Here is a 51,939-nt window from a genome sequence, read left to right on the forward strand (position 1 = left end):
TTTTAAAAATTGAAAACATTTTTTAATTTTTGATAACCACTAGTGTTGATAAACAACCCTACAAAGTTTTGGGTTCGGCGTGTTCGAGATGAAAAAGTCGTAAATAAATAAATAACCGGCGTATGCTGATTATATACATATATATAATTAGGTAAGAAGGAATAACTGCACTTCTAAATACTGGAAGTGGAATCCTGTCTAACCTGTCAAAGTGTGAGTGAGTTGTTGTGCACGGGTCTCCATCGATTAGTGTGAAGTTGGCCTCTCCTTTTTTTTATTATTTTAGCCGAAGATAGCCGGTTAAGCCGAATTTTATCCGACATTTTGCAGCTCCCGCCTATAAATCCCGCCTGTATGGGGCAACGTGAGATTTGCACCCCATGCTCCAGAATTGTTCAAATTCACACTTCCTGTCACTCCCGCCCAATTTTAGGGGCAAGTAGAGATTCGTACTCGTGTATATATTATCGACCCAGTCAAGTGTGATGGCCAGTACAACGATACTTTCGGCGTATTTCCAGACGGATTTCGTTCTGGCGAAGCCAGAATGAAACTAACCCTCGTTAGCATATAAAAATACTCAATTATTCCCATGCTCATTTTCACCTCGGTGCTATAACAGAATTTTAATAGTACACCTGAACCATAAAAATTTGTATAATCTGTCATCAAATTTCTGAATATCGAATAAAGGCTTTGCAATTAAATTGTTTGAAAATATGCGCATTTATAACCATACTTCATCCAGCCCTTCACAGAGTAAACAAATTGCATACAGAATTTTTAATAACGGCTAAGTAATCGGGTAACATTCAGCACTATATGTACACATTCAAGAATACCCAAACATTCGGGATTTCAGTTCTCGAAAACGGCATCTAACTTTTCCTTCGGACCGACCGCATTAAGTAGCCAGTAAAGTGTTCTAACCAACGCATGTAGTGGCTTATCATGCACCGATAAGATAACCTGAAAATACCCGGGCAAAACTCAACATCTGTACATATATATATATATAGCAAAATACCGATTTTTCGGATTTAATTTCTCGAAAACGGCATCTAACTTTTCCCTCGGACCGACCGCATTAAGTAGCCAGTAAAGTGTTCTAACCAACGCATGTAGTGGCTTATCATGCACCGATAAGATAACCTGAAAATACCCGGGCAAAACTCAACATCTGTACATATATATATATATAGCAAAATACCGATTTTTCGGATTTAATTTCTCGAAAACGGCATCTAACTTTTCCATCGGACCGACTTAATTAAGTAGCCAGGACATTGTTCTAACAAACGCACGTAGTGGCTTATCATGCACCGATAAGATAGCCTGAAAATACCCGGCCAAAACTCAACATATGTACAAATGCATATACCAAAATACCGATTTTTCGGATTTAATTTCTCGAAAACGGCATCTAGTTTTTCCGTCGAGGCTCCATTTAGTAGACAGTAGGATCTTCTAACAATCTTATATATTGGCTAGTCATGCACCGATGAGATAAACCGAAAATGCCCTGCCAAAACTCAATATATGTATGCACATATGTATGTGTGTACATGCATGAATACCGATTTATTTTTGTGAAGGTGGGAAAATGGATTTGCATTTATATGAAAAGTTATAATATGCTGAATATAATATGCTGAATAATAATGCTTGCATAATTGGATGTATAAATTTAAGTCGGCAGAATTTAGTACATACGACTATATCGTTCCAATAATTCTAAATATAATTTGATGAGATCGCCTGAAAATGTACTAATTGATTATAGCTGAAGAGGCGTGTGACAAAAAATAAGTAGATACTATCCTTTTACTTAGGCTTGTCACCTCATTTGCATAAATCTCAATAGCTCATTTTCGGCGATACGAGCTTTCCATGTTGAATAAACTCTATGGCTCTTACGAATGCGTCAAAATATGCAAATGAGGTGACAAGCCTAAATAAAAGGATAGTAGGCGTTTATTACTCCAAACAAATCCAAAAATAAAATGTTGTTGTCAAGTCAAAATGACAGACCCCAACAGGAGTCGAACCTGGGGCTTCTTGGTTAAAGATAGACCAGAGCGTAATTGCGCTACCGGTACTTGCTTGAGGTAAGTACGCTTTTACTGCATATTAATGTTGTTAACTGCTCACAGATTATTTCGTAATCTTGCAAAATATTAATCTTCAAAAATAAATGAAACCAACATTACCCTTTAGTCAATTCTTCAAAGTTACGAAGTTAGACGGGGTTTATGTTTAGTTGTAACAATTCAGAATGATTGGACAGATTTTTTGTCTTATTTTGGAAAATTATTAAGAATTGTTACGCCTGACATTTTATTATTATGATTACGTCTGATGTTTGGCTAAACAATCCGAAATTTATGTCATAATTACAAGTTTACTACGGTTGGAAGTGCGTTTATCGAATTTTACAATTCGTCAAGGGTAGAATTGTTTTTGATGAGATGTGTAAATGTGTTTGTGAAAAGTGTACAAAGTATCGATTTTTATGAGGTTTTATGTAGTTCGGACGACATGGTTGATATGTTATCAAGTTTTGCCGATGTTAAAGTACGTATTCCTTCACCAGTTCGACATTTTTTGCAAACCAGAATTAACTTGGTAAATCCGTACAGAGTAATAAAAACGGTTGATTTTTACGTTTTAATTACCAAGCATGATAATTAAGCTGGGATTCATTTAAAACAGCATAATTACACTGTTTTAATCTGGATAATTTGCCGAAAAAAGTAAAAGTTATAAATGCGAGGAGCAAAAAAAAGACCATTGGGAATCGAACCCTAAAACATTGCATGGTAACCGCACACACCACTCTGCAAACCGTGCTTGTGTTATGCAGGCTTCTTTTTGTTGCATATATCCTAATACAATGTAAAAGCAGTTCCAAATTGTAAAAATTACTAATTTTGCAATAGTTTTTAATGGTATGGAAAGTTTGTATGCACAATTGTTAACTTTACTTGTAAAAGATTAGTTTAAGCTTTTTGTGAGTAGTTAGGATGAACTAGTTATCATTTTTGGGGACAGATAAAAAACACACACATGCTGGTTAATGGATTTGTCTGTATTGACTCGAGACACAGCGAGATTTTTCCTCGATCAACAGTACGTGAAGTGTGACCTCCGAGTTATTTGACTTCTCTGCTGATTGTGACGTAAGTAGATTGGGTGGTTTGCAATAATTTGCATATCATTTTTGAGCGGTGTCTCAATGTCGAAATCGTGAGCGGTGTCTCAAGTTCGAAAGTTGCGAGCGGTGTCTCAAGGGGGTATGACCAGTTATGAGCTGGTACCCCGGGGTGTGTCCGGTTCTGATCCCGTCATGCCCCGCCGTGCATGCAAAATTGGCCCACCGTCCCAAGGGGGCCAGGGTGGCTTACATACAATGGTCTCCTTGCCCAGATTTCATGAGAGACCGGCGATCGTCCCACACCTGGTCGCCATTGCACTGGGACTTTTCAGGTGGGTACGTCCGTGCGCTAACGGTTTCCGACATACTGGGACCGGTTGACCTGTTTGGGTGACTCCAATTCATGGGATCATTAGCACGGGCCGCGTCCAGCCCTCCGTTATAAAATTACCCGACTGGGGGATGAATTAGGAGAAGTTAGGGTCCACTGCTCGGCGTTTTAGGTTGCATATGCATTTCTCGAACAAATAGGCTCACAAATCTTGAAAACTTGAACTTAGATGCACACATTTCATTAAAATAATCATTTGCACCTTGTTAAAATCAAAATTCTAAAACTTTGTCTGAATTTCAGTTAATTTCTCGTGGACTCGTAAAGAAGACTGGCATTGTGTGGAAAAATTATATTGTAAAAGGTGTGTTTTTGTAAACTTGGTATCTTATCAGAATTTGCTCCATACACTCGAAATGGCTTTGTAGTTTTGGAAAATTTTGTTTCATACATACGTTTAGTGCATATGTACAATTCAGCCGACACAAATATGTAATTGTATACTCACATTAACTTTGTAAAATTAATTAAAATCAATACCCTCTTTGCGGGTTGTGGAAAATATGGCCAATTCAATCATGAGTTTGGAAACTTTTTAAATTATCAAAAATTATTTTTAGATTTTTTAAACATTCTGAATTGAAACACAGTCTTTCATGCTTTGCAAACTTTACAAAATTAACACGTCTTTGCATCAATATGAACTTTATTCCATCAACGTAAAGTAGCAAAATCATTAGCAGTATTTCACGGCTTCGTATTCTTGCAAAATCCGAGAGAAACTACTGTTTGCATCCCAAATACGCAAAATTACCCCATACCACGCCTAACTTTGTAATCGTTGCAAAATTCTCGGAAACTAACCACAGCTGCGAACTTTGCAAAATTAGCGAAACTAATCCCAGCTATCCAAACCGCGCAAAATACACTAAACTCTACGTTACAAACTTTGTAAATTTAACAAACTTCTGAGATACCTCTGCAAACTTGCTAAATTTAACAAGAAGTTCTCATAGCTTTGTAAACTTGCTAAATTTAACAAATATTTCGCATAGCTTTGTAAACTTGCTGAATTTAACAAATATCTCTCATATTTGTGTAAACTTGCTAAATTTAACAAGTATCTCTCATGGCTTTGTAAACTTGATAAATTTAACAAATATTTCTCATGGCTTTGTAAACTTGCTGAATTTAACAAATATCTCTCATATTTGTGTAAACTTGCTAAAGGAGGAGGCACCCTTCTTATGGGAAAACTGCCTGCCGTCGAATTTTCTGAATTTTTGATATGTTGTAGACTTCGATGTGCTGAACAAAAGTCTCCATACCCCCGACCCCAGATTTTCGCTGGTTTGACCTCCAACAGAGGTCAAAGGTCAGTATAACTTGGCCATAACTAAGTATATGTAAAATTTTACAAATTTGTCCTGACGTCAGTTGTTGATGGATTTTCAAAATTCCGGATGTTTTGGAAACGTGGGACCGTTGGGCGAAATATATATTTCCAGATTTTTTAAATTCGGCCACACCCCCTATATATTGATGTAATAAAGTATAAAACTGAGATTAATATCTCTAACTAATCATTCAACTCCACATTGAAGTTAAGACAGCATAGTTGCCGATTCTTTGCGTAATTGATTTACATTGTCATGTCATCGAAAAATAGGTCAGAGGGTCACACCCCACTCTAGTGGGGTCCCTGTGGGTGTGGTCCGAACAGGAAAAAATGTATAAAGTCGGTTCCTAGTATTGTTTCTGAAATTAACTATTGTAATCGAGGGTAATTTTGTATGTCTGCCCCACTTGTACACCATGACCTTAATGTGTATGGCGTAGGGGAGAGGGGGTGTGGCTTTTGGCGATTTTGCGACAGTTTTATCAATACCTGGCTTGCGGCACATCATTTTTCTCAGCACACAAAGCCGATTACGACCGCTTGTTCAAAATTTCAAAACCACACCCACTGGGGGTGTGGTTATTGTCGGCTATTTCAATCCAAGGCAAGTATCTCATGCGACATATCATTTTTCTCAGCACACAAAGCCGATTACGACCGCTTGTTCAAAATTTCAAAACCACACCCACTGGGGGTGTGGTCACTGTCGGCTATTTCAATCCAACGCAAGTATCTCATGCGACATATCATTTTTCTCAGCACACAAAGCCGATTACGACCGCTTGTTCAAAATTTCAAAACCACACCCACTGGGGGTGTGGTTATTGTCGGCTATTTCAATCCAAGGCAAGTATCTCATGCGACATATCATTTTTCTCAGCACACAAAGCCGATTACGACCGCTTGTTCAAAATTTCAAAACCACACCCACTGGGGGTGTGGTCATTGTCGGCTATTTCAATCCAACGCAAGTATCTCATGCGACATAAAATTTTTCTCAGCTCACAAAGCTGATTACGACGGCAAATTAAAAATTTAAAAACCACACCTCTTGGGGTGGGGTCCTTGGCGGCAATTTCAATTTAACACCAGCACGTCAAGCGATATATCATTTTTCTCAATACATCCGTAGAAATATCGCTCCACCTACGCGTTGACCTTCTGTGGTCATATGCATCTAAGGTCAACCGAAAGCCCATCAGAATTCTTATGAACCATATATTTTTCTAAAGTTAATGGCCTCTGGAACAATTCACTTGAGGTCTGCCGGTAACCATTTACGTTTCAAGGCGATGTAAAGGCGCATATGTCTACATACAACTGGGACAAAAAGTTTCTGTTGACAACACCTATCCTAGTGGAATTTATAATTCCTACATATTTCAATAAATGTGTCCGTCCGACGAAATCTATATAAGACATTTTTAGTTCGATTTCTACCCTGGAATATTACGGTTAACAATAGCATGTCATGCTGCATAATTTTCAGCGGGACGGAGGAATTGGATGACCGCAAACCATACTCTTGTGGATAAAATCATGTTTTTAAGCCGAGCCCCCTCCTAATATCTAATCGTGGCTACGCTACTGGATTGGGCACATACATACCTTCCATGGCCAATTGCTGCTGCCGCTGGTTCCCAGGATCCTTCGATAAATTTCGAAATAACGGGACAATTAAAGATTTAAGTTTTATGTTTGAAATTTGGCGAGTAAAACAATTTAAATCCCAGTTTCACCACGCGATTCCTCATCACAAAGTACATAAAATACGAAGGTCATCGAAAAATCTCGGGAACCATGACGTATTACCTAGTAAAACGATCCTTCCGATAGAAGGGTTTAAAAGTCACCCAGTCACCAGGACATGACACGAAGAAAATTAAGAAAGCGGCATAAAGTGCATTATCGTACTCAGTTTTGCTGCGTTGCCAATGATTAGATCATTTGGAGAAATATTACGCCGGAATGTTCCACACCCGATTTGCAACAATGAAATCAAAGATGATGATATCTCATAATTGTAAGGAAAATAAATACCAATGCGTACATACGGACTAGATGTACAATTAATTAAACCAAAATAAAGTAAAAATCATAAAATGATAAATTTATTTTTGCTTCAACATTTGCAATATCACTATTACTTACCCCTTGTTTATTATATTATAATTTTGAGAATTTCTTGTCTAACCTAGGTGCTATTTTGTTGTAAACAAGTTACATACGATGTCAATATACATGTGGCTACATACATACACATATATACTATTAATAAATATCTATGTACATATGTGCATTCATGAGTATATACTTTGCACATGAATATCTTCATACGCACTTAAAATACGTCACATTGAATGACTTAATTACGGCGTTGTCCACAAGAGGAGTTCTGTTATAAACAGTGAACCGTAACTGCGCAGTTGATACTACGCAGTATCAACTGCGTAGTTATCGTTGACTGTAGTGAATAGGTAGGCAAAGTGGGACACAAAAGAACGCCGATGATTCAGTCGACCAGCAACTATCAGCTGGGTTGGAATGGTTGGAAGTGCAACAATAAAGTTTCGGTAGCAGACTTCAACATCACACGCTTATCGGTGGAAATTTTTCGGGTGGGAGTGGTGGGGTGCACCACTCCCGCAGTATTTTGGGTGGGAGTGGTGGGGTGCACCACTCCCGCAGTATTTAGGGTGGGAGTGGTGGGGTGCACCACTCCCGCAGTATTTCGGGTGGGAGCTTGAGGGTGGCACCTCAGCACCACAAAAACCTTGGGGTTGGGGGGTATCTCGGGGTGGGAGACCCACCTTCCGTGGAAGGGGAGGGGGGGAGTTGGTCCAACTACAACGGGCCCAGTCCGTAGTGTCCCGGTTGGCGGGTAGGAAGTGGGCACTACGTGGCGCAGACGGGCCTTGCGAGAACTGGGCACAACCCCCTTTCTCCCTTGTTAGGCCGGGTGTGCGTTAACCCGTCTTCGGACGGCGTGGGGTAGGGTAATTGACAATCCCCTACCTCATCCAGCCATGCTAGAATGGCTAGCACAACCCCGCGTGCCCCTGGTTAAAATGGGCCACGACAGTCATTGCATTGCAAGCGCTGTCATTGCACGTGGTCGCATTAGGGGGTGGTTTTCAGGTTTTAGGGACAATGTTACGTTTTCAAATTTCGAATAATTTTAGTAATGATAAGAATGCATACATAGATACATAAATGCATGTATACATATGTAGATGAATTCATACATAGGCACACACAAACACACATATGTAGATGCATTCATACATATGCACATACAAACACACATATGTAGATGAATTCATATAATATTCATATGAATACATATATACACACACATAAAGTATATACATATGTTGGGTCACAGACGATAGACCATGAAGTTAAATTTTGTGAAACATTTTGTGTCCCTTGATATTTATGAAGCAGCCATATGTTTGTTTTTAGACATAAGTACGCAATGCTCCCAGTTCAAATTCACGTACATCTTTGCTGGAAAGGATTTATTTGCAAATTTAAATGCATGACGGGTTGCGATTTCATTTTTATTTGTTTCAATTAGGGTAGCAACACTTTCCTCCCCGACGACTCGGCACAATTTTTTGGAACGGAATACATTTCGGAATAACTAACAACGGCCTGAGTTTTGTGCTCCAGGGAACTCAGGTGGCGCTTTGCTGGTAGAAGTTGTGGATACGCGCGTACCTCTTTCTGATTGCACTAGCCGGGTGGCGAAATGCGCTAATCAGCAGAGATCTCGTTGTTGAACCTGCTCGGGGAGCTCTAGGCGGTAACCTCATATATAGGTTTCAAATCGTGATATGGAATACGAGCCACTAACTCTCTTAAATCAAATAAAACACAACATGACATCTTTAATGAAAACAAACCCTGCTCCGCAACGTAAACCCCTATGTTACATTTGTCATACAGCTTGTCCTGCATCAACCATGAAGAAACTCAAAGGAAACCACATGAATCACTTTAGAGAAATCGCTGAAGATCAAAGGATGGAGAGAACACCCGATGGAGATCGCGTCGAAGCAATTGATCCTGCAGTAGATCGGCTTTGCCTATCGTGTTACAGTGCGGTCTCTAACCTTATAGAAAATCAGAACAGTCATCAAGAGTTAGAGTTCAATGTTCTGCTACAAACCTCGCACACACAATGTTGTATTTGCCATACTCAACAACAAATTTCATTAATCCAGTGGCCCGCTAGGGTTGACGTCTTCATCAAGCGAGAGATATTTATTCCTGAGGGATCAAGATTATGCAAGGACCACATGGGTGAAGATGGAAAACTTCTATCATTTTTAGTCCAAGGGCTGCAAGGCCAGCGAAGAACTATCAAGTTGTCACCTATTGAAATCCAACGGTGGTTCAGTGTGCTCCGCACGAATGCAATCCGTAACCAAGCGCCAGACTACAATGACGAAAACACAATTGCTGACAATGATTTCTTTACCATCACCTCATTAAGCAAAGATCAGTTCAGAAACTTGTACGAGCTGTGTGGGCCTGTGCAAGTTTCTGGACATGATAGAATAGTATATAAAATCGACTTGATCATGTTCCTTTGTAAGCTTAGGCAAGGAATACCTGACGAATTCTTGAAAGCAATATTCCACTACTCGACACGACAAGCAGTCAGCTTGGCGGTGAATAAGGTTAGAGAATCACTTATGAGGGCATTTGTAAGAACTAATCTGGGCCCCGACAGTATGACCCGACAACAATTTATTCATCGACATGTATCAGATTTTGCCAACCAACTGTACAACCCTAACCCGGAAAAACCTCAGGCCATATTGTGCATTGATGGCACATACATTGAAATAGCCACTAGCTCTAACTTTAGAATTGCCCGCCAAAGTTATTGCATGCACAAGAGCTACCATCTTGTGAAGCCAATCATGATAGTTGCACCAGATGGTTATATTTTCGATGTCCACGGCCCGTATTTCTCAGATTCAAAGAACAACGATGCAAAAATCTTAATTGATGAACTCCAGCGTGATATTCGTGGATTTGGTCAGTGGATTCAAGAGGGCGACATCGTCATCGTAGACTACGGTTACCGCGAATCAATCCCGACACTTCAGAGATTAGGAATACGAGCTAAAATACCAAATATTGTGAGAGGAAGAGCCACGCGAGACCAGTTACCTACAGAAGAGGCGAACAATAATAGACTGATCACCAAAAGCCGATGGGTTGTGGAAGCGAGAAATGGTCATTTGAAAAGTGTCTTCAAATTTTTCGCCCATCGAGTGGAATCTCACAACTGTGTGCATTTAGGAGACCTAGTCAGGATAGCCTGTGCACTATTGAATGCCTTCCATCTACCAATAACTATGCCTGGCTACAACGCTGACGAAGCCAAAGAAATGTTAAGAATAGCTGCTCAACCTAACCATCTCATGCAACGTGTTCACGATGAACGTCTAGAAACACGAGCTCCTACTCAATGGTTCCCTATGACTTCAGACCATCTACCAGCTTTCCCACATTTGTCGCTGCAGTATCTACACGACCTTACTTTCGGAAAGTACCAGGTTAAGCTAGCCCCTGCTTACGTCCAGGATAAGAATACAAGGGACGGCGAGTACCGCTTCGATTTAAGCCGCGAAAGCCCAGGGCTTCTAAGGGCTCAAGTTTATTCCAGGTAGAAATTTTGATAATAATTGTATTACATCATATTGTAAATAACTTGATCAAGTAAGCTTACTTTTTATTCCAATTGTATTTTCAGACACACTCGAGCTGCAAAATACCAACTGTGGATTCAGTTCCACGAGGTACCCTTTGAGGAAGCCTTAGCGGGAGAGCAACTGCCACACCCTCTTCCAAATCCAATTCAAGGTTGGTATTGCCAGTGCAAAACAGGGGCTCGCACCTTGGGAACTTGTTCGCATATTGCAAGTGTACTCTGGTTCATGGGCTGGGCAAGACACCAAGATAAATTACAAGCTCCATCGCATAGTCTCCTAGGCATTATCGATGATGCTGCCCACAGAGACGCTCCGGAGTTATTTGATGATGCAGATGACAACTGACTAACGTAAGTACTGCGCCATCATGTTATTACAATCATCCTTACCAGCAAAGGTGTCCAAACCATTCCTCATAACGATGGATCAAAATAGTTCTAACGGCATCAAACAAACCCATCAACCGACCATGTCAATTTATAACTTATCCGCTTTGGGTACAAGACACACACCGAGTAGATATAACCTGCTTATAAAAGATAAAGTTTTAAAAATTGGCAAGAAAACTAATTTCGTCATCTTAATCGCATTTGGGCGCCGAGAAAAATGGTATGTCGCATAAAATAGTTCCCAGGAACCACACCCCCAGGGGGCGTGGTTTTGGAATTTTGTATACGCCGTCTTAATCCGCTTTGTACGCTGAGACAAATGATATGTCGCATGAGATACTTGCGTTGGATTGAAATAGTCGACAATGACCACACCCCCAGTGGGTGTGGTTTTGAAATTTTGAACAAGCGGTCGTAATCGGCTTTGTGTGCTGAGAAAAATGATATGTCGCATGAGATACTTGCGTTGGATTGAAATAGCCGACAGTGACCACACCCCCAGTGGGTGTGGTTTTGAAATTTTGAACAAGCGGTCGTAATCGGCTTTGTGTGCTGAGAAAAATGATATGTCGCATGAGATACTTGCCTTGGATTGAAATAGCCGACAATAACCACACCCCCAGTGGGTGTGGTTTTGAAATTTTGAACAAGCGGTCGTAATCGGCTTTGTGTGCTGAGAAAAATGATGTGCCGCAAGCCAGGTATTGATAAAACTGTCGCAAAATCGCCAAAAGCCACACCCCCTCTCCCCTACGCCATACACATTAAGGTCATGGTGTACAAGTGGGGCAGACATACAAAATTACCCTCGATTACAATAGTTAATTTCAGAAACAATACTAGGAACCGACTTTATACATTTTTTCCTGTTCGGACCACACCCACAGGGACCCCACTAGAGTGGGGTGTGACCCTCTGACCTATTTTTCGATGACATGACAATGTAAATCAATTACGCAAAGAATCGGCAACTATGCTGTCTTAACTTCAATGTGGAGTTGAATGATTAGTTAGAGATATTAATCTCAGTTTTATACTTTATTACATCAATATATAGGGGGTGTGGCCGAATTTAAAAAATCTGGAAATATATATTTCGCCCAACGGTCCCACGTTTCCAAAACATCCGGAATTTTGAAAATCCATCAACAACTGACGTCAGGACAAATTTGTAAAATTTTACATATACTTAGTTATGGCCAAGTTATACTGACCTTTGACCTCTGTTGGAGGTCAAACCAGCGAAAATCTGGGGTCGGGGGTATGGAGACTTTTGTTCAGCACATCGAAGTCTACAACATATCAAAAATTCAGAAAATTCGACGGCAGGCAGTTTTCCCATAAGAAGGGTGCCTCCTCCTTCCGACAGGAATGCAGACGAAGAAGATGATGAAGATGGTGATTGAAATGGCAACTATCCAGCCAACCATGCATTAAAAGTTTGGTCGTTAATTACAAAAACTTCTCAATTTTAAACAATTATTCAACTAAACCTGAACTAAAAAATCAGATCGTAATAAATTTAATTAAAATACAAACCAAACTCAACCAGGAATCGAACCTGGCGTCAAATTATACACACCCAAATTTTAACAATCACCAGTATTTATCCACCCGTTGAGTCAAAAAATACTATTTACATTAAGTTGGGTGAAAAAATATTGCCACTGGGAATCGAACCCAACGCGAATTAATCCAGCCTAAGTTTTAAAAATAGCAATTATACAAGTACCCCTGAATTTTAAAAAATCATTATTTGCAATCAATATGGCACAAAAATGAAAAACCCCACCAGGAATCGAACCTGCCGTCAATTTAAATCCGTTCAAATTTTACCCAAATTACTCGTTAAGAAACTCCTCGATTGATCACTTTTTTAAATAAAAAATAATAGACCAAATTTCCCTAAATTTGACGACCAAAATTTAATTTTATTTAACTCACGCCAACTCAAAGTCCCCGTCGTAGTAATATTCGTAGAAGTAGCATCTATCACCCGTGCAATAATCACAATACGAGGGGCACTCCCAATCCAAAGCGTCGACCCTTTCGAGCACTTTACTTTTTAGCTCGCCCTTCCTATATTCGTTAAGGGTCCCTCCCTGAACGGCGCCCGTCGCCATGGTGACGACGACCAAAAAAATTAGAGCAGTCTTGGACATGATTTTTTGTTTCGCTCTGAATGAATTGTCAGCTCGGGAAGTTGCAATGTAAAAGTCAGACTAATAAATATGTATGCAACCTTTAAGCAAACGCGAGTTTTTGATAAGTTGGATTGTCCTGTTATCTTGCCATATTGCCATTTAAATGGTTTGCCATTATCGTTATCTGGCCGAGAACATTGGTAAAATGCGATCGATTTGTCACCATTGATACAGTGTTGGTAAGAAGAATTTACCCCTGGGTTAACGTTTGAACACTATTTTTTTAATCAAGGAATATATATGTATGTAGGATGATTTGTGTACACTTCGGTAATAAATTCCGGTAATAAATTCTTAATAACGTTTATTACGGCCTGTGTGGTAAAAGTAGATATTACCATCAGCGGTAGTATGGTAATGCTTTACTACCATTTCATAAAGTGTTGGCAAAGAGTACCAACCTGGTTAAGTTGAGAGTCTCAATTCGTCCACCACCGCGGCAAGGCAATATCTAGTCTCATTGGTTTGTTGCTTCGCGGTAAAAGTAGTGTCTACCAATATGGTAGAGTAATATATTTAGGTATGTATACCGCGTGGTAATAAAAGTTCCTACAGGGTATATATAAGTTTCAAATATTTATCTCCTTTGTTTATCACGGATTGAACTTAACTTGCCAATTACAAAAATCGAGCTTAATGGAAATAATTTCTTACAAACTGGTTTACGTTAGGTTTCGCAAGGATTAAAGAAATTTGCCCCAATTGGTGGGTTTTCCTCTTTATTTACTCAACCTTTAGCAAATTTAGCACAACTGTTTTTAGAGTGAAGGTTTTATTTATTCACCTGCCAGCATGTACATATGTAACACGACTCGAGATGGAAACTTGTTCCCTAGCAGAAGTAGTAAATTTTTTGATTCCCACAATGTATTCTTGTTTTTGGACCACACTGTATCAAATCAAGCTCAATCCCGTGCGATCAATTGCGCAAGCATAAGTTCGTGCCGTGTATGGATACATACTCGGACCATAAGTTCCCGTATATGCATTTCTGGTAATAAATCACAAAGTACTAGAGCTATTGGTTAGAAATTTTTATGGATGAACAAGGAACTAATATTGTTTAGAAATCATAACGCAGTTTTCAACATTTCGTCCAGGGGCTTGTACACAAGACATTACTCGAGACGGCAAGTACTCGTTCGCGGTACGCGCCGTTTTCAGGAGAAAAGTTTTTCAGACTTTTTGCCGTTGGAGACAAAGCTAATAGAAAAAATGGTCAGATATTTGCTCTACGGTAGCCAGACATTCTATTTAGTATGCAGAAATCGATCTGAAATTATCGCCATGGATCTGACATGAGAGAGTTGCTTGGAAAAAGCAAATCTCTGTTTTTTTTGCTGCAGAGGGTACACGTTCAACCCAAGACTTATTTTCAGAGTTTCCAAAAGCTAATAGTTAATCCCCTGGACCATGAACTCTTTGATAACCAACATTGGACTTTTCAAGATGCTCTGGTGGCGACTATTTTGCAAAAATTATCCAAAAATGACTTCGAACGAGTTTTGCTGACTTTTTTTCATCGCGAGAACGGTCCTCAGCATCTGCAGACCTTAATCCCAGAAATTATGACCGGTGGTCAAAATTATAGATACAAGTATGCTCTAAATCTCACATAAGCGTGGAAGGCCTGAAGTCATCCTAACGAATGTGTGGAGCACTTATCTCATAAAAACGGCGCGCGCCGCGAGCAAGCAGTGTCTGTCACGAGTTATGTCTTGCGTAAAAGCCCCTGGACGAAATGCTGAAAACTAAGTTATGATTTCTAAACAATATTAGTGCCTTGTTCATCCATAAAATTTCTAACCAATATCACTAATACTTTTGGATTGATCACCAGAAATGCGTGTACGGGAATTTCTGGTCAGAGTATGTACATACGACAATGTCACGAGATCTTGTGTCAGGTACTTACGTCGTAATTACTGAGTCATGATGACTCACCTCGATAAGTCAGCAGGGTTAATATAAATACCTTTCCACACAGTTCCATTCCTCACAAACTTATGTATGTAATTAATACAATTAAAAGTGTGATTTCCGTTGAAAAAAAATAAATTTGCATTTATAAAATTTCATCACATTTAAAATTTTATAAATCGGCGGAAGAAAGCTAGATCTTCGCGGCGGCGGCGCGAAGATTTTGCGCAAATCTTGCGTCATTATTTATTAAAAAACGCCAATTAAAAAAAAATACATGAAAACATCGTCAGTACCTGGCGCCCACGATTATACGCTGTCAGGTGCCGATCGAGTTTAGGGCGCGCAAAAATGTAAATAGTCGGCGCAAATATTCTTTAGCAATTTATATTTAGATGTGACAGAAGTTTTTAATTGTAATGCATTTTTAAATTAATGAGTTTTTAAATTTGAAAATCCAACTTTTTTTTAATTCTCCTAAATTTTGAAATTGACAAAAAATTAGGCATTTAAAAAAATTATTATGATGTTTCAGATCTTGTCGATTTCGTGTAGATACGCTTTGTTATTTATTTACACGCCTAAAATATTTGACCACCACGTCTGATTTCAGAGGAATTATTATGAATGACAAGATTTCCATCGCTTACATTTTTGACCCTATGATTAATAAATACATGACGCCACGTATGTAAGTCGGATGAAGTGAAGTGGAACGAATTTGAACAAAAATTACTGAATGTGTATGAAAAAAATATGCAGGCGGAAATCGGGACGACTTTCATTCGAATGAAAATCAATTTTTTTCAACATGTATTTTTCTGTATATATCATTTGTATATTTGTTAGTATCATAATATGTTGAACATATCATGTTCATCGTACAACTGTGACCTGTATTTTATGTACTGTTGACACTCAACCCTGTACCATGACAAAAATGAGATGGGTGATCCATGAAAAGGCCACCCAGACACCATGTAACAAAAGAATTTTCGGTATAATTAGATTTCGGGCTGGCGGAAGAAACAAGGCGCTCTCGTTGGGAGCGTGGAGGACTACATTAAATATTATTTAATACCACTTACACGGCAAGGCTTTTACGTTTACAACTTAGATCTCAATGGGACCAATTTCATTTTTTGTCGTCACAAAAAATAAGCATACCCGTATTTTTGCATTTTTCCTAATGCGTTAATTTGAGCGCGAGGCGCGAATTTTAAACCATTTTCCAGCCAAAACCTCGATTAAAAAAAATTCTGCGAATTTTCGAATTTTTGCGCGAATCGAAAAATTCGAAGACATCTCTCGCCAGAATGACTTAGGGGCCGTTCATAAATTATGTAACGCGAGAGGGGGGGGAGGGGTCTTCAGAATTGCGTTACAGGATGTGACAAGGGGGGTGAGGGGTCAGAGTGTTGCGTTACGTAACTAAAATTCAAATTCAAAATTGTTCGAAAATTTGCTCAAAATTCTTAAAAATTCCATAAAACATTCAAAATTTCAGAAGATTGTTTGAAAAGTTCCTGAAAATGATTCCCGGAAACTTTTACTCTACAGTAAACGAGTTTTCACTATAATTCAAGAAAATTTGCAAATAAATCTTTAAACATAATATAAAAATTGAGAATTCCGAACCAAAAGCCGTGTCGCGTAAAAATGCCAACAATTCGTTATCTCATAAAAAATTGGACAGTCAGGTTTCTGAAATTGGGAAAAATATTTAAACTTATAGATATCTGACAGGAAACTGAACTACCATTGTCCACAACAAAATATACCTAATTTTACTTCTTCCGATGAAGTTTATTTCATTGCAAATTTCCAAGTGCAATTTAACTAAAGTATGCGTAATTCCACTGCAATTAAGTAATTCGATTAAGCAAATTCATAACAATTAACAGCATTCTGTATAGTAACAAACGTACAAAAATGCCTTTAATTTTTTTCAATTTGTGTCATTTACATTTTTGGAAAAAATGAGACTTGCGTTACGTTACACAGGGGGAGGGGGGGTATTGGTCTTGCGTTACGCTAGTGTGACAGGGGGGGAGGGGTCTGAAAAAGGTCGATTTTTGCGTTACATAATTTATGAACGGCCCCTTACTTCACTTATAAAAAATTCGTATTCCCTATTTTATGAAAAATTAAAAATTTGAAAGAGTTTATAATTTGAATGAATTTCAAAAACTGGCAAAAAAACTCTGAAATTCAAATTTCATAGCAATACAATTTTTCATAAGTCAAGTATTTCATTCTGAAGAGACATGTTTTCGAATTTTTTTATTCCCGCCAAAATTCGAAAATTTATTGAATTTTTTAGAATCGAGGTTTTGGCTGGAAAATGGTTTAAAATTCGCGCCGCGCGCTCAAATTAGCGCATTCGGATAAAAAGATAAAATATGGGTATGCTTATTTTTTGTGGTGGATAAAATAAAATTGGTCCCATTTAGATCTGAGTTGTACACGTAAAAGACTTGCATTGTTAGGTTATATTTTGACGTAAAAATTATACAATTTAGTGTCTAGTGTTCGTGAAAATGTAAATATTCGTAAATACTGGCAAAGTTCGCTATTTTTTGTTACGTGGTGTCTGGGTGGCCTCTGCATGGATCACCCATCTCCTTTTTGTCATGGTACAGAGTTGAGTATCAAGAATAGTTGGATTACTTACATGTATTCAGACAACAATTATATGATTATGGGTGGCTTGCGAATCTTCATTTCAACCTTTCTCAACCAGTGGCCAGGACCCTTCCACGCTACCCAGTTTATTCCATGATAGGGTCCTGCCGCTCTGTAGGACATGGGGTCCGATAGGCTCTGTGAGTCATAAATTTATATGAGCAAATATATACTTCGAGACGATGGAACACATCGTGGCTTTCTTTATACATATTTTGTATTCTTAGTAAGAATGGTATCTATTAACGCTTTGGAAAGTACATATGAATTAATGCGCTCACTGTGTATGCTAGCTAATCGTAGGAATACTAAATCCAGTAAACTTTAATCTTTGTCAAGTCAACCTTACTCTAGATTTTGTATGACATATTTATAAAATTAAACGTATGTTAAGTTTTCAAGAGAGCCACCTGTTTATACTTAAGAGTGAGTGCACACTACATAAATTCGATTACCTCGGAACAATTCCCGTACCACCATCCACTCCTGTATTCAGTCGCACAATTGCCACTGCTGTATTCATCATTGTCGCTATCACGTGTGGTGAACTTTTTCCCAGAATTTTGGATGAAGAAATCTCCTACGAAAAATTGAAGTTACATATGTTTGACCAGGCATGAATGATGGTTATGTATTTCTAAACGTCATCTAAATTTGAAGTGCACAAGATTGCATACACAGATTTGTTACCACACAAAATTAATTGCCAAAACTTCCTAAGAAGTCTTTGGCAGGAATCGCCCTTTAGTTTCCCCTCGTTTTCAGGTATAATTTTTTTGATTTCATTAAACAAACTTCGATTAAAAACTGAGTGAATCATTAATTGATTGCTTGAAAATTTAAGCGTAAGAATAACTTGATATAATTATCCATACAAGTTGAGGAAGGTGAGGTTAATTCAAAAGTATTTCCCACAATATCTCCATAATTACTGACAAATTCCTTCACCTGCCGTGCCATTATATCCCTTCACCGTTAAGTTGTACTTATCCTCAGCACCACCCACTTTGAACTCGTTATACATCGCATAATCTGTCATTTCTTCAAAATACTTGAAATCAATTCGTAAATGTGTATATCCCGTCTCCGTTAGTTGATGAATAGTTGTCAAGCCTGAATTCAATATACGCTGTTCACTTTATTCATAACCCGTTTATCAGTATCTGCCAAGAAATCTTAAAATCTAACCAATCCAGAAATCACCGCCGGAAAGGGGGAGGCCAAACCCAGTCGCGTATTCGTTAAAATCCCTATCGAAACTGGTTTCATGAGGCCTGTATGTATAACCCCTGGTTTAGACTTCACGTTATCATTACGTTCCCCTCCAAATTCGATTTTTTGATTGGTCGAAATTTTTAATTGTCTTACAAGGGAACCTTCTGAGGTGCCCGTTGATTCCAGGGTTCTCACCTATACCAAAATGACCACAATATGCGACTTTTAGCGTAAAGTGAAGGAATTTACGTGCAAAAATCACTTTTCGTCAATCTGTGACGATATTTGTGACGAGCGTGGGAGCATGGGTGGCATAGAGTTTCATCGTGAGACGTCCGGCAGAGAATCTCGCTGAACACATGATGGTGTTTATAAATATTTCATTTTCATTACAAAACACAATTGTTATTCGATTTTTAAAATTCCTATTCATAATGGCAAACTTAATTATAATTTGTGCTGAAATTGTCAAGAAGGTAAAGGAATCAACGGTGGACCAACAAATAAATCGTCCTTTTAAACATCGCAAAAAGAGTGTTCTCATTTGTGGAAGAAATTGTTAAAAATTCTGGGACTGATTTTGAAACGATAAGTAAATTAAACTGTGACATCGATGGGGACTTAGGTACGTATAAATATGCACATAAATGTAATTTTTAAATGTTCAGGAATTGTTATTCTCATCAACACATGAAAAGTGCGAATTGGATTTATGCATTTCCAATGGAAATTTTCATCAAATGTGTAATTCCTATTTAATTTTCATCTCTGTTTCGACCACTTTTTTTGTTGAATCCATCACCCACTAACTAATGACGACATTAATTCACGTCCATATGATTTTGTTCAGAGTTCTGAACAAGATGAGAATTAAAAATTAAAATTATATTAATTGAGAATTTGAATTATGCGAGAGCTCTTTGCAATCTCCGAGTCGCACGCTTCGTCGTTTGAATCCACTCTCAACCGTGGTCACAAATATCGTCACAGATTGACGAAAAGTGGTTTTTGCACGTAAATTCCTTCACTTTACGCCAAAAGTCGCATATTGTGGTCATTTTGGTATAGATGAGAACCCTGGAATCAACGGGCACCTCAGAAGGTTCCCTTGTAAGACAATTAAAAATTTCGACCAATCAAAAAATCGAATTTGGAGGAGAACGTGATGATAACGTGAAGTCTAAACCCGGAGTAAGGAGCACTCTTCTGCTGAATCATGATCCACCCTTTGTCACAGATCAGCTGTTGGAGCGTGTGTATGCAATTATCAGTTGGTTCCAAATATTTAACTATCGTTCAAAGTAATGGTTGTAGCTAATTAAGTACCGTTTTCTTGAGGAACGTTGAGTTTGTGCGATTGAGACCATCCTCGCACAGATTCATTTCAACTTTTCCCAAGCCAATCGACTCGCCTTCTTCGCAGCCGGTATTTGCGAATGTAAACTCGGACACGTTAGATCTGTATGATCCAACACCCTTCATGATGGCACCAACGCTTTGAAATATTTTAGACGTAGTGTTCCTTATGTCCTGAAAACTGCGGACTGATCTTTCTGCACGGTAAGGATTTGTTCGACAAATTGGCACGTCTCGTTAAATGAATACTGGACAAAAAAGAGTATTCTCGTAACTTTGAAAACATATACAATTTTCTAACAATGCGATGGTGTGAAGTGTAACCCTCCGAATTGGTTGAAATTTTGAAATTATGTGGTCCAAGTCAATACAACCAACGTTTCTTGAAGCAGTTTGTGCGATGGTTCGAATTAGTCAAAATATTTGAGGTCAAAGTTGAAAAAATGACAATTTTCCCCTTCGAATGGAACGGGAGTGGAGTTTGCTTCCTCCGCTTGGTAAAAATCGCCCATTTTTTCAACTTTGACCTCAAATATTTTGACTAATTCCCACCATCGCACAAACTGCGTCAAGAAACGTTAGTTGTATTGGCTTGGACCACCTAATTTTAAAATTTCAGTCAAATCGGAGGGTTACACTTCACACCATCGCATTGTAAGTGTTTGAAAATTTAAATCGTGCATATTCTAGTGTTATTGCTCAATACTGCTCGTTCTGCTCAATTTTTGATAAATTTTTGGAATAACAAAGGAATTATATGTCTGAACCAGAAATTATAGCAAACATAGATAAGGAATACATACCTTTCGCACTTCACCTGTTAGTATGCCTAGCCTATAATCTGCTGCAACGAAATCCGGTGTCTGAAAGATTAAGGAAACCTTGTAACGATTAATGATGATAATTAATATTTGGTATAATTAAGTCCACGTTTCAATAAGTTTCGCAACGTTATTTCACAGTTTACTTCCTAGCAGTTTAAATGGATACCTAACCGCAGTGATAAGATACTGAATTTTATTTAAGAATATTCAACCAGCGACCGCAGATCATTCAATGTGAAAACTTTATTTTAAATTTGTTAAACGCTATAATATAAAAAAAAACCATATATGTAAATATCTACCTCCATTGACCTTCGTTTTCTTCCATGATGATTTCCTCCCTCTCAACTTTTTCCCTGTTTCCTTCCCGCCGCTTTTATTAGTGCCTCCAAGTCATATTTTAGTCCATCCAATTTCGCAATGAATCTCGTCTCCAGCGCGGCCAAGTCATCCTTCATGGGAATGTTGGATAACCGATCGGCCAACTTCAGAAAAAATTATCTCGTAGATAATTAAATACATAAATTCAGAAATTTGAACAGATGTAAGTAGCAGCGTTCTAACCAGTTTCATCAAGTCATTCAGGCTCAGATGGTCACAACCGGTGTGATCCGCACTTTGTACCTGAAGTAGTACATACACATAAGTATAATCAAACGACAAATTTGAAACGATCGATTTTACGGAATTTTTACACCTGGGGCTTGATTTCATGTTCCTCACTTAATTTCGTATTTACAAACCTCAAAGTGGAAGAATTATGCAGTAATTTCTTGCACTTGTGTTCTTCACATATCGTCGTACTAATCCCGAAACAACATACTTAAGTGCATTGGATTCTTAATTTCGAAACAACATATGTGCACTGGATGCTTAATTCCGAAATAACATAAGTGCACATTAAAAACTAGCAAAAAGACATAAGCACTTATGTTGTTTCGGAATTACCAATCGAGTGCACTTATGTCTTTTCGGAATTAGTACGACGATATGTAATAAATTCTATGAATAAATACGTAGGTGTCAATAATGTTGTACTCGCTCGAACATCATTCACCTCGCTTAATTTTCCGTAAAAAAAATAAATAATTAAAAACTCATTAATGATTCGAAAATCTAGCCTAGTGCGAACATAAATAATTATTTTCTAAATACAAATTTGCAAAGTACATATGGAACCGGTGAAATCAAAACTTCATTTAATTAATATCCCAAAATTTTGAAAGTGTTTCTGTATTTACTTACCAGCCTGTAAGATCCACTCAAGAACAGGACCTGAATTAAATACGATATAGAAGTCATCGCAAAAGAGGAAATCTGCATGCGCCTATGGCCACTGTCCAGAATAAAGTAAAACTTACCACGTTAATACAATGCATTTATTACCGAAATAAACCGTTACAACGCATGTAACCAAGGGGTGAAAGCAGTGTATTGTCCGTCAAACTGAAAACTATGTTGTGTTTGTCAGTTCAAAATTTCTTGAAATTTACATGTCTGACGTGTTTTCAACAATTCTGACATATGTATCCAATTTCACAGTTGATGAACTTGCTGCGACCTTCCAGTGCACTTTTGTGACCTATGAGGTCAAAAAGGAGGTCACCATCGAATTCGGGGTTAAATTTCAATGCAAATTGATATGCATATGCCCTATGACCTTTAAATGACCTCTGCGGTCAAAATGGAGGTTACCATTGAATTCGGGGTTAAATTTCAGTGCAAAGAGATATGCATATGCCCTATGACCTTCAAATGACCTTTGAGGTCAAAATGGAGGTCACCATTGAATTCCTAGTTGACAAATAGTTAAAAATGATGTGTCACATGCCAAAACTGAAATGTGACACTTTTTCGTCACTTTTCGTCACCGTGACGACGTCATCGTCACAGGTGACGACCAATGTCAAAATGACATGCATTTTCGAATTCCTCGTTGAAAAATAGTTAAAAATGATGTGTCACATGCCAAAACTGAAATGTGACACTTTTTCGTCACTTTTCGTCACCGTGACGACGTCATCGTCACAGGTGACGACCAATGTCAAAATGACATGAATTTTCGAATTCCTCGTTGAAAAATAGTTAAAAATGATGTGTCACATACCAAAACTAAAATGTGACACTTTTTCGTCACTTTTCGTCACTGTGACGACGTCATCGTCACAGGTGACGATGTCACAGTGTCCATCTTCGAACTCATCCTGTCCCATGACGTTAGTAGTTTACGTTCAAAATTTCAAGTCTCTAGGTCTTTTCATTCAATAGTTATCGGAGCTACGGACAGACAGACAGACGGACAGACAGACAGACGGACGGACGGACATAACGATCTTATAAAGGGCTTTCACCCCTTAATAAGTATGAGTAACATGCATGCGAATAAATATTCTGGTTGGTAGTTCGTGCACTGCACAGTAAAGTGTGGGGAATGATCTACTCTGCATCATCAGTTGCTGCGTATGTACATAATTAAGGGACCGTTCATAAATTATATACATGACGCGAGAGGGGGAAGCGAGGTTTAAGGATTCAATGATATCGTTTCACATGTGACACAAGATACAATTGAAGATTATATCTTAAAATACCCTATTTTTTTGGTGACATAATTTATGGACGTCCCCTGACACGTACATATGCATCATTACTTTTGCCCAACTCAAAGTACGAGTCTCCAAAAAAAGACAAGGATTGACAGGCTGGTCTTGCATAATTCTGCAACACACGTCATGATTTCTTGCTTTGCCTGAGTGACAATACGATTGTGTGAAGTGTAACTCTCCGATTTGGGAATAATGTGGTCTGGTCCAAGTCAATTGAGGTTTGTTGAGGCACTTTAGTCGAAATTGGACAAAATATTCCAAGTCAAAACGTGTTTATTCATAATTTCGAAACTAACCGAATTCAATTTCAAACAAGATAACCATTCGGACAGGAACGTTCGGAGCACTAATATCAAGTTGGAAAGCTGGGTAGGTTCTTATCTAAATATATGGGTCTATTTCCATGTGTACGTACACATGTATGCTTATTTCTATATTTCCCAAATAAGTATATAAGTAAACATAAATATGTCAATACATATCTAATTTGTATATTTGTTAGTATCATGCATACACTAAAAACAAAAAGTTGTCAAATCAACACCGCCGGTGTCAAAATATACATATGTATGACTTAACCGCCTTGGTTACATTCCTGATTCCGAGTGGGAATGAATTTTTTTCCGTCCGGTTATAACATTATCAACATTAACATTAACCTAACCTAACCTACCGGTATCAAAATCATCATAACTCGGATTCAACATTGGAACCAAGGCGGTTAAGTCATAGATACATACATATCGTCGTACTAATTCCGAAACAACATAAGTGCACTCGATGCTTAATTCCGAAACAACGTATGCACACTGGATGCTTAATTCCGAAATAACATAAGTGCACGTGAAAAACTAGCTAAAAGAAGTAGTTATGTTACATGTTTCGAAATTAAATATCCAGTGCACTTATGTTTTTTCGGAATTACCAATCGAGTACACTTATGTCTTTTTAGAATTAGTACGCCGATATATTGACACCGGCGGTGTTGATTTGACCAATTTTTGTTTTGAGTGCATTTTACAAGAGTTCATTGTACAAGTGTGACCATTAACATTTGAATGCGTATTATGCAGTTGCAATAATAATTACATATGTAAATACATATATTCAACTATTCAGACAGCAGTTAGTTTTAGTTGATTGTGGCTGGTTTACGAATCTTCATTTCAACCTTTTTTAAAGAGTGGTCGTAGGCCCTCCAATGGCGCCAGATAATTCCTTTGTAAGGTTTTTCTTCTTGACTGGAATTATGATACCTGGCGTTCAGGTGGCTCTACGAATCGCAAAAAGTTGTTGCAAAATGCGGTTTGATCAAAATTTCCTCAATGCGATGGTGCGAAGTGTAAGAGTCCAATTTGGTTGAAATTTTGAAATTACATACATCCAATGTTTCGTCAGGTATTTTGGGCGATGGTCAGAATGAATATTTGATCGCAAAGCTGAAAAATATGTATGCGATTTTTAGAAAGGGAAGGGAATTGAAGTTGACTTTGCTTCCCCCGCTTGCCAAAACTTTTTCAACTTAACCTTAAAATATTTTGCAAATTCTGACCATCGCATAAACCGCCTTAAGAAGCGTTGATTGAATTAACTTGGACCACATATGTAATTTCCAAATTTCAACCATATCGGAGGGTTACACTTCACACCATCACCACGTGAATCCATACCTCAGAACAATTCCAGTACCACCATCCACCGTGGCGTTGCGAACCACAGTTGCTACTATCGAATTCATCATTGTCACTGTCAAATGTGGTGAACTTTTTGCCATTATTTCGGTGGAGGAAATTTGCTACAAAAAAGAAAATTTGTAATGAATAATTATGGACTGGTCACTGAATGAAAGTGTCAAGTTATTTTGACCTGCAAAATATGAATGCGTAAATCAAATGCAATGAAACTTTTGTGCAATACTAACGCTGACCAGACGGAAGTTTTTTTATTCTTCAGTGGTAGAAATACACCTTCCTCGCCAGTGGAGAGATCACTATGTCACACACCTCTCATGAGCGCTTTGCCAGTCGTTTCATCAACTTCTACGATGACTTTCTCCATAACGCGCCGAAATTTTTCGAAATTTGATAGTGTATTTTTTTCCTGAGTATATTGTTTCTCAATTAAACCCAAACCTTTTAATCGGCCGATAGTTAGGTACGTTTGGAGCATTTTCTTTTTTCTCGACGAAATCATTTTTTTGCCATCGATGGTACCCTGTCACAATTTTGGGATTGTGGTTCGTTACCACGTTCGGCCAAAATAAAACGCGTTTGTTTTGGATTGAGAGGGTCAATCTCTTGATTTTACACTGTTTCAAATCAAGCCAAAGCTCATATTCTTGGTGGAAGCGAATGGATTTGAGACGCCCCCATTTTTGTCGATCGCCAGCCATTTTATGCATTTCATTGGAAATTCTGAATGACTTTGAATTTATATTTCCAACGAACGAATTTTTACTTCCACTTGAGTAGGACTTTATGCGATTGACACTTCGAGGTCAGTGGGGCAGTAGTTTTCATCATCCAGGACGACAAACTGCTGGGAGCGGATTTTAACATTTTCTCAACAAGTTTTCGACAATTTATTTTGGCTCCGGCTTTTTTGTTTTCATTGTATTTTGGTGCGATTTTAATGTCGTAAGTTTTGAAGCCCATCATATTGGCGTTGATCTTGCGAAGATAGGTTTTCGAAATTTTTAGTTGTCTGGGTGCAACCGTCATGGATGTGATGGGGTTTTTTCAAAAAACTTTTTCTCGTCAGTGTTTTGGTCTTCTGGCGGACAGGTCGACAAGGCAAAATTTTGTATTTGACATTTTCACGTTCCTTATATACGTATATTGTATAATTAATTTTGTTCGGTCCATCCCTTGAAGAATGAGGTAGTTACGAGCCTTTTTCCGATCCGAGAAAATCACTTTTTCGCACGAGTGGCAAACTAATTTTTCCACTTCCTGTAAATTTTGTGCTGTCATTTTATAAGGAAAAGAGATAATCGAATTCTGTTTTCGGTTTTATAAGGCCTATCGAATTTTCCAATTTTTATGCTTTTTACATCAGCAAAATTAACTGTTAACTGGTTGACCTAATAGGGGCAACCTTGACACTTTCAACAAGTGACCAGTCCATACGAACTGGCACGTCTATCTATGGGTTAACCTCTTGGCTACCAAACTACACACCTCTGTGTAGAGAAAGTACATTCATTTTCTACCAAGGTACACATATCTGTGTGACATAATTTTCCGTTGAGGACGAAATATGCATACGAATATGTGTATTTCATAAATTAAGTACGTTGAGCGCAAAATTTCTAAACACAGAATACTTCTTTGGTATTTGATGGAAAACTTGATGGCAACAAGGAGATTGTTTTGGATATTTGCATACTCAAAGTTTGGAATTATCCCAATATGAATCAACCTTGGAAAGTGGATTTTTCGTCCAAACACTCAAAGATTTTAACTGGTTTTAATTGGTCAGGCGTAATTATGAAATCAACAATATGAATGAATGTTAGAAAGTGGATTTTTCGAGTTTTTCGTCAAAACACTCAAAGATTGGAAACTTTTTGAAATTTTAATTAGTCAGGTGTAATTATGAAATCAACAGGGAAATTTTATTCGCAGTACCATACAGGTTAATGGGTAATCACTAACCTGCCGTTCCATTGTATCCCCCCACCGTTAAGTTGTACTTGTCCTGTGCACCACCCACTTTGAATTCACTATACGTCGTGTATGCCATCTTTCCCACCCAATCTTCGAGATCAACGCGTAACTGCGTATATCCCACCTTAGTTAGTTCATGCATTGTTTCCAGGCCTACACGCAACATTGGTTATACATGCGCGTTCACATCCAAAAGAGGTATTTTTAGCCTAACCAATCCAGAAATCCTCTCCGCTAAGGTGGCGACCAAACCCATTCGCATAATCGGTAAAATTCCTCTCGAAATCGGTCCTCTTATTCCAGCCTGCCAAGGGAGTACCTCTTCGCTGAATTGTGATCCACCCTTGGTCGCAAATGAGCTGTGGGGGGGGAATGAACGGATTAAAAATAAAGTGTAGGAATGGTATTCTCCGATTTTGATGGAACAAAATTCAAATTGTTCACGAAAAGAAAAAAAAAATACACCGGCATTTCTGGATTCTCGCGCTGCAGGTGATCTCGCCCGACAAAAATTAGTTTAAATTAGGATTTTTTAGAACCCTGGATCTTTTCTGAAGGGGATGGGAACTTTTTGGGGCGTGGTGGGTCACGGGTTTTTATTTTTTATTTGTGAAGGATAATCCTAATCCTTTCATAGGGTAAGCAAAATATTTAAAAATAGGCCAAATTTATTGATTATTTAAATTTATTTACTTTTGAGATTTTTGGTTAAAAAACTGTTCAATGGGGGTAATATTTTATTTGACGTACACGGGTAGTAGCTACGCCGGAAAGACCATTATTAAGCCCAAATCGAGTGCAAAAGATCACGTGGCCCACCACGACCCAAAAAGTACCCATCTCCTTTTATCCATACTTCAAAACTTTAGAAACTTTGCGGGATATTTCTTTACGCCAACAATTTAACATTAATCGAGTTAAAATCTGAAAATTCCTTTTAAAATATTGGAGTTTTAAATTGGTGGCGAGATAAATAAAAAATGATCAATGTATATAAATTCCAATTTCTTAATTACTGGTTTTGCAGGGAAGGTTGAACTAGCAAGATCAAAATCATCCCCGCAGAATTTCGTCTGGCCACCAGTCTTCGGGAATGGGATTTCCGATACGTTATATTTGTATGGTCCATCATCCTTCAAGACGGACCCTACGCTGATGAATAGTTTGGCGGTAGTGTCCCTTATTTCCACCAATACTGCGGCCTGTTCCCTTTGAAAAGTAAGGATTTGCTCGACAAATTTGCACGACTCGTTAAAAGAAGACTGTAAATACAAGGGGAGAAATTACAATGAATTAGCACCCACTTAATTTTTTAACCAGCTGCAATACTTTGTAATTGGCGGGCATATTTGCATAGTTCAGTATATTCTTAATTCAAATAGTAGGCTGATAGTCATACAAGTATTCTCAATGACAATTTCTTATAATTCTGAACACATTTACTTCAGGGTACCGTATGTGTTTGGAAAGTTGGAAAGTTGTTTAAGGGAAATATTGTTATTACGGGGTCGAAGTTAGCTAAACATTCAGCAAAATTTGTGGGTCCTACCATCTTAATAGATGGTTGAAAAGGCTAAAGTTGGAAAAATTTTATTAGGTGGAGAATTCAGCAAGAATTATATATATATCTGTAGAGGCAAATTTCCGATTAATCAGTAGTGGTTTAAATTTTATTCGTACCTGCGTAAAAAGTGCAAATCTTAAACGAATTCATTTTAATAAACATGTATCGTTTAGGCTACATGCATACCTTTCGCACTTCTGCTGTCAGAATGCCCAACCTGTATGCTGATGTCTAAAAGTTTACAGATGAGGTTATAGCTAAAGCCTAGTACTCAGGACGAATGTTCAAGCGGAATTTCATCGTGCTTAAATTCTGTTAAATTTTTCGCCGGAGAGAAATTCGTAAGCGGGCAGAAAATGCCATAATTCCACGTATATTTCGCTCAATTTTCACTCGTAGGTACTCAAGTCGTTTGAGCTGAATAATAGGTTTCACTTTGCCCCATTTTAAATTAACCGCCTGGCCATTGAGTTAAAAATGAGATTTTGAGGTTGCTCCGCCCTCTTATTTTGAGCTCAGAGGGGCGCGAGTCAGTTTCCGCTCACATTTCACGTGAAAGAATTGCCTCGAATTAACGGAAACCTTGAGCTTGCATTGAAGATTCCGCTCAAGTTTCACACGAAGAGCTGAGTACCTCTCGCGCTTAACTTGAGCAGAATTTCTGCAAAAGTCGTTTTCCGCGCGTAAAGTCCATCGTGAGTACTAAGCTTAAGACACCAAATTCATATTGTAGGATAATTAATTCTATCTACTTTTCAGTAAGTATTACACATATGTAACTTTCTACGTTTATTCTCGTCGTACATATACATATGTAACTTGATACATTTGTATCTATTTAAGACCATCGATACAATAATACTCATAAGAACTCAACCCCACGGACGCATGCCAATCGATATAGGTACATATTTTTCCGCTGCGGTGGGCCAATTTCTTTTAAAGACGGAGTAAAAACTTACCTGCATCGACGTCCCTTTCATTCCATGATTATTTGCTCCCTCGGGACTTTCATCTCCTTCTTTCCTACTCGCTCCATTGATTACTGCTTCTAAATCAGATTTAAATTGATCCAATTTCGCGTTGAATCTCGTCTCCAACGCGGCAAGATCATCCTTCGTGGGAACGTTGGATAACCGATCGGCCAACTTTGCGTTTAGGTAATATTTATGTAGAAAGGTAAAAATTATGAAAGTGTTGAATAAATACAGAAATTTAAAAACCCTGCATTCTCACCACTTTCAAAAGATCATTCACTTTCGGCTGTTCACCATTCATTAGGATCCGCACTTTCTATCTAAACGAGTACATAATCCAGGCACGAATTTAAAACGGGTGGGTGGGCAGGATTTTTAAAAACGGTGCATGATTTCTTGAAATTATTCTGAATTTCTTGAATTTAAAAAAAACATTCAAAAATGCAAGGTGCGGGTAATACAAGAAAAGTTCGCCAACCTTTGTATTAAAATTGCTACATCTAAAATGGGTTGCTTGATTTGTTGCATTTCTTATTACGGTAGCCACGCAAGGTTGGGCAGGTCAGCCAACAAATTTACATACTATGATTTTTTCTTCCTACCCGTATGGGTTTCAATGGGAGGCCATAGACTAATTGCCCCCCCCCCATGTGACGCATACGGACGGGAAGTAAGCAGAAACTAGCGGAAATTTGTTGGCTGGCTTGCCCAACCGTACTCGTACAAGAAGTAACTCATAAAAAACATTTCTTGCAGTAATTTCTACCAGTTGCTTTTTCCTGATAATTACTGCTACAAATACTAAAATGTATGTGTGCTAATTCCTTATTATATAAATACTACCACTTTGTTAGGGTAAATATATGTATGTATGAATACCGCTTGGTATTATTTTACTACTGGATTTCAAGGAGTGAAGATAATACCCGATATTTGTACAGATATATGTATACGTACATATTTAGATAACCACTTACCACCTTGCAAGATCCACTCAACACGAGGAGGAGGATTAAATGCGACGTAGAAGTCATCACACACGAATAGATAAATACGCCTTTTGATTACATTAACACCTACAACGTATTTGTTTCTCTATTTATTGATTTCTTACAGAAGGACATAGATACGTGCAATTAACAAACATGTTTGAGTATGTACTTCTGTAGATATTATGCTTACAGATCTGTGTAATATGCTAATTATGTATATGTATATGAAGTGTACGTTGAAATGTGCAGAATGATCTCCTTTACTTGGTAAGTTCTTGCAGATAGATTACTGCGAATTTAATTTAACAATACGTGCACTGCACACATTACTTTTTGCCAAGCTCAAAGTTTGAGCCCGCAAAAAATTAGACTGGTCATGAATGCATAATTCTGCAAGACGTGGCAGGATTTCTTATTTGCTCGTTATTATTCTTTATTTAATAGCCATGTAGGACCATGCATAACGTACTCGTCCAATTTCGATACAAAGGTCAATTTTTTCCCTATAGAATTTTTCGATATGTGATAAATATCTGCAACCCATAACAAATAACATGCCAGAGGTCGGATATATATCGAATTGTTTTACTGGAGCAAAATTGATGTAAATGTTTTTTTGCTGTTTTCCGCATTATGGAGTTCCAAATTTGTATGCAGTACCCTAAATACAGTCCATTTTTGCATTAATGAATCCCACAGTTTCTTACGGGCACAGATGACAGAGTTTGTGGATCATAGTAGTGTTATTTAAGCGTCAAATATTTTGAAAAAAATTGTGCATGCTTTTTTATTTCAGCTAAACACACATATGTATGTCATTAGTGTCCATGTGCATACCAACTGAGGAACCAAACACAGTATGTGAACCCATACCTGTTCACTTTCATTCATGTGATTGATTATGATAGAGATTGATCGTGAATGAAAATGAATTTCCTGTGATGTGAATGAAAATGAGCGAAAGATTCAGTCGTTTCAGAGGAGTGAGTGTGAATGAAAGATTTCTCACTCCTTTCATTTTTCACCCTATGCTTAAAACATGGGGCGATATAAGAAATGAAGCCAGATGATGTGAAATGAAATGAATTTGAGCGAAAATGACTGAATGTGAATGAAAATCTTCACTCAGATATCGGGATGAGTGAACTTTGAATGAAAAAAGTTTTTTTCAACAGGTATGTGTGAACCGCCAAAAAAATGAATACCCAGCCAGCAGTCGAATTTCAATGTTGTGCATGTTTATTTATATAATCTACACATGTACATTCATCGTAAAACTGTGACGATGGAACGTCTGTGTTTTAGCGGTGCCAGTTATTGAGTTCCGAAATTCCAGTTAGATGACTTGTGATGGTTTGCGAATCTTCATTTCCACCTTTTTCAACGAGTATTCGTGGCCCTTCCAGTGGTACCAGATAATTCCCGTGTAAGGTTTTTCCTCTCGGCTGGAAGTGTGATACATGGAGTTCAGCTGGCTCTGTGAATGAATAGCAAGTTGTTATCATATGTGTAATGCAAAACGCGACTTTATCGAAGTCTACTATACCTCAGAACAATTCCAGTACCACCAGCCACCCCGGCGTTGCGAAGCACAATTAATAACTTTGTCTTCATCATTATCATTGTCGAATGTGGTAAACTTTTTCCCCGAATTTCGGCTAAGGGAATCTCCTGAAAACACATATTTAGTCATCAGTGACTATTTACTAACTGTCTCGCATCTTGGTTAATTAATTGATATGAAGGTTAGGTTCAGCTTATTAAATTTCCATTGAATACTACATAAATAGAACCAGTCATTTAAATTTTTACTGACAAAGTGCGTACTCTCCATTCGCGCAAAGTTGAACTTTTATAGAAATTGAGAATTCTAAAAAATTACGCCACTGCCAGTCTCAAAGCCTCCCCTCCGAATAATTTGAGGCAATTTGAGACTGACAGTGGCGTGGTTTTTCAGATTGAACTTTTACAGAAATTGAGAATTCTGAAAAACTACGCCACTGTCAGTCTCAAATTGCCTCAAATTATTCGCAGGGGAGGCTTTGAGACTGGCAGTGGTGTAATTTTTTAGAATTCTCAATTTCTGTAAAAGTTCAACTTGGCGCGAATGGAGAATACCTACAAACTTAAGTACATATTTACTCGTATCTTCAGAGTTTCACGAAAAATGTCAAATATTTCCTTTGAAACTAAAAACAACGACAAATTCCAAGCGGAAGATAGTAAGGCTGCATATTTTGCATTGTGTTTGTCTCAGAACTTTGCCCAATAGATGATCTTTTTTTAATAACCTCTCAAAATGAGTGGCCTATTTGCCCATAACCTGCACAACCTATATGCAGAGTGTGCAAGGGCAAAAAGGCATGCCGTGCCTAAAATGCCTTTTTGCCTATTAGGCACGTGAATTTTGACCATGCCCGATTGCCCGAAATGCCTTTTTGGCAATTTCGGGGCAATGTGATAATACGATTGTATCCTTTCCTAGCTATAATCTTCATAGTTCACATGATTTATCGACACGTGGACAATTTAGTCATTGTAGACACCACTACAGAAATCATACACATCTTGAGGTATATCTATAAATATTTACAAATACTCGTAATTATCATGAGTGAGTTAGTACATAATCTTGTGAAGGAGCTACGGAGAAGTACGTTTTAGAGATACCGAAATATGAAGCCAATTACACTGTTATCACTCTTTCTTGTCCATAGTAAAATTTGTAATATGCTCTAGGCAATGTCCAATAGAAACATACGGGAACAGGCAAAAAGGCATCAAACGGGCAAAAAGGCAAGCAAAAAGGCAATCCGGCATTGAAACGGCAATAAGGCATGAATTTTTTCCCAAAAAGGCGCCTTTTTGCACACTCTGCCTATATGTAAAAATCGTTTCCCTCCGTCTCTTCATAAACTAACCGGCTGTTCCATTGTATCCTCCCACCGTTAAGTTGTACTTATCCAGTGCACCACCCACTTTGAATTCGTTATACATCGCGTATGCTTTGTTTCCCTCCCAATCCTCGAGATCTACCCGCAATTGCGTATATCCCGCCTTAGTTAGCGCATGGATTGTTTCCAAGCCTAGATTTAATACTAATTGGTTACGACTCCATTAGCAATTTATCCACTCGAGATATTTTTAGCCTAACCAATCCAGAAATCCTCGCCGTCAAGGTGGCCACCGAATCCATTCGCATAATCGGTAAAATTTCTCTCGAAATTGGTTCTCTCCTTCCAGCCCGCCGTTGGAGTACCTCTTCGCTGAATTTTGATCCACCCTTTGTCGCAACTGAGCTGTGGTGGGGTCAAAATACGTGTGTAGGAATGTTATTTTCTGATATTGACAGAGCTAAATTCAAATTCTTCGCGCACAGAAATAAGGGGACCTGTATTTCATTTTTTTTGTGATTTCGTACCAGCGATCGACACCGCCGATCGTGCGACGCCGAACGCGCCGCTGCCGCCGAAAAATTTGATTTCTTATTCCTCTAACATTACCACGCCTCCGACGCTGGCGAAAAATCACCAAAAACTGGCCGACGAAAATTTATCGGCTTCGACCTGTTTCGTACCTATCGTTCATATCGGAATTTTAAAAAAAGATACTCCAAATCAGGATTTTTTATATTGCTCTATTTTTTCGAATTGTACATATCTACTTCAAAATTTTAAAAACTTAGCCGCTTATTTCAGCACGCGAGCAATTTCAAATTGATCCCGTCAAAATCGTAGAAGGACTATGAGTTGTAAATTATGTATAATTAAGTATCCATGTAAGTTCTTAATTACTGGTTTTTTGGGGAATGTTGAACCAGCAAGATCTAAATCATCCCCGCAGAATTTCGTTAGGCGGCCAGTCCTTGGGTCTGGAATTTCGAACACGTACGGAGTGGATACTTCAGTCTCGTTCAGGGTGGAAACAGTCTTTTGAAATATTTTGGAGGTAGTGTTCCTTATTTCCTCCAAGACTGCGGCCTGCTCATTTTGAACGGTGAAGATTTTCTCGACAAATTGGCACGTCTCGTTAAAAGAAGACTGCACAAGAGGAGAAATAAAATTTAGTACATAAGTATGGTACTAATTTTTTTTAGCTACATATGCACACTAGTTTCAAATTTGATTGGTTACCATACATGCATATTCATTTACTTCTATACATAATCCGTACTTGACTCCGATGCAGAAAAGTGGAAAAATTCAGCCTTCTCAAAATTTAGAAGCTATTTATGTCAAAGTATTAGAGTTTTTTGAACGTGTTTATGTACGAAAATATTGCTATTCAGTGGTCAATATTAAATTATAGAAAGTTCGGGTCGTACATATTCATAAATTAAAGACAAATCTTAATACCAGTAAATTGAGTATAACTTAAAATTAGGCAGATACTTACCTTTCGTACTTCTGTCGTTAGTATGCCCAACCTGTAATCTGCTGCGACGAAATCTGGTATCTGAAAGGTAACAGGGCAAGTTGTAACTAACAATGCGATGGTGTGAAGTGTAACCCTCCGAATTGGCTGAAATTTTGGAATTATGTGGTCCAAGTCAATACAACCAAAGTTTCTTGAGGCAGTTTGTGCGATGGTGGGAACTAGTCAAAATATTTGACGTCAAAGTTGAAAAACGGGAGATTTTTCCATTCCAAGGGAATGGGAGTGGAGTTTGCTTCCTCCGCTTGGTAAACATCGCCCATTTTTCAACTTTGAGCTCAAATATTTTGACTAATTCCCACCATCGCACAAACTGCCTCAAGAAACGATGGATGTATTGATCTGGACCACATAATTTCAAAATTTCAGCCAAATTGGAGGGTTACACTTCACACCATCGCATTGTAAGACAATTAGTTGATATTTTTGCATAACTAATTATACATACTTTCAGTAGTCAGCCTAACCCATTAACTTATGTTGTTCATCCCTTAGTTGTTAAAATTGTAAGCATCGATCAACCCACGTACAATGTACGATAACCAATCAATATTTGCAATTTCCTCGGGACGGTTAGCCAGATTTGTTGGAGGATATAGTATAAAACGGTATACGGAAATTTGGGTACGGAAATTTGGGTCTCGGAAATGTTTCCTTATACCCAAATTTCCATACCCAAATTTCCATACCAAAATTTCCGGGAATCTACAAAACGACGTACCTGCATCGACCTTCGCTTCCTTGCATGATTATTTTCACGGTCGCGACTTTCTTCCTCTTGCCTACTTGCTCTATTGATTAATGCCTCCAAATCAGATTTTAGTCGGTCGAATCTCGCACTTAATCTCGTCTCTAACGCGGCCAAGTCATCCTTCGTGGGAATGTTGGCTAATCCATCAAACTTTGTTTATAAAAATATAAAATTGTGTCATAAATATGTAAAAAAAAAACAGAAATTAAAAAATACTGTGATCTCACCACTTTCAAAATATCACTCAAGTTTTGCTTGTCTCCATTCTGCTCCGCACTTTCTATCTAAACGAATTCAAAAATCCAAGGACAAATTTAAAACGGTAAGGTTGGCAGGATTTTTCCCAGAAACATTTGCTAAATTTCTTGCCTTCTCTAAAAAAAATTGCAGAGAATTTATGTAGTGTCCAAGTAAAAACTATAGACATCAGCCAATTAGATAATCATTTATAAATATCACGTAAAATTATTTGTTAAATAAATATCACTTTTCAAATTAAATTCATTTGTGAAATCCAAATTACATTTATATACATACATACACTAGGGATCAAAATTGTTCGGGCAATGCGAGCCTTGAAATTCAAATTCCAAGAAGTGACTGGGGAAGATACAGATTTAATTCGTGTGCAGTTTATGCACCATTTAGTAGTGTTTAACTTGTTTTAAGCCGATTTCTGAAAAAGCTCAGATTTGCGTATAAACCAAATAATAGTGGAAAAAGTCAGAAAAAAAGAGAGCAAAATTATTCGGATTTTTTTCTAAATACGCTAATGTTTACAAAAATTGCCATGATAAGTAAAAATTGTTCCTTATCTTTAATGAACCATGTTATTGTCTTGTCAATTTACCAATTTTGAAACTTGCAAGTTCATGGGAAGACAGTCAGGAGAAATTCTCATTGAGGTGCTCGACCTCTTAATCCAGCATTGGAAATCCAGGGTATACTAGAAGAGGACGCAATGTGAAAATTCCAAAATACGTTGTAACTCGTACCCCTATCATAGGGGCCCTATGTCCATTCGACGATGAAAAAATATAGAGAGACTGGTACAACTGTAGCATCCAAGAAACAGGAAAAATGTCGAAGGTTCCATGCGAAGTATAGCAAGAAATCGTTAGGAAAGTGAAGGCCACGCACTGACTTTCAGGACCCAAAATCACAACTGAGGATTAAAATGAACTTGGATAGTCGGCACGTCGATTTGCATAAGCAATAGCCCTGAAAACTGCAGGGTTTGAAAAAATTCAAGGTAGGAAAACGAAACTCAGCAGCAAACTGAATGAAGGAAAAACACGAAATTTCGGAGGGGCCCATGTTTCGTAGAAACAAAATTTTTTCAAAATCAATCGAATGGTACGAGGAAAGTTTCGACATTTTTGAATCTTCTTGACGTGCACTAGTTTTGAGAAAGTTAGGGAAAGCACCAATAATGAAGAATTTGCAAGCTGCCGAACAGCATTGTGGTTGCAGCATTATGACCTGCCAGTGCACCTGCTCTGTCTCTCCTTGAATTCTCGAATTTCTGGATTGACCCATGAACTAGTTTGTCTATCAGGGTCCATTGAACATAAATCTAACAATTTCTTTCACCTCTCAGGGTCTTGGTCGACGATTCAGACCTACGTAAGACTACCACCCCAAGCTAAAATCTACGCCAAAAAAACATGTTGGAGTGTTCAACTAGCCCCCACAAAGCAAAAGTCTTAACCTAATTGAACCCCTGGTGGCATTGACGAAAAATAAAATCCAAGATCCAAAACTTCAGCCGTGGGGGACCTGAGGCGGAAAAATTTTGAGGCATGTGAAAATGTTGGTGATTAAATCGCCTCAAAATGCGTTGCATCTATTCAGTGCCTTTCCGATGAAGTTATTTCTAGTAATGGAGGCCCAACATATAATCTAGTACACTTTTTTAGGTTTAACAAAAAATATACCTGCAGTGCTACAATAAAATCATATTTTGCTCTCTTTTTTCTCACTTTTTTCAGTGTTATTTGGTTTATATGAAAATGTGAACTTTTTCAAAAACGGGTTTAATACTACTTAAAGACAACTAAATGGTGCATAAACTGCAAAAGAATTGAAATCGATACCTTCGCCAGTTACTCAGTTATTGTCGTTTGAATTTCGACGTTACCCTTGCCCGAACAATTTTGCTCCCTAGTGTACATGTACTCTGATAATTCTGGTATTGTCCAGCAGGTATTCAGTTCTAGTTATTAAGGTTCCTAACACTTGTTACATCTTAAAACTATTCCAGTCCGTTAAAATTTACTACTGATATGGTAACATTTTATGCAATATCGAACTATCTATTACTACAACGTAACTACATATTCCTTATGAATTACTACCACTTTGGTAGCATGATATGTGAATACCGCTTGGTATTATTTTAATACTGGATTTCTCAAAGTGCACATAATACCCCACATTTTGACCCAAAATTGTATTTATTCTAAAATTTTATCGCCAAATAATTCCATATTTATTTAGATATTTACTTACCACTTGACCAAATCCACTCAATACGAGGAAGAGGATTAAATACGACGTAAAATGCATCGTACACGATTACGTAAATACGTATGTATCTGCCTTTTGCCACTGTCCAGACGTAAGTAAAACTTACTACGTATTTGTCACTCTATTTATTGATTTATTACACAAGGAATATCTGACATGATATATCATGTGAGTATTAAATCATGTAGATACTCTGCTTATGCTAATTAACTCGTTATGTATGTAGAGATGTAAAGTATATTAAATTTTGTATAACTATCTCCTCTACTTTGTACGGTCTTATAGATAGATTATTGTGAATTTAATTTATTTAGTAGTGATACGTGCGCACATATTACATTTTGCCGAGATCATAGTTCGGTCCCACAAAAAACCCAGACTGGGCTACATAATTTTGTAACACATTTCAGGGTTTCCTTTATTTATTACATTCCGAAGTACATACATAGGTACATACAAGCCTATATGACGATTGGGTTGACAAAAATTTTTATAGGAAAACATTATTGGCAAAACTAAAAAAAAGTTTAATTCGATCTGTCAAAAATGTCCGACCAAGCTTGGAAATTTTTAAAAATAAAAAGAACTAAAATACAAAAAATTAAATTATTTCATAGTGTGTGTAATGGCAGAAAATACATGCCATTTAAACGCATAATCTCATCTTACCCCATCCGCACCCATAAAAACCACACCCACAGAGTATTTTAATGATTCTTACAATGTACGCAAGATTTTAAAAAAATCGTCCAAACAGGTGACATCGTGTGGCGTACAGCCCCCAAATCCAACCACCACCACCAACCCAAAATAAACCCGTTCTTAAACACACTGGGGAGTATCCACGTCATTAGTTAAACAGATTTGGCTCTTGTTTTGCAAAATCGAAAAATTTCGCGTTTTTAGTTTCTCAAAATATTTAATATTATCTTAAAGTAATATTTTCATCATAAAAAACGGGTGTCATGTTTTGGCAGATTTTTGGAAACAAGATTTTATTCTAACCTATTGCCCCCTTCTAAGCCGTTCAGAACCATCCTAGTGAGGAAGCCTGACCACACGTCGCTTTTCTATTTCCGTTAGGATGGGTTTTCTTCCTCCGCCTTTCTTGTTTTCAACAGATCCTGTGTTTTTAAACTTCTGGATGATGCCGTGGACAGTGGACTTCGAGATTTTGTAAATTTCAGAAATTTACCTCTCCGTCAGTTTGCTAGTTTCATCCCCTTTCCACCTTTGAATGATTAGGTCGCGAACAGGAGTTGGAACTTCAGATCTTTTCTTCCCCATATAGTTATCTGTAATTAAAATCTCAAAATATTTTAAAAAAATGTTAAATATGTTGTTTAAAAACCAACTTACCTCAAGAAAATTGTGTATCACTAAAAAAATAGACATTCGTATACGCGGTCGGTTAATTTTGACGCACTATTTTTACCGGGGTTGTGGTTTTAAGTTGATTGCCCCATCAGCAAATTTTTTATCATCCTGCTCTTCATATTAGCTTAAAGTGCATTATATTATCTACAAAATATGTACAAAGTTAAATGTTTACGAGTACTGGTAACCCGACAATATTCCATACCACGCGGAGGAAAATCTTGGTCGGTCAATTGTGGTTCTAACTGTATGTATGAAAGTCTATTTTTTCCTACTTATAAAATTTGACCTCTGTAACCCATAGTAATGTTAGAGGTCGGATATCAAATAGTTTTAGTACCCCGCAGTCCCTTTTCTGCATTTGTGATCCCTGTTTGTTTTTTACCGGCAGAAAGTTTGTGGCTCAAAGTAAGTAATCAGAATATTAGAGAGTATAGGTATTGAAGTCATAAGCTTAATTGTAGTCAGAAATTGACTAGCTTACATATGGTACTGAAATTGACTTTACGCAATTAATCTCAAGCTCATGATAAATACGTTTTAATCTGAATATAAATAAATATGTAGATAAATTAAACAATTAAAGTTACGAATGAAAATAGTGAGCATGTTATGATCTGAGAGAGCATGCACAAAATTAGCATCAATAAATTCTTAATACCTATATATAAATTCTTTAAATTATATCTCTTTGTTATTATTTGATTGAGATTTTCTTGATTTTTAATAAAATAAATGCTCATCAGAACTTTATTTCTGGTCAAAATGATTGATTACTTTAAATCGTATAAACTTATTATTTACTCCGTTACCATGGCAAAGGCAATTGCTTGCAGGAATGCAATCTATGTTAACATGTTCCGAGATAAGTTTTTATCTCGAGATGATAAGCAGGAGCAGTGCCCGATCTTGGATTTTGGCGCCCTGGGCAACCATATGAGACGCCCCAGTCCCTCCAAAAATCTTGCATTTCCACAACTTACTTGCTAAATTAGTTTTTTATGCTTTTATACCAGTTAACTACAAAATGTTGTTAATTTTTTGCAAAAGTAGTTGTACTAAAATCCGGCTGGTGACGGATTTGTCGTTGAATAAACCCGTACCGGTTTGTCGTAGCGGCTCAACATTTTTAACACAGGAACATGTTGTCCTTGGATTGAGGTGTGAAAAAGTTCAACTCTATACTTTGAAAAATGCCTCCTCCACGGCCCTATGAAGTTGAGTCACTCATTTCAATTCTTTCCAAACTTAAATAGTTGCCAAACCGGATTACTAAACATTTTAAAAGTGAAGGGAAAACAGTTTCGAAATATGGAATCAGTAAGGTATTGAAGAATATTGGTCGTAAGCGAGAAATTTTGACTGAAGGACAATCACCACCCCTTTGAAGAAGGCAAAAAAAGTGTTAATTCTGCCCCTGCTTAGGAAAATTGACCTAGTGACCTCAAAGCACAATCCACCGACCCAAAAGGGAATTTCCAGTAAGGGTGGGAGGTCAAAGCGTTCAGTTGAAGGATAAATTAATATTTTGAAGAAACGACTTCGTTGGAAACCTCGTGTGCTTCAGCTGACCGAAAAATAGAAAATAAATTTCGCCCGTGTTTGCAAAAAATTTGATTTAAATTTTCTATTGGGGAATAATGGATATTTGTTGACGAAGCACTCACTTTCCTACAAATTACTACTGCCGTTCTAAGAGCTTACTACATGACAAATGCCGGAAAAATTCACGCAAGTTGGTGCTTCACCGTGAAGAGAACTTTTGTATGAAGTTTATTGTGGTGCAATGTCCCGTCGTGGTGTCCTCCCACTTATCCAAGTCCCCCAAAAAGTGAACGTATCTGCAAAGTATGATGTGGATCGTCTACAGCAACATTTTCCTAAATAGCACGGTCAAAAAGAAATGAGGAAATTTTTTAAAGTGACGCAGCGTCTTCCCAAGTTGACCCAAGATAAGGCAAATGACCTTGAAGCTAGATTGGGGATCAAAATCATTTTGAATAATGAAATACCTCTACAAGTCCAATATTAGTCAAATGGACTTCTTTGAGAAATTTTTTTCTGCGGGCACCAATTTTCTTAGACGGAGTTTGGAAAGAGTTGAATTGATTGACTCCACTTCTGGGGGTTGTGGGGGAGGCATTTTTGAAAGTAGAGAGTTGGATTTTTGCACCCCTCTACCCTAGGACAACATGCCCCAGTGTTAAGAATTTTGGCCCGCTACGGCCAACAGTTCCGGGATTATATAACGACAAATTCGTCACTATCCGGAAAAACGCCCTTTAGTAGCTATACTACATTCATGGTTGCACCCGAAATTTTGCTTCAAAATTTTATGCTTAGGTTGGTGTAATCGATGAAACGCGTAATCGCACATTTCTCATAGCATGCCTCTGTTGACATTTTTGAAGTGCATGCTGAATTTCAAGTCGATCAGACGAGTAGAACAGAAATAAACTTGGAGACAGACGACACACGGACAATACGATTCCATAAGCCCTCACTCGGGCTATAAATGTGTCAGAGCGAGCACAATGCTGCATAACTTGCTTCGGTATGATTCATTGACGAGTATAAAGCCATGGGAAATAAAAAGTTATGCATAAAATCAAGTATTTCCACAAACTCTTCTGGCACGCTGGGACCCTAGAATGCCACTCATTCTTACGAATTTTAAGATTAGACTGGGGACGGTGACACCAAATCTGATCTAGTGCACGCTTGGGCGCCTGGCGGCGCCCCTGGTGTTTTGGCGCCCTGGGCTATTGCCCCGCTTGCCCCCCCCAAAATCGGGGCCTGAGCAGGAGCCACATCACCAACTACGCATTACTTCACTCACCGTTTAATAACCAGTCTCGCCATTATTCCGGTTTCGGTCCAATATTGGCCACACAAAATATTACCAGTAATACCAGTAAAATATTACTAGAAAATATTACCATGCCTGGAAAACCTCCAGGAAAATCTTTCCTTACACAGCGTGGCCTGTCAACCGTTCGACCTGTTGACAAACCTCGTCCTGATTTTACTGACGAGATAACATCCTTCGCATCCTTCCTGGGTTACGGCTCGTTTGGGGTCGTTTTAAAAGCAAAAATTTTCGCAGATTTCTACGCCGTTAAACTTCTGCTCCCCAATCAAATGCTGACTGAAAGTCAGACACGTCGCGAGTTGGAAATTCCCCTCGCTCTGAAGAATCACAAGAACATCGTAAAGATTTACAAATCCGTGGAAAACAAAGTACTGTCAACTTCCCAGATGAAGCAAATTCTGGCATTATCCCCACCCACTGTTGAAGCTAGATATAAAGAGAAGCTACTCACGGGGTCACCCATTGAGTGGACTTGCATCCAAATGGAACTCTGCGGAAGAAGTTTGAAACATTGGCTGGAAGTGTTCAAACCATCAATCGACTCTATGTATACTCAAATGAAGCAAGCTGCCATAGTGACTGGTTTGGTAGCGGGCCTTAAATTTTTACACAATAATAAAGTAATTCATCGCGATCTTAAACCAGACAATGTTATGTTTACCACATTCGAGTACGATCTGCCCGTAAAAATCGGCGACTTCGGTATGTATGCAAAACATATGTAACGTATTTTCAAAGTTAATTGTGCACATTTTCAACAGGCTTGGCGAGATGGATGTTCCCTGAAGATGGCAGCACATTCACGAGGAGTGTAGGGACCCGAGGGTATAGGGCGCCGGAAGTATCAGATGGAAAATACTCCTACCAGGCAGACTTGTTCTCGCTTGGGCTAGTTATCTGGGAACTAACAGCCTTAATCCAAGCAGATAGGAAGCCCGGTTTATTCGACAAATTGGTGAACGATGGAAATGAAGAATTAGTCGAGGAGCATCCCCTTCTGGGGGATGGATTACGAAAAATTATAATTCTATGCACCAAGAGGAACCCGATAAATAGATTCGAATCCGTGCATCAAATTGCCGAAATACTGTCCGAGCCCATGAGACCAATTCCCGCGCAAAAAATTGTTGCCCAAACAAGTGAGGAGTTGACCCTATGTGTCGAATTTGCATCACCTGGATCTACCATTAACCTTGAGGAGGGCACTTACTCATGCAGCGTTTACCTGAGCACTGACAACATCACGATTGTTGGTCGAGGATCAAACACTGTCATTGATTTAGGTTATTCCAACTCCATCGAGGTCGAGTCAAACCTTTGCATTCTTTCAAATCTGAAAGTTAAATTTTCTCAGACGGGGGTCAGGCGCAATAGGATCGCATTAGTGGGTTTCAAAAATCAACTCAGCGACATTGAAGTCGCAGTTTTAGCTTATCAAAGCCCGTTGCCCGACATGTATTTTTATCGCCAAATTGAAATCTTGGGCAGTTACAATTCAATAGATAGCGTGAAGATAGAAAACCATTCGGCCGCTGATGTTGCAGTAATTTTCACCGATAATTCATCCCATTGCACCTTATCTAATTTAGTCGTCACTAATGGGCTGGTTCAACTATTTTGCTACGGCAAAAATCATACCGTTTCCAGTACGAGATTTGAAACGTTAAGCCAAACACTAAAACCGCGGCAAAACAAACCCTCGTTTCCTACAACAAGATTTTCTTTACATGTGCTAGGATTGCATTGCAAACTTGAAAATATTAAATGCAACGAGGTATATGTTCGTGGTGACCATGCAGTACTGACAAGCGTGCAATGTACCGATGGAATCAGAATTCTGGGTCAACACGAAGGAATCATGCTAACTCAGTGTGAAGCTAAACAATTGAAAAATAAATCAAGAATCATCATTGATGAATGTGAGTTTGGTTCCGTGTCAACATCCATCGTTTCGCTCACACCTTTCGCCTTTTTTTGACCTGGAGGGACTTGACATCGGGATCTATATAAAATATGCTCAGTACGATACACTAATGAACAAATGTATAGTCCATTTTTAAAGTTATTTTTATTTCTACATTTACTTACAAACCGTCGTCAAGATTAAGGATTATAAAAATGTACTTGAAATTCAAATCAGATTTTGTATTTATGTATTACGCTTCACATACATTTATGTGATTCGGTAATGGAATTAAGTTAATTAGGATCTTGCCAAATGTAGCTTAAACCTTGAAATGAATTATATAAACTAAGTACAATATTTCAAGGAGTTATTTAAACGTAGCCTTGCATTATTTCCTTTCGACTAAAATTGTATTCTACCATAAAGCATACATAATTGCGTCGTAGATACTTGGGTCGTCAATATTGTACACAAAACAAGTATATAGTTAGATACGATTTGTTAATTTCTAAGACGACTAATAAATATGCACATATGTACATACATACACAAAATTGGAATGGTGAAGTAATGGATAAAATAAAACATGCATTAAAACCTTAACCTAATTTAACATCCGTAAGTATGCACACAAAATTCATCCTTATTTACGAAATAAAAACTTGTACAAAGTAAACAATTACATAATTTGCACATTGCTTACAATGGAGGCGCAAACGATGTTCAGCCCAGATTATTTTTTGACCATGTCAGTTTGAAAGAGCAAGTATCTAGAAAGAACAGTTGGTCCGGCACTTGCGCAGATGCGCAGAATTCAGTACGTTAGGGGCGCCGCAAGTTCGCAAAACCGCATGATTTTTAATTAATGATCACCGCGAGCTCAGATTTTTTCCGTCTCGTTCGCTCGCTCTCTCACTCCAACACGAGGACATTGACCCCGCAACCACTCGACGATTCGCATTTTAAATCAATAACGCCGAATTGCTAAGATTTTGTCATTCGCAATTTTGCATTTTGTGCTCCTTAACCTCTTTCATAATACTGATTTTTTACTTAAATTCCTCTTAGGTACGATGTATGTAGATTTCGTAATTAAACCTGATGGCAACCAATTAAAATTTTCATATGAAAGACGAAATATTGATTTCAATCAGTTTCGAGTTTTTTGACGAAAAATATGTTCAAAAATAAGTGATTCTTGTTTTTGAAATCGAATTTCTGCAATTTGTCCCTCCTCTTTCGACGGATATGTAAATTCACTGCATGTATTGTAAACCAAGAGTAAAAATGATTATGCAAAAGAAAGAGTGATGATTATTGATTTCCAGTACAAGAAACAATCGTATCAAATTACGAAAGTGGGTGAAATAATTTCAAAATTTATAGTTAAAAATATGGCAATTCAGCGTTATTGATTAAAAATGCGAATCGTCCAGGGGTTGTGGGGTCAATGTCCTTGCGTGGGAGTGAGAGAGCGAGCAAGCGAGACGGAAAAAATCTGAGCTCGTGGTGAACATTGCATGAAAATCATGCGGTTTTGCGAACTTGCGGCGCCCCTAACGTGCTGAATTCTGCGCGAGTTTCGGACCAAATGTTGTTTCTAAAGACTTGCTCTTTCAAACTAACATGGTCAAAAAATAATCTTGACTGAACATAGTTTGGGCCTCCATTGTTAGTATATTCCTACATTCTAAATATTGAGTAAAATTTGGGATCATACAACTGTGGTGTAAAATTTATCATATGAAAGTCAAAATTTAACCCACATTGTTAAATTTCCGCTCAACCTCGATTAAATTTTAGGGCTGTCGAATCCGTTCCAAATTGTCAAATCCGGATTTCGGATTATCCGTTTTTGTCCAGACCCAAATCCAGATTTGAATTAATTCTTCTTGTTTTTAATTTCCTTGATATTTAAACCATTCAGGGGGACGAAAAATAGTTGCATCATCATATTCAAGCGCAATATCAGCTTTTTTATGGTTTTAGATATGTTTGAAAATGTTCTTAAGATTGAATCATTTTTACTCATTTTGTGGACTTATTTTGCAGTTGATTAACTTAAAAAATGTGAAATTTCAAAAACGTTGAGTTTGATGTCGAATATGATCACGCAACTAAAGGGTGTTAATAAAGTCCGATCCCATGCATTTTTTGGAGCGTGGTTGTTACAAATTCAGCTGGAACTTTTGAACCAGTGAAGTTATTTATTTCAAATTTTTACCATGGGAGGAACAACTAAACGTGTAAGTCATGAGCATCTTAGAGTTGAGATACAAACATTGCATAAGCAGGGGCTTAAACCTACAGAAATTGTGCAAAAATTGGGCTGCAGCCGCAGAACTGTTTGGAAATGGAAGAATAAAAATTTTGTCCACGACAAAAAGCGACCAGGGCGACCCAGAAAGGTGTCACCTACCACAAAAAGAATGATTAAAAACAGACTTTGCAAGAAAACCGGTAGTTCATTACGTAATTGAGCAAGGGAGTTAAATGACTCAAAACGCTATAAAGAGAAGAAGAAGCAAATTAACTGTGTGACCGTGCAAAAATTTGTGAAAACTACGAAGTGGGGTCACACAGCTTACAAACTAACCAAAAAAACCTCTCATGTCACAAAAATATATCGATGACCGTCTGAAATTTGAAGAACTCCTTCAGAAAAGTGCCCATTTGAGTGAAAAAAGACTTGGTGAAGAATTGCGCAGTCACATCCTTTGGACTGACGAATCTATTATTGAACTATATCCAAAATTGAACCAACAAAATGTTCGTTACAGGACAGAAAACAAATCGGATGTACCATCAAGAGCGATCCCAAAATTCGGGCTTAAAGTTATGGTAGCGGGTGGATTTTGTGCACGTTGCGTGACCCCTCTACATATCATACCAAAAGGCCAATCAGTCAATGCAAAGCATTATATGGAAAAAATATTACCTATCTATTTCGATAGCATGGGGAACAAGGAAATATTTCCGAATGAAAGAAAAATAGTTTTCATGCAGGATGGTGCTATAGCCCATACAGCAAAAGCGAGTTTGAGTCTCATCAAGACGCAAGTTTCAACGGTCTGGAGAAAGGGGGTGTGGGCCGCTAACGGCCCAGATTTGAATCCCCTGAAGAACCAGTGGTCCATACTTAAGGAAAATGTATACAAAGAGCCACAACCCCGGACGAGGGAAGAGCTAGTAAAAAAAAGTTCAAGATGTATGGAATTCGATTTCCAGAGGCACATTGGAAAAATTAGCACAGAGCCTTAAACAAAGAGTTGAGGGCATGGTTAAAGTAAATGGTAACAAGACCAAATACTAAGGTAAATATGTCGAACATTTTTTGTAAGTATCACGGGTAGTTTTTTTTATACTAGCCTTCACTTTTTTACAGGAAAAATGGGATCGGACTTTATTAACACCCTGTATTTATATGTATGCATGAATACCGCCTGGTATTATTTTAACACTGGATTTCTAAGAGTGTAAATATGTACATGGATCACTCATTAATTTTTTTCAAGTTTGAACATCAAAAAATTTAACTGGTTAAATTATCGGCTTAAAATTACTAATTTTGATCTTCGTATTTGAGTGAATGTCTAACCATTGAGATGCTCTCAGATTTTGGTAAAACTTGTGTATCAATTGATGACAAATTCAATTAATTTTCCTAAAGAGGGTATTTATTTGGCAGAGAAATTAGCAATTTAACGTAGGATTCGATGACTTATCACCAAAATGGTAAAAATCCGCACATTTTTAATTATTTCTCGGCTCTGGGGATTTATTTTAAACGACAAATTTGTAGTCACTAAGTTAATTAATTGAATGGCGGTTAGTTTTAAGGCCAGTTTCGCTCGATGAGTTCCAAGGTGTCTGAAAGAGGAGATCTCAAGTTCATCAGACACCTTGGAACTTATCGAGCGAAACTGGCTTTAAAACTAACCGCCATTCAATTAATTAACTTAGTGACTACAAATTTGTCTTTTATAATTTTAAAATAAATTCCAAGAGCCGAGAAATAATTAAAAATTTGTGGATTTTTACCATTTTGGCGATGAGTCGTCGAGTCCTACGTTAAGAAGAGAAAGCGCGCCTTAATGGTAGGCAACGCAGTAAATACTGTCTGAAGTATTTATGTATTTCACATTATAACTACACACACGTTATCGTACATCATACACATCAGGACAAGCTGACAACAAAAGGGTCGTAAATACATTTAAAAATCCCTAATCTAAAAAAAATCTCGCAGAAATGAAATTATGAAAAAGTCAAAATAACTTAAAAATAGTATACTTCCTCCAATACGTAGTAAATTTGTAAAGTTAGTACTTTTCAAATTATTGCGTTTATAAATACGAGGTACATACATAAGTTTGTGATTAGCTTGACAATATCTAGTGTGATCAAAGGAGGAGAGCATGCATAAGATCTTGGTGAGACATTCGTGTATTTCCTGAACTTCAGGGTATGAATGATCTTCTTGAAATGTATTACTACCAACTGAAAAGTGAATAAATCATTATTATTATATCTTCATTCCTTTGATAATTGGCAAATTATTTTTTCAGGTATTGGATGCGCTTCTCGGGGGTATCCGGGCGTGTACACGAAGATATCTGCTTATCTGGACTGGATTGAGAAAAACACAAATGTAAAGGGTTGATAATTAATAAATAAAATCCAGCCCAGCACTAAAAATAATTCGTTAAGAAATTTATGTAGCTCTAAAGCAATTCTTATGATTTTGATGAATAAAACTTGGTTTGGGACATATTTACGTGTGAAAATATGTTTCATAGCGTCATCATGGAATTTAATCCCCGGAAATAAACACTCCAAAGATCGATAAACTTTATACTTTTAAAAGTAATCTCTATTTTCCCGTGCCTATGTATGTATGGTTTATACAGATTTTATACAGATTCTATACTACTACACTCTTTGAAATCCAGTAGCATAATAATGCCAAGCGATATTCATGTCTTTACCAAAGTGATTGTGATTAAGTGGTACGGTGCAATAATCACTCGGTATTAAAGTTTTACCATGATGGTTGATGGTAGCAAATTTTTACGGACCGGTATAATTTTAATACTAAGCCGTAACAACTTTAATACTGAGAAAGCAATACCTACGTGACTATGTATACCATATTTCTAACAGCGAAGTAGTCGCAAAATTCCGTAGTTTCTCCGGTTTTCAACTACGTGGAACCCTTCAGTTATGATCGAGTGGTTTACCATTGGTTAAAAGAGCGAGGGATGGTATTATTTACCTAAACAGTCACTTTCTTAATGGTTTTTGCATCTCAATTAATATAGACGTTATGAAAATCCTTGTCTGGTGGATTCAGTTGTAGGGATGGTTCCATCGTACAAAAAGTACTGGAAATTCAAGTTATATAATTTCAATACATTTTGTTATGTCATTTCAATTAAAAGTCTGGCCCATTAAATGAGACCCAAATAATAATCGACAGATGAAATTGTATTTGCTCGCGTACCATTCGAATACCATTGATTATTTCCGAAATAAAGACATCTTTGTGGAATTACGACACCAAATACTACCCAGAGCCAAAGTATGGGGCTCAATTTACCAGGGATGACCCTATGAAATGCGGATGAAAGCGAAATTTCCAGTAAGATTGAAAATGATACAATTTATTCCAATGTCCGGAATTGATGTGCTCATAGCTTTTCTTTCATTCCCAAATTGAGAATTTATAGCTCAAGTCATCCCAATAAATGTAACGACAATTTCCAAAATTGAGACAAACACCTCTATCGAACGGCTTGGTATACAATTCGTGCAACATTTCATGTTGGGTGATGAAACTTCAAGACTTCCTTCCTGCCAGGACAATCTGCTGATTGCCAGGTATTGAAATAACGAGAAGTTTCCAACCCACCCAAAATAAAAATGCTTAGCATTGACAAGGATACTTTTCTGAATAGTTTGATTGTACATACAGTGTTTCAGAGAGTATTGTGTACGCAAGGAAATCCTCCAAGCGTTTTGAATCGTCCGTGACAGAAAACCAATTTAGATATTTTGTAGTGAAAAAACATTTTGCTTGCATTTTTCGAAAATTTGTGATATACGTGTATTCGAATTGGATGTCATCCATCCAGTATCCAAATGACCAAAAGTAGAGATCCCGTACTACAGTGTCGGACAGAATTGTGCGTCCACATTATTATGCTGCACTGACCCTTGCATAGCATCTAAACTGGTCGACTCATCTCAACACACATGATATCAAATTATTGGTCCCTTAATACTCTTTCGAAATCAGTAATTACATATTGTATTTCTACTGGGGAAACATGAGAAAAATAAACAATGAAAATTATTAGTGCAAACTAGTCGGACAAAATTGTGCGTCCAGGTACAATTATTTTCAGATAAAGCAGGATAAATTAATTTTCCCATTTAGGTAAGGCTGTGAATATAACGTATAAACATTATGACACTAAATTTGATGACAATTGTGGATGTCATTGTCGTATATATATTTCAGAGCCCATCTAATCCAACATTTGAAGGGGGTCAAAATGTGGGTTTATCTCAATGCAAACTAAGCGGGAAGGACCAATTAGCAAAGAAAACAAAAAAACAATCATAATAAATTAAAACAAAACTGGTTCGGTTAAGAAAACAACCTGGAAGGGGTTGCACAACATCGTTTTGCATGAATAATTCGGACATTTGGTCGGGCGGATGACAATACAATCATCATTGTTCGCCTCTACGCGAACTCCTGAAGTAACCACCATGTTTGGAAAAGAAGGTAATCCTAGTACCTTCAGAAACACCTTTAACACATAAAATCTTCGGCGAAGTCCGGAAGTTTGAAAGCTCGTCATCACTGGCAGCCACATCAAACAATGCGTGTCACCATTATGCTTGAGGGTTTGATTCAGATTTTGATGTTCAAACGATTCAATTTAATGCAACGAAACTCGAAGTCGTTCATCGGATCGAAATTCATAAAATTTTGACTCACTACACCATAAACTCGAGTTCCAGAAAGAGTAGTCCGGAAGGATGT

General features: G+C 37.7%; 5 protein-coding genes across 6 annotated transcripts; 2 read left to right on the plus strand and 3 right to left on the minus strand.

Moving 5' to 3' along the window:
• The first annotated feature begins 8,852 nt into the window (after window positions 1-8,852).
• On the plus strand, window positions 8,853-11,702 carry LOC110862226. Its single transcript, XM_022111410.2, has 2 exons — window positions 8,853-10,570; window positions 10,658-11,702. Exons 1-2 carry the CDS (start codon window positions 8,853-8,855, stop codon window positions 10,959-10,961), a joined length of 2,022 nt encoding a protein of 673 aa, XP_021967102.1. The 3' UTR covers window positions 10,962-11,702.
• A 4,307-nt stretch (window positions 11,703-16,009) lies between these two features.
• Window positions 16,010-22,623, minus strand: LOC118433432 (fibrinogen-like protein 1). Its single transcript, XM_035845360.1, has 11 exons — window positions 22,455-22,623; window positions 21,774-21,833; window positions 21,512-21,694; window positions 21,189-21,248; window positions 20,356-20,633; window positions 20,216-20,271; window positions 19,003-19,088; window positions 18,763-18,927; window positions 18,270-18,394; window positions 17,804-17,952; window positions 16,010-16,053 (listed from the first exon to the last, which is right to left on the minus strand). Exons 5-10 carry the CDS (start codon window positions 20,509-20,511, stop codon window positions 17,821-17,823), a joined length of 720 nt encoding a protein of 239 aa, XP_035701253.1. The 5' UTR covers window positions 20,512-20,633; window positions 21,189-21,248; window positions 21,512-21,694; window positions 21,774-21,833; window positions 22,455-22,623; the 3' UTR covers window positions 16,010-16,053; window positions 17,804-17,820.
• Window positions 22,624-24,070: 1,447 nt separating this feature from the next.
• On the minus strand, window positions 24,071-30,549 carry LOC110862227 (ficolin-2). The gene is made up of 7 exons (XM_035845351.1): window positions 30,284-30,549; window positions 30,010-30,195; window positions 28,500-28,745; window positions 27,698-27,842; window positions 27,472-27,636; window positions 25,486-25,610; window positions 24,071-25,088 (listed from the first exon to the last, which is right to left on the minus strand). Exons 1-7 carry the CDS (start codon window positions 30,323-30,325, stop codon window positions 24,948-24,950), a joined length of 1,050 nt encoding a protein of 349 aa, XP_035701244.1. The 5' UTR covers window positions 30,326-30,549; the 3' UTR covers window positions 24,071-24,947.
• A 1,683-nt stretch (window positions 30,550-32,232) lies between these two features.
• LOC110862230 (techylectin-5B) lies at window positions 32,233-38,819 on the minus strand. 2 transcript variants are annotated; one of them, XM_035845350.1, is made up of 10 exons: window positions 38,713-38,815; window positions 36,571-36,618; window positions 36,429-36,485; window positions 36,172-36,351; window positions 35,412-35,471; window positions 34,811-35,056; window positions 34,171-34,315; window positions 33,938-34,102; window positions 32,563-32,687; window positions 32,233-32,493 (listed from the first exon to the last, which is right to left on the minus strand). In XM_035845350.1, the coding sequence occupies exons 1-10, from the start codon at window positions 38,767-38,769 to the stop codon at window positions 32,353-32,355; spliced, it is 1,224 nt and encodes a 407-aa protein (XP_035701243.1). In that variant the 5' UTR covers window positions 38,770-38,815; the 3' UTR covers window positions 32,233-32,352. The 2 variants fall into 2 exon arrangements, with proteins under 2 accessions (XP_035701243.1, XP_021967106.1); XM_022111414.2 differs by lacking the exon at window positions 36,571-36,618 and having other exon boundaries at window positions 38,713-38,819.
• A 4,149-nt stretch (window positions 38,820-42,968) lies between these two features.
• LOC118433410 (STE20-like serine/threonine-protein kinase) lies at window positions 42,969-45,469 on the plus strand. Its single transcript, XM_035845327.1, has 2 exons — window positions 42,969-43,681; window positions 43,741-45,469. The coding sequence occupies exons 1-2, from the start codon at window positions 43,048-43,050 to the stop codon at window positions 44,955-44,957; spliced, it is 1,851 nt and encodes a 616-aa protein (XP_035701220.1). The 5' UTR covers window positions 42,969-43,047; the 3' UTR covers window positions 44,958-45,469.
• The last annotated feature ends 6,470 nt before the right edge of the window (window positions 45,470-51,939 follow it).

Source organism: Folsomia candida, unplaced genomic scaffold (assembly GCF_002217175.1).
Source record: "Folsomia candida strain VU population unplaced genomic scaffold, ASM221717v1 Fcan01_Sc051, whole genome shotgun sequence".
NCBI lineage: Eukaryota > Metazoa > Arthropoda > Collembola > Entomobryomorpha > Isotomidae > Folsomia > Folsomia candida.

Bases quoted from the DNA above. Each gene is read 5' to 3' on its own strand.
- LOC110862227 (XM_035845351.1), bottom strand. From the start codon at position 30,325: ATGAATGGTGAACAGCCGAAAGTGAATGATCTTTTGAAAGTG. The intron at 30,196-30,283 runs GTGAGAATGCAG...CTAAACGCAAAG, and splicing joins TGAATGATCTTTTGAAAGTG to TTGGCCGATCGGTTATCCAA. The intron at 28,746-30,009 runs GTAAGTTTTTAC...TTGTATTTACAG, and splicing joins TGAAAGGGACGTCGATGCAG to TCTTCTTTTAACGAGTCGTG.
- LOC118433410 (XM_035845327.1), top strand. From the start codon at position 43,048: ATGCCTGGAAAACCTCCAGGAAAATCTTTCCTTACACAGCGTGGCCTG. The intron at 43,682-43,740 runs GTATGTATGCAA...CATTTTCAACAG, and splicing joins CGTAAAAATCGGCGACTTCG to GCTTGGCGAGATGGATGTTC.
- LOC110862230 (XM_035845350.1), bottom strand. From the start codon at position 38,769: ATGCATTTTACGTCGTATTTAATCCTCTTCCTCGTATTGAGTGGATTT. The intron at 36,619-38,712 runs GTAAGTAAATAT...TGATGTCTATAG, and splicing joins TGAGTGGATTTGGTCAAGTG to TTTTTACTTGGACACTACAT. The intron at 36,486-36,570 runs GCAAGAAATTTA...GAATTCGTTTAG, and splicing joins TGCAATTTTTTTTAGAGAAG to ATAGAAAGTGCGGAGCAGAA.
- LOC118433432 (XM_035845360.1), bottom strand. From the start codon at position 20,511: ATGAAGGGTGTTGGATCATACAGATCTAACGTGTCCGAGTTTACATTC. The intron at 19,089-20,215 runs GTTTAGACTTCA...TTATACATACAG, and splicing joins AAGAGTGCTCCTTACTCCGG to GCCTCATGAAACCAGTTTCG. The intron at 17,953-18,269 runs GTAATCGAATTT...TATGACTCACAG, and splicing joins GGTACGGGAATTGTTCCGAG to AGCCTATCGGACCCCATGTC.
- LOC110862226 (XM_022111410.2), top strand. From the start codon at position 8,853: ATGAAGAAACTCAAAGGAAACCACATGAATCACTTTAGAGAAATCGCT. The intron at 10,571-10,657 runs GTAGAAATTTTG...TTGTATTTTCAG, and splicing joins AGGGCTCAAGTTTATTCCAG to ACACACTCGAGCTGCAAAAT.